This window comes from Hemitrygon akajei, chromosome 11 (assembly GCF_048418815.1).
Source record: "Hemitrygon akajei chromosome 11, sHemAka1.3, whole genome shotgun sequence".
Classification (NCBI taxonomy): Eukaryota; Metazoa; Chordata; class Chondrichthyes; order Myliobatiformes; family Dasyatidae; genus Hemitrygon; species Hemitrygon akajei.
In genome coordinates, this window is record NC_133134.1 from 94,825,873 (window position 1) to 94,897,961 (window position 72,089).

Here is a 72,089-nt window from a genome sequence, read left to right on the forward strand (position 1 = left end):
CCGGCATTTCTGTCATCCTCGAATTCAGGAGGGATATTTCATCTGTGCCTACAACTGCTGCTATTAGTCCTGTTATAGATATTTCTGGAATTGGTGTGTGCTCCAAGGGAGATTTTAAAACCAGCACAATCATATTTGCAGATAGTTAAAGAAAGCATCCCTTTAGAGATTTTTAATCACTTGAATCCAAAATCTTTGAGAATTAAATGGTGACATGAGCAAAAACTGCAATTATTTGGAACAGATTTTTTTTTGCTGGTTGCTAAAACAGACCAGAGGAAAATTATTGTTCATTGCTTTTCTGGCTACTGTCTGTTAGACTCTAACAAGTTTATTCACTCAGTTTTACAGGAAAAAACGTCCTTTGGTTTTTGAAGCCAGACTCCATAAATGAACATGATTCACTCTTCAGTTTCTCATGTAATTTCTCATTACAAAATGGAAACTTCTATGAATCAATGAACAGTTGAGGACAGCTGCGTTCTAATATACACTCACAGTGAGGAAATAGTGTGCTTAACTAACTTAGCATTAAAACTGCCCCTGGCGACTAATTACCCGCCTCTGCAAATGCTAGCCTTGCCTCTCAGCAGTAATCATTCTTGCTATAATCCATCAGAGTCAGGAGGCCTTAATGTCTGTACTCCCAGGATTGTGGCAGCAACAAAGTCAAGGTGAAAGGAAGAAGTCAATTACACGATGAAGAGACCCCAGTGACTCTATAAATAAATAATATCATCCAACTTTGATAGCCACATTAAGCTCTTGCCCAGGAAATTATTTTACGAATGAGTAGTTTTTACCTTATGTTCTTTAATAAACAATGCCAGATTTTTCTTCCCTTGTTTATTTTATTCTTCACCCACCATCCAAATAATTTCACCCAAATAATTGCATCGCCTGTTTGACCTTCCCAACAGTAGAAGTACAAACACTTGAGTCAAGTTTGATTTTCTCCAATGGGTTATTCCCTTAAAGGAGAATCCCTTTTCATGATTTTGTTTAACATGGGGAGGTTGATGCATAGATCCAGTTCAGGGTCAGTGTCTAGTGCTATGGCATAGAAGACAACTGGACACTCTTTACTACTGCAGCCTTCCTCTTCGTTGTTTTATGTCATCATCTTTCACCAACTCCACCACTGAGTTCTTGGTTGGCTCACTCTTCATCTGGAACCTCCTCCCTTGACCTTCCTGCCATGAGTGACCCTACCAAGAACTAAGTTCCAGACGGTATCACTTTCACAAGCCTCTCCACAACAATGACAAGGTGACAGTCCTCAGTTATATTGCTAACAAGTCAGCATAAGGATGGCAGGGTAGTGAAATTGCTTTATCAAGCCACTGATCACTCATTGCGGTTCAATTCTCACCCTGTCTACAAGAAGTTTGTAAGTTTTCCCCATGACTACATGGGTTTCCTTCCACATTCAAAGGACATATGGTTAGGGTTAGTGAGTTGTGTCTGTGCTATGTTGATGGCAGAAGCGTGACGACACCTGTGGGCTGCCATCCTCACTGATATGATTTGATGCCAACAACACATTGCACTGTATGCTTCCTGTCCTGCTTGTGAAAATGTGTAAGGTACTGACTTAATCCTCCATGTTGAATGAAACATGTGTAATGACCTGGGAAAGGTTTCCCTGCTAATGTAATGGTTTCTCTGTAGTGCAATATTTGGGTTGTGACTGGAGATAATGGGAGCTTTGGAATGTGTGCTGGCCAATGAGGGGAGATATTTTCCTTTCTTGTGTGCCCAAGTTAAGGTTTCATGAACTTTTTTTCAGTGGAAGATAGAGAGAGAAGATGCCAGAACAGGGAAGTGGTAGACTGCAGGACGGAGTGGACTTGGAATGGTGCTGGGAGTCAACACCTGGGGGAAAATCAATGGAAAACAAACAAACGGGAAAACAGTGAGCTTCAATGTTGCACATTAGACTGTTTCATGAGAATAGGCCCTTTTTCTTTTTTGTTTCTTTACTAACCCTATAGTCAAATTAAGAATTATAAAGCTCAATTGCATATTGTGTATTGTTTGTTATTTTGTGGTACTGATTTGTAATAGGGGAACACATCACACAGCATCCACCCAAACAAGATTTCTCAAGTTTGGCCGGGCCAGAGGTCGTCTTCCCCTAGATTAAGCTGTTAGCTGAACCTGAGGCTTATAATTGTGAGGGCTCATTTGGGATTGATTTTGTTGGATGCTGTGTGATTACCCTGAGCAGTGAACCTGTGAAGTAGATATTCGTACTCCGGATTACTGTTAAAGTTGCGATCGTGGGCAAAGGTTTGATAAATTAGCAGATGCAACTCTCGTTTTAATGCAGACCAGCGCTGATGTAGCGGTAGCTGGGGCGGAGATTTCAAAGACAGGGTTCTATCGTTTCTAAGGAGTGAGGAGAAGGAGTGGCCGGATTTGGATGCCTAATTAGTCCCCATCCCCCAGGGAGAGTGAGAATTCTGAGTTAGTATCTGCCCTTACCTCTCTGGCAAATAAATAGAAAAATGCCCTGGTTCAAAGTCCCAGCTATAGAAGGCTCCGCCTATTCTCAGGAATTACACCCACCCCTAAAGGGGAGGAGGAGTATGAGACTTTGGCGGAGCGGACTTCTCAGTTGTTAGATGAGTGCCAGTGCTCTGATGACGTAAAGCAACAAAGATTGGTTGAGAGTTTGAAATGGCGGACTGCTGATGTTGTGAGAGCCATCAGGTTGCTGTATCCCCTAGCAACTATGAGCGATTACATGCAAGCACTGGAAAATGCTTTTGGCACAATGGGAAGCTCCATGAAGCTCATGGTGGGGTTTCAGAACATGTGTCAGGAGAAGGGGGAAAGGTTTCTGCTTGCATTTTTTGGCTAGAGAGTCAGCTAAATTGCTTGCAGTGCACAGGGATCATTCAGGCAACTGAGGTGGATCACTTAAGAATGGACCAGTTAGCCAGGGACGCTCAGTCCCAGGACCTGATCGCTTGGGGTCTCCGACAGTCTCGTAAGATGTGCTCTCCCTCCATCTTTTGTTGAGCTGATCAAAGAGGTACAGGAAGAGGAGGACACATCAGAGGCATGGGAGGGCTCTGTCAGCAGGGTACAGTCCTTGGTAGTAGTCCCCTGCAGTGAAGTGACCATGGATAGACTACCCCAGGGAGCGGTAGAGGAGATTGTGGCAGAGTTGAGAACTGAGATGTCTCAGCTGTTATCAGCAGGTGTGACTTATGCCCCTGCCCCATTGATGGAGTTGATAGCAGATATCACATGAGAAGGAGAGTGAGCCCCTGGGTACCTAAGCAGAGAGAGTCATTGGGAAAACCTTTTCCCAGCCTTGTATCTCTTTTGCCAATCAACTTTCCAGCTCTTGGCTTCATCCCTCCCCCTCCTGTCTTCTATCATTTTGGGTCTCTGCCTTCCCCTCCCACTTTCAAATCTCTTACTATCTATTTTTTCCATTAGTCCTGACAAAGGGTCTAGACCAGATGCTGCCTGACCTGCTGCGTTCATAGAACATAGAACAGTACAGCACATTACAGGCCCTTTGGCCCACAATGTTGTGCCGACCCTCAAACCCTGCCTCCCACATAACCCCCCACCTTAAATTCCTCCATATACCTGTCTAGTAGTCTCTTAAACTTCACTAGTGTATCTGCCTCCACCACTGACTCAGGCAGTGCATTCCATGCACCAACCACTCTCTGAGTGAAAAACCTTCCTCTAATATCCCACTTGAACTTCCCTCCCCTTACCTTAAAGCCATGTCCTCTTGTACTGAGCAGTGGTGCCCTGGGGAAGAGGCACTGGCTGTCCACTCTGTCTATTCCTCTTAATATCTTGTACACCTCTATCATGTCTCCTCTCATCCTCCTTCTCTCCAAAGAGTAAAGCCCTAGCTCCCTTAATCTCTGATCATAATCCATACTCTCTAAACCAGGCAGCATCCTGGTAAATCTCCTCTGTACCCTTTCCAACGCTTCCACATCCTTCCTATAGTGAGATGACCAGAAATGGACACAGTACTCCAAGTGTGGCCTAACTAGAGTTTTATAGAGCTGCATCATTACATCGCGTCTCTTAAACTCTATCCCTCAACTTATGAAAGCTAACACCCCATAAGCTTTCTTAACTACCCCATCTAGCTGTGAGGCAACTTTCAGGGATCTGTGGACATGTACCCCCAGATCTCTCTGCTCCTCCACACTACCAAGTATCCTGCCATTTACTTTGTACTCTGCCTTGGAATTTGTCCTTCCAAAGTGTACCACCTCACACTTTTCCGGGTTGAACCCCATCTGCCACTTCTTAGCCTACTTCTGCATCCTATCAATGTCTCTCTGCAATCTTTGACAATCCTCTACACTATCTACAACACCACCAACCTTTGTGTCGTTTGCAAACTTGCCAACCCACCCTTTTACCCCCACATCCAGGTCGTTAATAAAAATCACAAAAAGTAGAGGTCCCAGAACAGATCCTTTTGGGACGCCACTAGTCACAACCCTTCAATCTGAATGTACTCCCTCCACCACGACCCTCTGCCTTCTGCAGGCAAGTCAATTCTGAATCCACCTGGCCAAGCTTCCCTGGATCCCATGCCTTTTGACTTTCTGAATAAGCCTACCATGACGAACCTTGTCAAATGCCTTACTAAAATCCATGTAGATCACATCCGCTGCACTACCCTCATCTATATGCCTGGTCACCTCCTCAAAGAACTCTATCAGGCTTGTTAGGCATGATCTGCCCTTCACAAAGCCATGCTGACTGTCCCTGATCAGACCATGATTCTCTAAATGCCCACAGATTCTATCTCTAAGAATCTTTTCCACCAGCTTTCCCACCACAGACGTAAGGCTCACTGGTCTATAATTACCTGGACAATCCCTACTACCTTTTTTGAACAAGGGGACAACATTCGCCTCCCTCCAGTCCTCTGGTACCATTCCCGTGGACAACAAGGACATAAAGATCCTAGCCAGAGGTTAGGTTAGGTTCCACCAGCATTTTGTGAGAGTCATTTTTTTTTGCTTTTTTTGACCTTTTTTTTGCTCAAAATGGAACAAACTGCTAGAAAAAGAAAATCTTTTTCTGTGAAAGATAAGCTTCACGCACTTGACGCGACCAAGACTAAAAGATCAGGGGATCATCTCCATGTTCAAGCAGAATTACTTGTGGAAATTAATTCATAGAATTGTAGATGAGTCAACAACACGAAGCCTATCTAGAAAGCCTGAATGTGATGGAAGTTTGCCACTTAGGTGGGGAGGCCTGGGCAGCAATCATGTGTAGAGAAATATTGGGAGAAGAGTCTGGGGCCAGCCTTTTCATCACGACAATCCACCATGGAAAATGATGATGACAAGCCAGATTTGTACGGCTTCACAGAAGAAGATGTGCGTGAGGCAGAGTAGCTGTCTGAATGGAACAAAGAAGAGCTACACCAGTGGTACTCTGCTGATGATGAATGCCCAACATATGAGCACCCCACTGATGCTGAGATTGTCTATAACATAACTATAGCACCGGCGGAGGCAGGTGTACTGGTTCTCGAGCCACAAGAAGATGATAATGAAGAGCCTCCACCCTGACCCCCAAAAGTGCCTGAAGCCATTGAACACCTCGAGGCTAGCCACTGTTGACTGAAGACCCAGGAGGTGGACCACAATAAAAACCTCCAACTCAGAAGCATTCTAGATTTTGCTCGCAGCCAGTGCCGTGCTACGTTCAAGCAAGGAACACTCGATCACTTTTTTAAGAAATAAACTATAAATGATGATTGCTAATATTCTTGAATGTTTTTATTTGTTTTGTGTATTAAAAAGCTTTACTAAAAATTAATTTGTTTTTAATTTCTACTGTAACAACAACAATTCATTCATGGAATTCATTAATTCAAAGGTAATTTACATGTCAGAACGTAAACGTGCAAAAAACGGGTCAAATAGGGCAAACATAGGGGTGTTTTAGGATGTTAGGTCAACATTGGGTCAGTTTAAACACTGATTTTCTTGAACCCTGATTTAGCTCGACCCCGCTTTTCTCATAATGACATTTTAAGGACACAAACAATCGTGTTATAACAGGGTTTCACTGTATTTATCAGTGGAGTTCTCGAAGGTTAATGTAGGAGGGGCCTGATGTCCTTGATACATCAGTGCTGGTTTGTCTATACCCTGTTCAGGAGGATGATTCTGGTGGGGACCAATACCCCTCTTGTGAAGAGACTCATGGGGGCCTGCAAGGAGAAGGCTGGCAAGAGCTTTCTTGGAACATTGTCTGTGCACCCAGTGTTTTGAGTTGCTTTTGAGAAAGTGCCAGAGGACTGGCATATTGCTCATGTGGTTCCATTGTTTAAAAAAGGTTCTAAGAGTAAACTTAGCAATTATCGGCCTGTAAGTTTGACGTTAGTGGTGGGTAACTTAATGGAAAGTATTCTTAGAGATGGTATATATAATTTTCTGGATCGACAGAGTCTGATTAAGAACAGTCAACATGGATTTGTGCGTGGAAGGTCATGTTTGACAAATCTTATTGAATTTTTTGAAGAGGTTATGAGGAAAGTTGACGAGGGTAAAGCAGTGGATGTTGTCTATATGGACTTCAGTAAGGCCTTTAACAAGGTTCCACATGGAAGGTTAGTTAGGAAGGTTCAATCGTTAGGTATTAATATTGAAGTAGTAAAATGGATTCAACAGTGGCTAGAGGGGAGATGCCAGAGAGTAGTGGTGGATAACTGTTTGTCTGGTTGGAGGCCGGTGGTGTGCCTCAGGGATCTGTACTGGGTCCAATGTTGTTTGTCATATACATTAATAATCTGGATGATGGGGTAGTAAATTGGATTAGTAAGTATGCAGGTAATACTAAGATAGGTGGTGTTGTGGATAATGAAGTATGTTTTCAAAGCTTGCAGAGAGATTTAAGCCAGATAGAAGAATGGGCTGAAAAATTGCAGATGGAGTTTAATGCTGATAAGTGTGAGGTGCTACATTTTGGTAGGACTAATCAAAATAGGATATACATGGTAAATAGTAAGGCATTGAGGAATGCAGTAGAACAGAGTGATATAGGAATAATGGTGCATAGTTCCCTGAAGGTGGAATCTCATGTGGATAGGGTGGTGAAGAAAGCTTTTGGTATGCTGGCCTTTATAAATCAGATCATTGAGTATAGGAGTTGGGATGTAATGTTAAAATTGTACAAGGCATTGGTAAGGCCAAATTTAGAGAATTGTGTACAGTTCTGGTCACCAAATTATAGGAAAGATGTCAACAAAATAGAGAGAGTACAGAGGAGATTTACTAGAATGTTTCCTGGGTTTCAGCACCTGAGTTACAGAGAAAGGTTGAACAAATTAGGTCTTTATTCTTTGGAGAGTAGAAGGCTGATGGGGGGACTTGATAGAAGTATTTAAAATTATGAGGGGGATAGATAGAGTTGACGTGGATAGGCTTTTTCCATTGAGAGGAGGGGAGATTCAAACAAGATGACATGAGTTGAGAGTTAAGAGGCAAAAGTTTAGGGGTAACACAAGGGCGAACTTCTTTACTCAGAGAGTGGTAGCTGTGAGGAACGAGCTTCCATTAGAAGTGGTAGAGGCAGGTTCAATATTGTCATTTAAAAAAAAATTGGATTGGCATATGGACAGGAAAGGAATGGAGGGATATGGGCTGAGTGCAGGTCGGTGGGTCTAGGTGAGAGTAAGCACGGACTAGAAGGGCCGAGATGGCCTGTTTCCATGCTGTAATTGTTATACGGTTATAAGTGCGTGGCCAATTTTAAACGACGGACTGTGTGGTTCACCCAGTTGAAGCCAATGGTGGTACGGCCCAGAGAGATAGCGAGAGTGATGGGGACCCCCAAATTTCCCGGAGTGCTGAGGGCAAGGTCCTCTTAGTGGATGCTTGGGAAGATCACGAGAGGGATTTGGGATTTCCTGCTGGGGTACTGGTAAGGCCCGAATTGCAGAAACCCTCGATTGTTCAGGTGAGCAGAACAGCAGTGATTATCAGGAACACTATAAAGAGTGAGGTCACCTTCAACTGGGGGATGCTACTGGTGTACCTGTTCCTGGTGACAGTAATGTCTGGTGTCGCTGTGAGACAAGCTGGTGAGAAACTATTGGAAAAAGGGAGAAAGTTGACCATTGAGTCATTTGACTTCAGGGACCCCCCCCCCACCCCCCCAGCTCCTTCGAGTTGGAAAATAATGTTTGTAGAGAAGATGTTGAAGCTGGACGGTGTCTTTTCCACTGAAGAGTTTGATGTGGGTTGTTCCAAAAGCACTCATCACACTATCTGGGTTAAAAGGACACTCTGTTTAGAGAGAGGTTGTGGAGCCTGGCCCCTGCAGAGGTGGAAGATGATCGGCAGCATTTGTGTAAGTTGAAGGAAGCTGGGATCATCACTGAGTCCCGAAGCCCCTATGTGTCCCCAGTAGTAGTGGCCAAAAGAAGAACGGGAAGGCATGGATGCATGTGGACTACCGGACTCTGAACAGGCATACTGTCCCAGTCCAGTATACGGTTCAGAGGATCAAAGGCATGCTGGCCTGTCTGAGTGATGTGAAGTGGTTCAGTGTGCTGGACTTGAGCAGTGGATATTACCAAATCCCCATGAGGAAGGCTGACAAAGAGAAGATGGCATTTATATGTCACTGGGATTCTTCCAGTTCGAAAGGATGCCCCAGGGCACATCGGGAGCCCCTGCAACCTTCCAGTGGGTCATGGAGAAGACAGTGGGGGATATGAACTTGCTTGAGGTGTTGGTGTATCTGGATGACCTCAGTGTTTGGATCCACCTTGGAAGAAAATGAAATAAGGCTACTGAAGGTGCTGGGCTGCTTGAAAGCTGAAGGGTTAAAATATTCCCTGGACAAGTGCCAGTTCTGCAAAACGTCTGTTAGCTATATCTCATAGTACATAGTCTCAAGGGGTGCAGTAGCTGGAGAACCAGCTAAGATGGAGGTGGTTATCACTTGGCCAAGACACCAGACTGTGAGTGCTCGTTCCTCGGTTTCTGTGATTACTATCGGAGGTTCATGAAAGGCTACGCAAAAGGGAGTCACCCGTTGAATCAGCCTCTGTGTAGTGTTACGTACCCCGTAACTGGGTCACTTACCAGCAAAGATAGAGAGGTCTGTTGAAGTCTGATGGTACTATTTTTAACAGTATTTATTGGTAAAAATACACAAAAATAATATCAATGCAAACATACAGATAATATACGTTGTCAATACCAACTCTAAAAGTGCGGGTATAATAATAATCAATAAGAAATAAGCTCTATCGTTGTCTAGGGGATAATGTATTGTCCGATGGAAATATAAAAGTCACTTTAGTTCATTCAGGCTGCAGCTTTTGGTTGGAGTCAAAAGAGGGATTTTTGAAACTTGCCAGCTTTTCCTTTTTATGATGTCGATCCTTCGAAATTTCGTTGGTGGTGGTCTCTTCTTTAGCTAAACCGTCTTCCGTGGTAAGGCCCGCCAATTCTGAGGCAAATGGAAAAGGACGCATGCTATCGCTATTAAACGCTGTCATGGGATTTCTAGCGTTTCTCCTGGTGCGTCTAAAGGGGTTGTTCCCCAGACCCTCTTTTATCCTTACTCACGGGGTCTCAGATGTCAAGCAGGTTGGGATGATGCAATCCCTCAACCAGCCCACTCTGGTCATTCCCTGAGGGCTTCAATGAATAGTACAGTACTCAATACACAATTCCGTCTCCAAGAGACAATGGCCGGTATCCGTGGCTTTGTCTCACTGAGGGCAGGACACACACTCCAAACCCATGAGGATTCTCTCTCATTTCCTGGGTCCCCAGACCTGAATTAATAGCGATCTTGCGATTCTCAAAAAGGAGGGGGCTACTTTGTACCCTTCGGCCCCTCAGAGTTGTGGCACGTTCGTAACAGTAGTTACCCTCCCTTGGGGCAGAAAGGGAGGGGGAGAAAGGACAGGAGAGTGGAGAGTATCTTAGCTCATCAGAGCCATTTGGACCGAGGTGGGATGTAAAATGTGAGGAGGTCTTTCAGGTGTTAAAAGAGCTGCTGACAGGTGCTGGTGCTGGCTTTTGCAGACCCCCAATTGCCATACATACTGCAAACAGATGCCAGCAGAGAGGGCTTAGGGGATGTCCTGTATCAGGATCAGGGTTGAGACCCATTCAGGCCCGTTGCGTTTGTCAGCTGGAGCCTGTCGCCCTCTGAGAAACAGTATTCCACACACAAGTTGGAATTTCTGGCGTTGAAATGGACGGTGGTGGATAAGCTGTATGGGGCCAAGTTTGAGGTGAGGACAGATGGACAGTCACCCCCTAACTTATATCCTGACCTTGGCAAAACTGGATGCCACAGGCCTGTGATTGTTGTCCGTCTATGATTTCAGTCTGAAGTACTGGCCGGGAAGCAGGAACATTGATGTGGATGCTTTGTCCCGACAAGTGCATGAGGGACTGGACAGGGACGAAGAGTGTGAGAGCATTCCTGCCCCTGGGGTGAAGGCCATGTGTCAGTTTGCCATCACCATGAAGGCAAAGGGAAAGGAGGGGCAGGATCAAGCAGTGGATCAATTGGGAGCTTCTGATGACATGATTTCCCGTTTACTGTAACCTGACTGCTCTGAAGTCAAATCAGCTGCAGGAATTGAGTTCTGGGGAAGTGGCAACTGCTCAGTGAGATGACCTGGGCATTGGTACCATTTGGTCAGTGGTCGAAAAGGGAGACAAGGCTCAAACAGAGAAGACGAAACACACAGTGGTGCCTCCAGTACTGTGAGAATGGCCTCAGTTGGAGTTGCGGAACCAGGTCCGCAACCAGGTCACGTCACCCCGCAGACCGACCTCAGCGCTGCCAGATGGTTCTGCCCAAGAGGTATCAGAGGATTGCGTTGAAGTCTCTTCATGATAATTCTGTACATTTGGGGGTGGAAAAGACCTATGGATTGCTCAGAGACCAGTTATACTGGCCCCGAATGATGTCGGAGGTCGAAGAATACTGCAAGTCGTGCATTCGATGCATACGGCGGAAGACACTGCCTACACAGGCAGCTCCCTTGTCCCGCTTGCAGAGTATGGGGCCCCTGGACCTGGTGCGTATGGATTTCCTGTCAATAGAACCCGATGCCAGCAACATGGCGAATGTCTTAGTCATCACGGACCACTGCACCAGATATGTGAAGGTTTTTCCTACCAAGGACCAGAGGGCATCCACAGTGGCTGAAGTGTTATGGGAGAAGTATTTAATCTGTTATGGCCTTCCCAGGCAGATACATAGTGACCAGGGATGAGATTTCAAGAGCAGACTCATCCATGATTTACTGAGAATGCTCAGAGTCAAGAAATAAAGGACCACGCCCTATCATCTGCAGGGTAATCCCCAGTCTGAGAGGTCTAATTGTACCTGGCCAGACATGTGCAGGACCTTGGAGATCAGCAAGAAGAGCAGGTGGAGTCAGCATATTGGGCATCTTGTCCTCAGTTACAACTGTACCCGAAATGAAGTTACCGGGTACTCGCCATACTATGCAATGTTTGGTCACAAGGCAAGGCATTGACGTTTGTTTTGGGACTGACAAGGGCAACTTACCACTGAAGACTTATCTGAAGTATGTGTCTGATATGAGAAGAGAGCTAAAAAGGGCTTATGAATGAGCTGGGTTTACAGCTGACAAGCACAATCAAGGAAATAACAGGAGGTATGATCAAAAAGTGAGGTTTCTCCCAACTCCTGTTGGGAGACAGTCCTCATAAGTAATTTGGGGCTACCTAGGAAGCAAAAGTTGGCTGACCGCTGGGTGGAGAGACAAGATGCCAAACCTACCGGTTTTCTGGGTGAAACCAGAGGATGGGAATGGGCTATCAAGATTCTCCATCAGAACCACCTGCTGCTCCAGGGACAAGAGATCCAGGTAGACCCAAAAGTAAAATAAAAACTTGCAAGAAGCACCTTCTTTTTACTCTGGTGAACATTGGTCAGTGTATTAGCAAATTAAAAGAAAAATGTTTGTAAACCTGTCACTGTTACAGTGTGCAAATGAGTCAACATAATTTTAAGTGCTTTGAGGACATGCTAATGAGTGCAATTACTGAAATTTGCAATGGTGATTAATCCAGTGTGGAATATTAGTATATCTGCTTGACAACTTCATTTAAAATTGTTTTTAAGCTGAAGAAAATGGAAATTGGAGCACTGAATGTGGTTTGCTTTTAGAATACAGTGATTCTTAACACCTACTGTATGACTTAGAACAACTGCAATTCATAAACCAAACGTAAAAGTTATGCAAGTTGTACAGCAGCAATGTCAAGAAATACTTGTTAAAACATAGGAACCATTCAGCCCATCAAGACTGTTCTACCATTCGATCGTGGCTGATTTATCATCCCTCTCAACGCCATTCTTGTGCCTCCTCCCCGTAACCTTTGATGCCCTTACTAATCAATAACTGATCACCCCCTTATATTGCATAGGTTGTGGGAATCTGGAATTCTCACACTGAGAATACTGTTCAGAACAATTCTAAGGAAATTTTTATTGAGAGATACAGCTCGATAACAGCCCTTTTGGCTGGCACCATGTGACTAATTAACATACCAGACTCTACATGTTTGGAACACGGGAGGAGACTGGAACAGCTGGAGGTACCCGGGCAGTCATAGAGAAAATGTACAATCTGATATAGATGGACAAGTTATCCCAGGTGGCTGGCGCTATCATAGCGTTACTAGCCGCTACATCACGGTGCGGTAATGTATGTTAGGCATATGTCTTGAGGCTGTCACTAGGTGCGGACATGGCCCAAGTGCGGAGTGAGAGACACTGTTGATAGTTCACAGACTTTAATACGAACAGTGTTACAGGGAAAATAAAACAATAAATACTAGGCCATTAACTAAAACTCTCAAATGGGAAACAAAGCCTACACTGCAGCTGAAAAGAACCACTAGTCTTCAGAGTCAGTTGACTCGACAGTCCAATTTCTCAGGCCAAATGCAAGTAGACAGTGAAGCATTGCTGTCTTGAAGTCTCCACAAATACGATGACGGAATGAATGGAGTTAAATACTATCACAATGAAATAATAATTAGCTGACACATGCATATTCATGAACGGACGGCGTATCTGCTGCTCTGTCGAATCCGTGGTTGTTACAGGGTCTCCCACCTCTAGGCGCAGCCCCTGAGGTGCCACAGACCTGTGTCCACTGGAACTCCCAGATCCAAGATATCCTTCAGTGATGCTGGTAGATAACCGCCATGGTGTGCACTGCTAATATCAGAGCCAAAGACTTACACATGGAGACAGAAACAAGAGCTTATACAGAGGTAGCGTGACCAAGTGACACCCGTGAGACAAATCATTCTGAAAATGAGGACCCTCTTATTGGAGCTAAACCGGCATCTGCTTCAAGAATAAAACTAACAGAATCTGAATTTATCAAAGTAAAGAAACCAGAAAGCACCAGGAAATGGCATTACAAAGAGTGAGTCGCTCGAGAAAAACACACGAAACTCTGAAACTACTAATAACTGTCAAGCAACAATTAACCATCTCAGGTGCATTAAAAACCTCAGAGCCTGATGCCATGCACAGGCCTGAAGTCACTACAGAACTCCTCTCCCTCTCCTGATGGCCCAAGACCTGAAAACTCGAGATCCAAAAATGACTCAAGAGACCTGGGGAACTCGAAAGGCAGGGAGACTTGGGAATCCAGAGAGGCTGAGAGACCAGGGAATCCTGAGAGACCTGGGAACCCCAACAGAGTGAGAGACTGGGGAATCCTGAGAGACCTGGGAACCCCAACAGAGTGAGAGACTGGGGAATCCTGAGAGGCATGGGGACCCCAACAGAGTGAGAGACTGGGGAATCCTGAGAGGCATGGGGACCCCAACAGAGTGAGAGACTGGGGAATCCTGAGAGGCATGGGGACCCCAACAGACTGAGATTAAGAAACCTCAGGTGGGGTCGAGAGGGAGGCTTGGGAGTCCTCGAGATGGGGAACTTATCAAGAAACCCTAAACACACTGAATAAGCCTTGGAAACAATCGTAAAATTAAAAACCTTGGGAAGATAGAGAAAAGTCCTTGACAACATGAAACTTGAAACCTGAAACCAAGAGAAGGAACCTTTCAAATCTTGTTCAGTCTTTTATCTTTCGCAATATTTTCTGGAGGCAATTAGGAGTCATGAGCCTATGGGATTATGGGAAAGATTCTCATATGGATAAAGCAGCTGTTTACAGGAAGTAAAGAGTAGGAATAAAGACAGCCTCATCTGGCTGCAGGTGATTGTTGATGTTCCACAGGAGTCTATGTTGGGACCGATAGTTTTTACATTATATGTCAATGATTTGGATGATAGCATTGATGGCTTTGTTGCAGAGTTCACAGAGGATATGAGGATAGGTGGAGGAGGAGGTAGTTTTGTGGAAGTCAAGAGGATACAGAAGGACCAAGACAGATCAGGAGATTGGCAAATAAAGAGCAGATGGAATACAGCATTGGGAAGTTTATGGTCATGCACTCTGGTAGACATACTGCATTTGCTGATGGAAAGCAAAAGCGGGGAGAGGCGTAGCTGGACACAGCCACTAGTCCTGGATGAGACCAGGACTCAGGGCCTAGGCTATGACTTGGACACGGACTGGAACCTCCTTGGAGCCTTGGACATGTGCACAGGAACACTGAGCCTTGGACTGGAGCAGAGGAACACAGAACACAGAGCTGGGACCCCTCCTTGGGAACAGGACATAGGGCTGGGGCTTTACACAGAGTCAGGACCCCTCCTTGGGGACAGGATATAGGGCCAGGACTCATACAAGGACTCTAAACACAGGGACGCAAAGGGACAGTTCCAAGCTCAACAATAGATAGTTCCTACTGTTGGCGTGGCAAGGCTCCAGTCTCACTCCAGCAGCTGAACTTGACAGCGATACAGGTGAGGACACAGGTGTGGGTAGCAGGCAGGGCTTCAGGCATGGAAGGAGGGAACAGTTCAGCCTCAGGGTAACAGCAAAGACAGCTTGACTTACCCCACAAAGGCAAAACATGATACCAACAAGCCAAACCCACAACCACACTCTCTCCCCGTCTTGTTTTACGGTGGTTGGCACCCAGCTTAGTGGTGCATTACCGCCACCTTCTGCTCCGGAGTGTGCGATAGACTCACCTTCTAAATCCCTTCACCTAATCTCTCACACACATACCCTAACCTACACTTTATCCTCCCATCTTTAGCCATCCTAGTACCCTATTCCTGTTTATCCATCATATCCTATAAAAAAAACCCTGTAACCCTTAAGAAAGCTAAAAATACCCTAACCTGTGCTCTCTCACCCATGCTCAGCAACCCTTTTAATGTGAATTCCTGCACCCCCAATTCCCTTAGATTAATTCTCATATCTTTCTCTGTATCCCATACTTCCTGCAACTCAGAACTACATGTTCTACTGACTCCTCTTCCTGACCTTCCTCACACAGCCTTGTCTGGTGTTTCCCTATCAATTTCTGTGTTTGGTTTAGTGTACAGTTCCCCAACCTTAACCTAGTCCACACAATTTCCTCTCTTCTGTATCTACTACCTACCCTAGTACCTGCAACACTTTTTTTTGTATTTGATATAAATGCCTCCCTTTCCCCTCCCTGTCCCATCTTTCTTGCCACATTTGGTTGATTATTTTCCCCAGATAACACACTTAACCTCTGCTTTACTGATACTAATGTGCATTTCTATATTTTCTTTCTTTAACACCCTCTTTGCCAACTCATCCACCCTCTCATTCCCCTTCACCCCTACATGAGCTGGAACCCATAGAAAATTAACCTGACCTCCCTGATTTGCAACTCTTGTGACTGACTGAAGGACTTCATAAAGTACATCTTGCCGGCTGTTTGAGTGAGAAAACCTTAAACTTGCTAGAACTGAGGATGAATCTGAGCATATCAATGCTTTGACTAGTCCAGCTTTCTCCACCCAATGCAATACAACCAACATTGCCAGCATCTCCACTGTATACACCGCTAACTTATCAGATGCTCTTCTGCTGATTGCAATTGCTTTTGCTGGTATAGCCATCCCAAACCCTGTCACTCCTGTTTCGGGTTCCTTAGCACCATCCGTATAAATCTGAGTATAACCACTATACTTTTCCATCACATGACAGTTAAATGCACTTACCAAATCAGTTTTATATATTCCTTTCCTTTTTACCTCTAACAAATGCCAGTCTATGTCAGGCCATAGAAGCTTCCATGGAGCTACAACCAGATAAACTACTGAAGGACTTCTCCTTAGATCAAACACTCCACATTCTTTAGCAATATCATTCCCTACCCGACTAAAGTTTTTCCTCTGAAACCTCCCATTTTCCCCAGACTCCTGCAACACTCCTTTAGCAGGGTGAGAATCATTGTGCCCCTGCAAATTAGCCCAGTAGTTTGCCATCAATTGCATCCTTCTTAATTTCAAAGGCATTACTCTCATTTCTACATGCAGGGCTGATACTGGTGATATTTTAAAAGCCCCACTGCACACTTTCAAAGCCTGAGCCTGAAACACATCCAGTTTCCTTATAAGAGACCTAGCTGCTGATCCATATGCTACACTTCCATAATCCAACACAGATCTTACTAAAGCCACATACATTCTCTTCAATGCTGAACAACTTGCTTCCCATTCCCTACCAGTCAAACATCTCATCACATTTATTACTTTTTTACATTTCTCCTCAACTTTCCTGATATGATTTGCCCATGTTAATTGTGAATCAAATATAACTTCCAGAAATTTAAATGATCCAACCCTTTCTAATTCAATCCCATACATCTTTAACTTCTTCCCTACCTCAATTCTTTTCCTGGTGAAAAACACAGTTTGAGTTTTTTCTACTGAAAATCTACATCCCCAATCATAACCCACTCTACCACTTCATCAATTGCTCCTTGTAGTTTCCTGATAACATGCTCCATGTTCCTGTCTCTTTTCCACAAGGCTCCATCATTCGCAAACAGTGACCTACCTATATCCACTGGTACCTTTGTGAAGACATCATTGATCATAATGATGAAAAGTAATGGGCTAATCACACTACCCTGTGGTGTGCCATTTTCCACTATGTACTGTTTTGATAATTCTGATCCAATCCGAATTTAAATTTTTCTACCAAACAAAAGATCCTTAATCCAATTAAAAACTCTCCCCCCAATCCCCATTTTGTGCAGTTTAATTAATAATCCTTCCTTCCACATCATATCATAGGATTTTTCAATGTCAAAAAACACTGCGCACTTCTCCCAACCAATATGGGATGATGTATATGTCATGGTCCCATCTGACAATTCCCCATCTTGCTATTGCCTCCTAAATTGTGCATTAATCCCCTTGTCTGATTTCCAATCATTCCCAGTTCCACTAATTACAGCACACCTGGTTCCCATTAGCGAACATAGGATAAAACTCGGGTGTCACGGCCATGCTTTGCAAGTTTGTTGGTTAACTCTAGTGTGAATAAACCTTGTTTTCTGATTCTTTAGCTCTATCAGTTCTAAGCTCTGCATTATTTCCTGGATACTCTGTGTAAACCTTATCTCTGTGTAAATACTCTTCTGAACACTGTCTCCCTGTTTGTGACAGTGCTAACGCCTCACAACTCTCCCTCCGTGCCTGTGTCTTGCACTTGGGTTCGTCCTTAGCCTTGTCCCTACAACAGTATACCTTGCTCATGTTCCAGAGTCTATCAATTTCCTTTTTTAATTCAGCATATTTCTGGTGATTTTCATTATTGATTCCTGTAAGTTATGTGTGTTTGGAATGGTTATGTCTATTAAATAAGTTGTTTCTGTTTGCTTATACTGTAATAATATGTCCAGATAGTTATTATAGATTATCTTATCTGTAATAATGGATTGGCTGTAAAATAATTTGTAGAACTCTGACTCTAAAACTGGAGCAGGCTTGTATTTATCGTAAGGTATAGTGTTGTTTATGTGTTTGTATTTTAAATCAAGATTTTGGTGAATGATGTTTACCACATGATTGTGTTTGTGTAAGTAATCAGATTGCGTTAAACTGTTGCAGGATCCTGTAAAGTGTTGTATTGTTTTTGGTTTCTTTTGGCATTTTCTGCATCTGTAATCTTGAATTTGTTGGTCTTTTATTATGTGTTTTAGATATGTTTTGTGCTAACCACCTGATCCTGTATTGCCACAGGAAGATTGTGCAGAAAACAATTAAGGTTGAGGACTAGAGGTTGGCAGAGTCATGGAGATGGTGTGATGGGAAGCCAAACTGGTCTATCTTCCTTGTACTAACTAACAATAGATGATTTCATCAATGAGGAAACAATTGTATAAATTCTAATCAGAGGCAACATGATTAATGGCTTGTTTGGTACTCTGAGCAACGATGAACTCGGTGTTAACTTTGTGTAACTTGTGGTCTGGAGACCGGCTGACCTGGTGTATTAGACTGATTGTATAAATTTGAATTGTAACCTTGTGTTGGCAGAGATGTTGGGTGGAATGGCTCCCAGTGAATTCACGAAATGAAGGTGCTAACTGGTTTTGAGGACATTATCTACTTTGTGTTTGATCGGTACTAAATTCTCTAATAGTCTGGAGATGAGGATGGGATTCCTGTGATACTGGATCCCAACGAACCCATCTGAGAAACTTGCTTGTCATCAAGATCGAACCAGGGTACCCAGCCGTGAGACTTGCTTGAAAGATAGAAACCTTTACAAAAAGAGCGAGTATGATAGAGCTGAGGATGAGCCAGGTTTACAAGTAGTTGATGGGAATGTAAAGGATAAGCTAATGACTAGTTACAAATGTAGACAGATCAGAGTTAATTTGAACCACAGAACAAAATTCAAAGGGGTGAAGAACGCTGGACTGAAGGGGTTGTATTTAAATGTGCGTAGCATTGTGTACAGTTCTGGTCACCAAATTATAGGAAAGATGTCAACAAAATAGAGAGAGTACAGAGAAGATTTACTAGAAGGTTACCTGGGTTTCAGCACCTAAGTTACAGAGAAAGGTTGAACAAGTTAGGTCTTTATTCTTTGGAGTGTAGAAGGTTGAGGGGGGACTTGATAGAGGTATTTAAAATTATAAGGGGGATAGATAGAGTTGACGTGGATAGGCTTTTTCCATTGAGAGTAGGGGAGATTCTGGGAATGAGAGGATTAACATATGAGGAACGTTTGACTGCTCTTGGACTATACTCCTTGGAGTTTAGAAGAATGAGGGGGGACCTCATAGAAACATTTCGAATGTTGAAAGGCATGGACAGAGTGGATGTGGCAAAGTTGTTTCCCATGGTGGGGGAGTCTAGTACAAGGGAACATGACTTGAGGATTGCCCTTTCAGAACAGAGATGTGAAAAAAATTTTTTAGCCAGAGGGTGGTGGTGAATCTATGGAATTTGTTGCCACGGGCAGCAGTGGAGACCAAGTCATTGGGTGTACTTAAGGCAGAGATTGATAGGTATCTGAGTAGTCAGGGCATCAAAGGTTACGGTGAGAAGGTGGGGGAATGGGACTAAAGGGGAGATTGGATCAGCTCATGATGAAATGTCAGAGCAGACTCAATGGGCCGAATGCCCAACTTCTGCTCCTTTGTCTTATGGTCTTATGGATTCAAACAAGAGGACATGAGTTGAGAGTTAAGGGGTAAAAGTTTAGGGGTAACACGAGGGGGAACTTTACTCAGAGTGAGCAGAATGTGTGGAATGAGCTTTCAGTAGAAGTGGTAGAGGCAGATTCGATTTTGTCATTTAAAAAAAAAATTGGATAGGCATATGGACAGGAAAGGAATGGAGGGTTATGGGCTGAGTGCTGGTAGGTGGGACTAGGTAAAAGTAAGCGTTTAGCACGGACTAGAAGGGCCAAGATGGCCTGTTTCCATGCTGTAATTGTTATATGGCAGAAGGTGGACAAACTCGTGGCACAGTTAGAGCTTGGTTGGTATGACATTGAATGTGGCAGAAAGAAGGCCATAGTTTAACATCAAAGGATACATTTTGCATATGTAACCGGGTGACCATTGAATGCTATTCATTATCATTAAAAAGTGTACTTGTGCATCCATCTGGGTAATGCTAGAATAGTTGCCTGTGTCTTTAAGTGGAGGTAGTGATGTCATTACACACGCGCGGGTTAGTGAGGAGACCATTTTGTTTTCTGCTGCCGAAGCTGGTGGGGCGTTGGAATCAAGATGTATACCCAGAGGTACTGGGCTGAGTGAGGAAAGGTGAGCATTAATTTACAATATCCATGTGAATTCGTTTATGCTTGTTGGTGAATCGAGAATATTGGTAATTTGACATGTTTTACATGTAGATGCTTTAGATTTTCAGGAATAAAGATCTCGATGCTGGATAGCGTGACTTGCAAAGTTCCTTACCAGCCAAGTAGGTTAGTCTTGTAATTTTACTATCAGGCAATATTTTGTAAAATTTGTGCCAAAGTGTACCTTTTGTCTAACTTTATTGTATCCTGTCTGATTGTACATGTAACAGCATAACGTGAATGTTTAGGCTTTGTTCGGGCATTCAGCTCGTGTGTACTTAAAAAGTAGTAGACGTCCTAGATGAGTTGTATTCGCTTACGTTTTTCGCTGTGGTGTATAAGATACAGGGTTGGGGGGATTCTAATGTTGTTTGTATTGTGTTCCTTTAGAATTGCCACTACCGTATTAGTACTGTATTAGTTTTGTGCGTTTTTCTTTGTATTTTTATACTGCATACGCAATTGGTTGATACACAAGTGTGTGGATTGAAGGTTAAACAGAGATTGTAACGGCAGGACCTGATTGTAAAGTCGTTCGTTTTGTTTTAAGACCCTCTTCTGGCACTTAAACATCTAAAACAGATAAAGGAATTAAAACCTGAAAAAGTATTTGTTGTCCTGAGTGTGTACTTTTCCCTGGGCTACAACATTTGGTACCAGGAGTGGGGATAATTCCAAGCCAGTTTAGAGGGTCTCTGTTGTATGCAGTATAATCTACAGTACCTAATATGGTAGTGGTTAAGACTGGACCGTATTCCCGTTGGGCGGAAGGAGAGAGTGCCTGTGCTCGTGGAGAGCATGATAGAGCCTTGGGACTGGGCTGGGATGTCAGCGACTGACGTCAGGATGCAGAACAGTTACATGGATCCAGGGAACTGCAGGCCGTGAAGCCATCGCGTTTGCAGCAAAGGACTGCAGCTACTCCTTTTGCAGGCTTGTGAAAACTTTTAAAAACTTGAGCTTTTACTATGTCACACTCAGAGGATAAACGAGTTGAACTTGATTTGAATAAGCAAATTAGGGAATTGTGTAGTAGGTATAATGAAGCCACGGCAACCATAGATACATTAAGCAAAAGTCCCACGTATATGTCCCAAGGGAAAGACGTATTGTTCCATTTACAGGGGATGTTGAGAAAGATGGGAGGTCTGTTGATGACTTTATTGAAGAAGTACAACGTGCACTTCATACTAGAAATCAGTCTGACCAGGATCAGTATGACTTTGTTATGTCCCTGCTCAGGGGTGCAGCCTTAGAGGAAGCACGCATGTGCAGTAATGCTGAGGAAGACTGGGCTGATGACTTGTTCACAGGTCATCTCAGGGAAGTGTTTAAAGACAAGCGTAGCGCACCCCAGCTGTGGCATAGCTTCTACAGTCGCAAACAGCTTGAGGGTGAAGATGTAAGAGAGTTTTCACATACCCTAGCCCAAGCTCTTAACTTGATATTGAAGTACTCCCCTGATGCCGTGACCAATAAGAGGGTGGTACTAAGAGATCAATTTATAGAGGGGATCAGGGATCCTTCCCTCAGAAGGGAGCTCCACCAATTCGTGCCTGAGTCCTCAATGATAGAAGTGAGAGAGGAGGCTCATCTGTGGCTTGCAGAAGAGCCCCTGGGTCTGGAAAGTCAAAGTGTAGCAGTAGCTAGGCACAGTGCTCGTTTCTTAAAGCTCGGGAATCTGAGTCTGTCACACTAGATGACGTCCTTAAAGTAGTCGCAGAGCAGGGCAAAGCCCTTTGTTAATTGACTCAAGCAGTGAAAGATCTTACTGTACAGAGGGATTTTACATGCGCTACTAGCAGCAGACATAATTTACAGCCTAGGTTCACAGAAGATATGTTTCAAGTGTCAGGTGGGAGGGCATTTGACCAAGAATTGCCCACAGAAGCAGGGTGCAAGGGAAATGGTGTCTGCATCCTCCTGCCCTCAAGAGGTTGGGAGTCAGGCAATTCGGCGGAACCTCATAGATACAGAGGATGTACCGCTATCCCGTGACCAATTGCTGCAATGCGCCATAGGAACATGTCCAATTGTTGATCTTGAAATATCAGATGTCCCTGTCCATTGTCTATTGGACACAATTAGTCAAGTAAGCACCCTGACCGAGCAGTTCTTTGGTGAACACTTGAATGAAGGGGACGAGGATTTGTTGTTCACTGCTGGCTGGCTTAGGCTAACAGCTGCAAATGGTCTTGATATTCCTTACCTTTGGTATCTAGAGCTAGAGGTTCAAGCAATGGGCATGAAGATACCAAATTGTGGCTTTCTATTAGTCAGGGATCCTGTTGGCATTGAACCACCTATCCCATGTATTGTAGGCATGAACATTATCAGCCAGTGTAGGCTACTTGTCTACGCAGAGTTTGACACCACCCTAGAAGGGAAGCTGGATTCGGAGTGATGTGTGCAGATGCACACTACTGGAAAAAGAACAGGAGTCTGAGTATTGGGAAAAGATACTGAGCACATACCTGATGGGTCTGTAATCACTGACAATAACCCCCTATCCCACTTCAAAACTGCCAAGTTGGGCACAGTGGAGCAGAGATGGATCTCACAGCTGTCAGGGTTTGACTTCGATGTCCAGTATCGTCCGGGTCAGAGCAATACCATGGCTGATGCACTCTCTAGGTAGCCATTTGCAGGGGAGCCTAAGACTGTCTCAGAAGATGAGGAGTTTGATGGGTCTGCGATGATCTGTAGTTTGATCAATCGCGGCACTGCTCTTGACCCAGCACTAGTTACCGCTGGTCTTAACAGCTGTAGGGTTAAGCCGATTCGAGCTTGGGAAGCTGGTACTAGTGTTGTAAATGGTCCAATGCAAGGCAACACTCCAACGCTAGCTGTACCCCAGAGCCGACTGAGGGATGCGCATGCCAGAGCAAAAGAATACTCTGAACAGAAGACGGCAGAACACATTGCCTGGCAGGAGGACAAAGTGTACTGTCCCAAAGTTGATGTGAATGAACTGGTTTACTTGAGGAACAGACCATTAGGCCGTAATAAGATCCAGGATGCTTGGAACCCAACTGTCTACAGGGTGGTAGAGGTACTGGGCAACACATACACTGTGGAACTTTGGGAGGGTGGGCCTAGCAAGAGGGTAGTTCAAGGGCCAAAATACCATTATAGGAATCATACATAAGCCTCTTATAGTAGCCAAGATGTGGGGTTGAGGTTGCAAAGGAAGCTGGAAAAGGCATATAATAAGGATAATGTCACAATTGTAATGGGAGACTTCAATATACAAGAGGATTGGAAAAATCAGGTTGGTGTTAGATTGCAGGAGAGGGAATTGGTTGAATGCATTTTAGAACAGCTTGTGCTTGAGCCTGCTCAAAGAACAAATATCATAGATTGGGCGTTGTGTAATAACCCTAATCTTATTAGGGAGCTTAATGTAAAGGAAACTTTAGGAGGCAGTAGTCATAATATGATCAAATTCATACTGCAATTTGAGAGGAAGAAGCATAAGTCACGTGTCAGTATCGCAACTGAATAAAGGGAATTACAGAGGCATGAAAGAGGATCTTGCCCAGGTGGATTGCAGAAGAATGCTGGCAGGGATGACAGCACAGCAGGGATGGAGGGAATTTCTGTGAATAGCTCAAAAGGCATAGGATAGATATGTTCCTCAGAAGAAGTTCTCAAATGGCAGGAGTAGGCAACCGTGGCTGACAAAGGAAGTTAAGGACTGCATAAAAAGGCATATAAGGTAGCCAGAGTGAGTAGGAAGTTGGATGATTGGGAAGCTTTTAAAATCCAAAGAAAGGCAACTAAAAGGAGAAATGATGAAATATAAGGGCAAACTAGCCAATAATATAATGCAAGGTATTAGAAGTTTTTATCAGTTGTATAAAGAGTAAAAGGGAGGTGAGCGTTGATATTGGACCACCAGAAAATGATGCTGGTGAGGTAGTAAAGGGGGACAAGGAAATGGCAGATGTACTTTGCACCTGTCTTCACGGTGGAAGATACTAAGCAAAATAAAGGAAATGAGAGACCAGTTAGCCTAACCTTAGTGGTTGGGAAAGTGTTGCAGTCTATTAGTAAGGATGGGGTTTCAGGGTACTTGGAGACTAATGATAAAAAGTCAGCATGGTTTCTGTAAAGGGAATCTTCCCTGACAGATGTGCTGGAGTTCTTTGAGGCAGCAAATAAGCAAGGTGGACAAAGGAGAGGCATTGGGTGTCATTTACTTGGATTTTCAGAAGGCATTTGATAAGGTGCCACCAATGAGGCTGCTTAACAAGACAAAATCCTATGGTGTTGCAGGGAAGATACTGGCATGGATAGAGGAATGGCTGACAAGCAGGAGGCAGCAAGTAGGAATAAAGGGGGCCTTTTATGGTTGGCTGCCAGTGACTAGTGGTGCTCCTCAGGGGTCAGTATTGGGACCACTACTTCTCACATTGTTTGTCAATGATTTAGATAATGGAATTGATGGCTTTGTAGCAAAGTTTGTGCGATTGCAGCAGGACAGACAAATTGGAAGATTGGGCAAAAAAGTGGCAGATGGAATGCAGTGTTGGGAAATGTATGATAAAGCATTCTGGTAAAAGGAACAACAGTGCAGACTATTATGTACAGTCCCCCTGCAAGACTCCCTGAAGGCTAAATTACAGGTCGTGTCTGTGGTAAAGAAGGCAAATGCAAAGTTAGCATTTATTTCAAGGGGAATAGAATATAAAAACAAGGAGGTAATGCTGAGCCTTTATAAGACTCTAGTCAGTCCGCACTTGGAGTATTGTCAACAGTTTTGGGCGCCATATCTCAGAAAGGATGTGTTGTAATTCAATAGACAATAGACAGTAGGTGCAGGAGTAGGCCATTTGGCCCTTCTAGCCAGCACCGCCATTCACTGTGATGAGTCCAGAGGAGGGTCACAAGGATGATTCTGGGCATGAAGGGGTTAACATGCAAAGACTGTTTCATAGCTTTAGGCCTGTACTCACTGGAAATTAGAAGAATGCATGGGGATCTCATTGAAACCTACCGAATGCTGAAAGGACTAGATAAGGTGAACACAGAGAGGATAGTTCCTATGGTGGGGTATGCAGAACTAGAGGGTACAGCCTCAAAACTGAAGGGTGACCTTTCAGAACCAGAGGTAAAGAGGAATTTCTCTAGCCAGAGAGAATTGAATCTGTGGAATGCTCTGCTACAGACAGTGGTAGATGCTAAGTCTGTGGGTACATTTAAGGCAGAAGTTGATAGTTTCCTGATTGGTCAGGGCATCAAAGGATGTGGCGAAAAGGCATGTGTATGGGGTTGAGTGGGATCCAGGATCAGGCATGATGGAATGGTAGAGCATACTCGATGGGCTGAATGTTCCAATTCTGCTTCTGTGTCTTATGATCTTAGTCTAAAAAAACTGAACAATGGGGGGACCCAGCTACTCTCTACAGCTGGTGTATTTAGGGAAGTCCCTGGGGAAATTGGCTATGGCAGCAAATTGAAGCTGATATTAAAGCAGGGGAATTTCTGGACAATTTAATTGGAACTTGTAAGTTAGTAATTGCTCTATTCTACTGCGGTTTCAGGGATCCAGATCACAATGGTAGTTATTAAAGAGGTGGAAGTACTGGAGCTTTTAAGAAATTTAAAAGTGGATAAATCTCCGGGTCCTGACAGGATATTCCCCAGGACCTTGAGGGAAGTTTGTGTAGAGATAGCAGGAGCTCTGACGGAGATCTTTCAGATGTCATTAGAAACGGGGATTGTGCCGGAGGATTGGCGTATTGCTCATGTGGTTCCATTGTTTAAAAAGGGTTCTAGAAGTAAGTCTAGCAATTATAGACCTGTCAGTTTGACATCAGTGGTGGGTAAATTAATGGAAAGTATTCTTAGAGATAGTATTTATAATTATCTGGATAGACAGGATCTGATTAGGAGTAGCCTGCATGGATTTGTGCGTGGAAGGTCATGTTTGACAAACCTTATTGAATTTTTTGAAGAAGTTACGAGGAATGTTGACGAGGGTAAGGCAGTGGGTGTAGTCTATATGGACTTCAGCAAGGCCTTTGACAAAGTTCCACATGGAAGGTTAGTTAAGAAGGTTCAGTTGTTAGGTATTAATGTTGGAGTAATAAAATGGATTCAACAGTGGCTAGATGGGAGATGCCAGAGAGTAGTGGTGGATAATTGTTTATCGGGATGGAGGCCGGTGACTAGCGGGGTGCCTCAGGGATCTGTTTTGTGCCCAATGTTGTTTGTAATATACATAAATGATCTGGATGATGGGGTGGTAAATTGGATTAGTAGGTATGCCGATGATACTAAGGTAGGAGGTGTTGTGGATAATGAGGTGGGTTTTCAAAGCTTGCAGGGAGATTTATGCTGGTTAGAAGAATGGGCTGAACGTTGGCAGATGGAGTTTAATGCTGAGAAGTGTGAGGTTCTACATTTTGGCAGGAATAATCCAAATAGAACATACAGGGTAAATGGTAGAGCATTGAGGAATGCAGTGGAACAGAGAGATCTAGGAATAACAGTGCATAGTTCCCTGAAGGTGGAGTACAGAAGTTGGGATGTAATGTTAAAATTGTACAAGGCATTGGTAAGGCCAAATTTGGAATATTGTGTACAGTTCTGGTCACCGAATTATAGGAAAGATATCAATAAATTAGAGAGAGTGCAGAGACGATTTACTAGGATGTTACCTGGGTTTCAGCACTTAAGTTACAGAGGAAGGTTGAACAAGTTAGGTCTCTATTCACTGGAGCGTAGAAGGTTGAGGGGGGATTTGATTGAGGTATTTAAAATTTTGAGAGGGATAGATAGAGTTGACGTGAATAGGCTGTTTCCATTGAGAGGAGGACATGATTTGAGAGTTAGGGGGCAAAAATTTAAGGGAAATACGAGGGGGTATTTCTTTACTCAGAGAGTGATAGCTGTGTGGAATGAGCTTCCTGTAGAAGTAGTAGAGGCCAGTTCAGTTGTGTCATTTAAGGTAAAATTGGATAGGTATATGGACAGGAAAGGAGTGGAGGGTTATGGGCTGAGTGCGGGTAGGTGGGACTAGGTGAGATTAAGAGTTCGGCACGGACTAGGAGGGCTGAGATGGCCTGTTTCCGTGCTGTGATTGTTATTGTTATTGTTATATGGTTATAGAAATCAAGAAAATCAACACAGATCAAGAAGGGGTTAATATTCTTATTGGGTGGGATAGGTTTTGGCCCTGAGGGAATAGCAGCCGAAAATCAGCACAAAAGAAACTTCCTCGGTGGGGAAGGGGGGGGGGGGGGTTCGGTGGGGCAGGGCACACATTCTCTGACCTATTTCTGATTGGCAGTGAAACTCCCTTTTAAGCCTAAAGATTTGGGAAAGATGGTAAGATGGGTATTGGAATACAGGTCGCCACTAATCAAATGCTTATTATGGCCTGGATACAGTACAGGGCTAATAGTGGTAAATCCATTACATGCCGTCTGTAAATTCCCCCCTCCTGCATCATAGTAGAGCGATCCACAAGATATTCGCAGTGTGGATCCTGCATTGTGGGCACAGCGTAAGAATCATGCAGAATTATAACCATATAACCATATAACAATTACAGCATGGAAACAGGCTGTCTGGGCCCTTCTAGTCCATGCCGAATTATATCCCCCTCTCTCCCCCTCTCTCCCCCTCTCTCCCCCTCTCTCCCCCTCTCTCCCCCTCTCTCCCCCTCTCTCCCCCTCTCTCCCCCAGTTCTGTGGCTAACTCATTTTCTTTGCAATACACCGATATTACCCATCCCAAGCAGGGCAGACCGGGTGAGTGGCAGTTTGTTGAGGATTTGCGGGGTATAAATCAGACTGTGCCCCCCATTTCACTGGTGGTTCTGTACACGAACGTGATACTGGCTTCTGTTGCTTCAGAGTCCTGTGGTTAACAGTGATTTGTGCTCTGCCTTATTCTCTATACCATTGCATGAGGGCAATCAGTATCTGTTTGCTTTTACGTAAAATGGACAGCAATATGCGTGGACAAGATTACTGCAGGATTATACAGTGGCTATCTACGCCGCCACTGTCCGGATATTCTAGCAAATTCACTACTGCCCAGAGCCAGCATGATCTGTTGGCCTCACAGGCACTAACTGATTGTAGAAAGACTTGGTAACGTTGTTGAATCATTTGGCCGCCAGAGGACATAGACCCTCCCTGTCAAAATTACTGCTCTGCCAGCCTACAGGAACATATCTGGGGTACTTACTGAACAAGGAAACCCGCTGTTTGGGGCTGGAGTCTTTGACTACCATCATGCAGGCTCCCAGGACTGCTACCAAGAAAGAGATCATGGCTTTTCTGGGAATGATGAATTTACTGCTGACATTGGGTAGCTGAATGACGCTGCTCCACGAGTCGCAGTAACCCAGGCTGCACATGATACCATGCAATTGGCTGAGGATATGGCGCAGGCTTCCGAGACACTAAAGGGTTCCTTCATACAGCCTCCCACCTCCCCCCACCTTGGGATTGTCCGATTACAGCAAGCCGTTCCAGCTGAATGTGAATGAAAAGGATGGGACTCGCACATGGTGGCTTATGAAGACTAGCGGCATATTATTAGTGACAGCGGTAATGGTCTAGAAGGCTGCGCTGTGAATACTAGACCATACCTGTACTGTATTGACATCTCATGTTGTAATACTGCTCCTCAACTCAACTGCTATGCACCATTTCACCACCGCCCTCCACACGGGGGCAAGGTCATGTTACTTAGCTAGTGGAATTTAACTTTTAAAAGGACACTCGCACTCAACCTGGCTACGCTGGTTCCTGTGATAGAGTCCTCTGAACCCCATGACTGTGTAAAAGCAGTAGAGGCCGTCCCGTCACCACGACCGGATCTATCCACTGTACCCTTTGACAACCCAGATTAAATACTCTTTATGGACAGCTCCTCTTGCAAGCCCAATGACCACACCATACTGGCAGGCCACGATAGTGAATCCCGTTGATACTTTAGAGGGACTATGTACTGAACAAGGGAACCCGCCAATTGGGGCCAGAGTGTGTGAATGCCACTGTGCAGGCTCCCAGGTCTGCTATCAAGAAAGATTATGGCTTTCCTGGGAATAGACAATAGACAATAGGTGCAGAAGTAGACCATTCGGCCCTTCGAGTTCGAGCCTGCACCGACATTCTGAGATCATGGCTGATCATCTACTATCAATACCCGGTTCCTGCCTTGTCCCCATATCCCTTGATTCCCCTATCCATAAGATGCCTATCTAGCTCCTTCTTGAAAGCATCCAGAGAATTGGCCTCCACTGTCTTCTGAGGACGTCCTAGGACGTCTACTCAGACAGCTGAGCTTTTTGCTCTAACACGAGCCTGCATTTTAGCTGAAGGATACACATCTATATATCTATACAGACTCTAGGGTATGCCTTCCAGGTGCTATGTGATTTTTGGGTCACTTTGGCAACATCGGGGACTCATTACGTTCATGGGTAAACACATCTAGCATGTCTATCATTAAATATTTGCTACCAGCAGTGCAGTCGCCCGAACAAATTGCTGTCACTAAGTGCGAGGCTCACACTGAAGCCTCAGACTCCATAACTAATGGAGATGCTGCTGCGAGGAACGTCGCTGATGGTGGGAAAAGCTATGCTGGTACGTATGCAGGTACAATGTACTCCTGTCACTCCTACCCCAAAACTGCAAGATTCAATTTCCGCCCAAGACTGGACCCAGTAAAGGAGAAGTAAGTATGGAAGAAATAGCAGTGTTTTAGGAGCTCTAAGGGGGTGTGCAGACATCTGGAAAATCACCCGGTGTGTCCCAGGAGTCTCCTACATGTACTTGTTCGATTAGTACATGGGAAAGGACAAGTAGGTAAGGGGGGGGGGGTAGTACCATCAAACACAACAATGGTTTGCGCCGGGGTTACCAGTCATTGCGGGACAGGTTGTGCGAATCTGTGAGATTTGCCAGAGAAACAATAGGGGAAAGTCACCCTGCTGAATTTGACCATTTGCCACCTGTGGAAGCACCAATTTACAGATAGACTTTGTGCACATGCCTGGCAGTGGGGGTCATAAATACTGATTAGTAGTTGTGGACATGTTTTCCAAATGGCGTTTCCCACTAGAAAAGATGGTCCTCAAACTGTGGTTAAGACATTAATGAAGGAAATTATTCCCAGATTTGTGGTTCCATGCACATTTAACTGTGCTCGAGGGATACATCTTACAGGTAAATTATTTAAGAAAATTGGGTCAGGTGTTAGAATTTACTTAGGAATATCACCTTTCTTATCAGCCCCAGTCCTCAGGACTTACTAGAGAAAGAATGGATGGAGTATTAAAAGATACAATACCTAAGCTATGTCAGGAATGTGGACTGAAATGGCCTGAGGCTCTTCCCACAGCATAATGCAAGGCTACGTCCACACTACACTAGATAATAGACAGTAGGTGCAGGAGTAGGCCATTCGGCCCTTCTAGCCAGCACCGCCATTCACTGTGATCATGACCGATCATACACAATTAGTATCCTGTTCCTGCCCTCTCCCCATATCCCTTGACCCCACTATCTATAAGAGCTCTATCTAACTCTCTCTTGAATGCATCCAGAGACTTGGCCTCCACTGTCTTCTGGGGCAGAGCATTCCACATATCCACCACTCTCTGGGTGAAAAAGTTTTTCCGCATCTCTGTTCTAAATGGCCTACCCCTTATTCTTAAACTGTGGCCTCTAGTTCTGGACTCGCTCATCAGCGGGAACATGCTTCCTGCCTCCAGCGTGTCCAATCCCTTAATAATCTTATGTTTCAATCAGATCTCCTCTCATCCTTCTAAATTCCAGTGTATACAAGCCCAGTCGCTCCAATCTTTCAACATATGACAGTCCTGCCATTCCGGGAATTAACCTATGCTGCACTCCCTCATAGCAAGGATGTCCTTCCTCAAATCTGGAGACCAAAACTGCACACAATACTCCAGGTGGGGTCTCACCAGGGCCCTGTACAGCTGCATAAGGATCTCTTTACTCCTATACTCAACTCCCTTTGTTATAAAGGCCAGCATGCCATTAGCTTTCTTCACTGCCTGCTTGCTTTCATTGACTGATGTACAAGAACACCTAGATCTCATTGTAATCCGTAACCGAAGCTTTTTCTCTTCATTTTTACCCTCTGTCCGCACTGAAATGGTGTTTACGTCCCCTGAGACTGGAGCTTTTCAGAAACGCTTTCTAGGGTGTGTAATTTTGAAAACGCTGCTTGGGCAGATCAGTATGGACAGGGTAACCAGAGAAATCTGAAAACGCTGTCAGACGGCAGCGCGCCATTTCATTGTTTTCTTGAATACAACCTAACAATTTCAGAACAGACGGCAATGAGACTGAAGCCAGAAGAGTTAGAAATGTACTCACCAAATACTTTGACCCATAACTTACTGAATAAATAAGTATACACACTTTGCCCTGTTTTCTGTCCTTGCTTGTATGAAGGTGGTTTACCTATTTATGCAAGTACTTCTCTGACAATAGGTGTGTAACAGCCTAATGCAACATTGTATGGAAATACATGATAATAATGATGCAGACATGTTTTACACATTTAACAAGGTGCTTTATTAATGCAACAGAGTTAGTCAGTTTTTCAATGTTCGTTGTCAGTCAGGTCATACTGTCTGTGAACTCCCTGTCAGTTGCCTCCATTCACTTCAGTATTTGTTTTCTTTTACTTTTAAGTCCTCCTGCGCGAGAGCCAATGGCTGCCCGTCATTTAAGTTTTTCTAGTCTGTAACTGAACAAACATGCACCGTCTTTCACAGTGAGATTCAGCACCAAACATGCCCCTTGTTTTTGGTAGATGTGTCCTGCGCATGCGCAGCAGGAGGAGATTCGCTGAAATATATGTTTCAATGTGGACAGAGATAGTTTTAAAAATGCATAGTGTGGACGGTTATCGTTTTTATGTGAAACTGGCGTTTTCAAAATTATCCAGTCTAGTGTGGATGTAGCCTAAGAAATCAGCTGAGCTGGACAACTAAACTGACTCCCTTCGCGGTGTCAATTGGAAGGCTGATGCCGGCGGGGTCTTGGCCCCCTTTGACTGGTGTACAAACGTCCATGGTCCGGACCGATGAGAAAACCATAGGAATTGTACAAAGGTCCTAGGCGAAGCAACAAGAGCAAACCAAGGACAGGTAGCTGCTGGGGAAAAAAACTCACCTCTTTAAATTTGGAGACTATATACTGTACACAAAGACTCTTTCTCCTAGGTGGAAAGGGTCCTATCAGGTGATCCTGGTGACAAGGATTGCTGTGAATGTTCAGGGGAAGTCTGAATGGATACATAGAACCAAGTGCAAATTATCTTCTCCTGAAGAAGGGAAGACAGAAAATCGGATTATGAAGAAATACATATGCTTGCATAGTGCTGATTCCTGTGTTTATTGATGAAAATACATCTTTCAGAGTTTTATCTGAGTGTTGTGAACTTTTTTTATGCCTGTTATTCTTCTTCCTCCTCCTGTCTTAGGTAGTGTTAATCTAGGTGTGTTCAAGTGTACATTGTTGATGTGCTGTATTAAATTTTGTAGAAGTGTAAACAATTAAGTGACACTAGCTCTTTGTGAGCTCACCTCATGTAAGGTGCCTGTACAAGGTTTTTTAATACTTTATTTTCAAAATTAAAAAAAAATGAAATCAACAAGAACATACCAGCTCAGACATGTGTAAAAATGAAATAAGTGAAAAAAAAGAACATAACATTAGAGGGATGCCTATTGTACAAAGTGCTCAAAAATACAAAACATTAAATCTCAAATGAGGGCCATGAGAAATCAGCTGGGGGAAAATTGTTCGTCCGCCCCTGGCCTCATCCAGGTAGGCAAGAACTGGATCCCAGATAGCCGAAAATATTTTAATTGAATTGGTTCTCAGGAACCTAAGTTTCTCCATCTGTATGACAGAGATCATATCAGCCATCCATCTCTGAAAGGAAGGGGGAGAGGGTGATTTCCATTCCCTCAAGATAAGTCTTTTGGCAACAATCATCCCCAGCATCAGAGACTGTTGTATGGCTGTAGAGAAACAAATAGTAGATTGCGAGCAGCCAAAGATGGGGAAGGATCTTTTATAGGCCTTGGAGTACCAGTCGAATATTTTGGACCAAAATCCAGTTAGTAATGGGCAAAACCAAAAGGTGTGTGACAATGTGGCCTTTGTCCCTTGGCATCTCTCACACATTGGTGAGACAAGGGTAAATCCTGTGCAATCTAAGTTTAGAGTAGTGGAGACGGTGAACAACTTTTAATTGGATCATTTGGTGTCTGCTGTTAACAGAGTAAGCCTGTATCATAGACAAACTCTTGTCCCAGGCAGCTTCAGATAATTCAATGCCCAACTCCTCTCTCCAGGTGTCTCTACTCTTCACAGTAGATGCTACAGTGCAATCATCAAACAAATGTACAAACTTAGAAACGAGATGCTTGGAGTCAGGAGGGTTCTTTAAAATATCAAAAAATATATGCTTCCCTGAAAGGATTTCAAAATTACAAATCTTAGATTGAATGTAATGTCTAATTTGTAAGTAATGAAAAAAGTGCGAGTGAGGCAGCTCAAATTTCTCTGTCAGCAGACTAAATGTTGCAAACCGTCCCTCTATGTATAGGTCTTCAATAGAAACTAGACCCTTCTCCCTCCAAGCATGATAGATTTTATCTGACCACGAGGGTAGAAAGGAATGATTGAAACAGATTGGTGTTTGTACAGAGGTCTCTGGTAAATTTCAAACACTCCGAATCTGACTTCGAATTCTGACGGAATTTTTCAAAACAAAACTCAAACTCCGAAACTCCAAAAAGTGGAAAGTACTAAAGGGAGAAAGGAAAGATGTGTTTTGTCTTTTTCTTTTGAGTTTAGGGCTTTCTGGACAGGGAATAACATACCTGCCACCTCTCTTCGGATGTGGAATATTTAATTTTGAAATGTTGGTGAGTATATAAGCAGAATCAACAGGAGGAGAAGCATGTGGGCATTGTAGGCTCCCCTCAAAGTCATCCACTACTCTGACCTGTAAGTACATTGCCATACACAGAGAGAGAGTGAAGGCACAGCCTTGAGTGCTGGGAAATGGGATCCTCACCATCCAGGACATGCCCTTTACTCACTATTACTATCCAGGAGGATAAAGGCGCACACTGAATGATTCAGAAACATATCCGTCAGATTTATGAATGGTTCATGAACTACCTGCATGAGAACTCCCAAGTTCCGTTGCACCTCTGATTTTTGAATTTGCGCCCCTCTTATAAATAGTATGCATATTTATCCCCTCAACCAAAGTGCATGACATAGACTTTCCTACACTATTTTCCACCTCTTTGCCCATTCTTCCTATGTGTCTAAATCCTCAACATTTCTCCTGAAGGAGAAATTCTTCAGCTCTTCTACCTATCACCTGCCAGCTTGTAGTCCTTCCACTCCTTCTACCTGTATATTCTGGTTTCTTCCCTTTCCTTTCCAGTCCAGTTGAAGGGCCTTGGCACAAATTATCAGCATTTATGTTGGATATCCTTAGTACACACACACTTCCCCAGGGACATGACAGTGTCTGCAGACTTTTGCATATCCTTTCCTACACACACACTTCCCCAGCCATACGACAGTGTCAGCAGACTGTGGGATATCCTTTATATGCACCCGAATCCCCAGCCATGCAACAGTGTCAGCAGATTGTTAGATATACTTTATACACACACATTTCCCCAGCCATACAACAGTTTCAGCTGACTGTTAGATATACTTTATACACATACACTTCCCCAGCCACACAAAAGTGTCAGCAGACTGTTGGATATAATTTATACACACACACTTACCCAGCCATGCAACAGTGTCAGCAGACACATTCATGTGCCTGGGGAAGTGTTTGTCTATAAAGGACATGCAGATGTCTAAAAAGTCTGTATATAAAGGTGTCTATAAAGTTTGTTGAATATCCTTATATTCACACACACATACGCAGCCAAACAACAGTGTCAGCAGACTGTTGGATATCCTTTATGTACACACACACACACTTCCCTAGCAACACAACAGTGTCAACAGACTGTTCAATATCCTTTCATATACACACACTTCCCCAGCCAGACGACAGTCTCAGCAGACTGTTGGTTATCTTTTATACGCGCACGCTTCCCCAGCCAGACAATAGTGTCAGCAGACTGTTGGATATCCTTACATACACACACACTCTTCCCCAGCCAGATGACAGTGTTAGCAGACTGTTGGATATCCTTTATACACACACATCCCCAGCCCCATGACCGTGTCAGCAGACTGCTGGATATCCTTTCATACACACACACATCCCCAGCCCCATGACCGTGTCAGCAGACTGTTTGATAGTTTTTATAGACACCCACATCCTCAGCCACATGACAGTGTTTGCAGATTGTTAGCTATACTTTATACACACACACATCCCCAGCCCCACGACCGTGTCAGCAGACTGCTGGATATCCTTTCATACACACACACATCCCCAGCCCCATGACCATGTCAGCAGACGTTTCGATATAATTTATCCATCCACAATTCCCCAGCTACATAGTGGTGGCAGCAGTCTGTTCGATATCCTTTGATACAAACACACACACACTTCCCCGGCCTCACGACAGAGTCAGCAGACTGTTGCATATCCTTTATACACACACACACGCTTCCCCAGCCACACAAGTGTGTCAGTAGACTCTGTAATATGTCTGAGGATGTGTTTGTTTATAAAAGGGTAATTAATGGTAAGCTGAATCGGTCGTGTGGCTGGGGAAATGTGTGTCTATAAAGGACACACAGGTGACTAAAAGGTCTGTTTATAAAGGTGTCTATAAAGTCTGTTGAATATACTTTGTTATGTTCCCAGTAACCGGGTGACTTACCAGCAAAGATAGAGAGGTCCGCTGAAGTCTGATGGTACTATTTTCAAACGTTTTTATTTATAAAGGGGCACAAACGTATGGTTAATACAAAACATTCAGATCATATACATCGTCAAAACTCAATCTAAAACACAGGTATAGTAATAATCAATCAGAAATAAGCTCTATCGTTGTCTAGGGGATAATACTGAGTCCAATGGAATATAAGAGTCACTCAAAATCTGCAGGCTTTCCTGTTTTGGGAACCGCTGGCATTTCACGTGTTGGAGAGAGAGAGTGGTGAGAAAGAAGGAACACTTGCCCGTCGTCTTTGCGAAGCAAATCCCTGTTGCTAGTTAAAACGGTTTTCCTTTGGTTTCAGCCACAGACTCCCGATCCGGAATCTAACGCACGTGGCTTCCTTCAAAATGGCTTCCCGCTCCGACGGGAAGCGCTATCGTGTCTTCTTCGTGTGTCTCCTTGGTGCGTCTGAGGCCCCGCCTCGGCAGCCCACCTTTTATCTGGACTGGCAGGGTTGTAGATGTCAATCAGGGTGGGGGTGAGGCAATCTTTCCCCCATCACCCAGCCCACGTTGCCCAGAGGGTTTGCACGTAGTCCAGTCCCTTATTCCACAAAGGTGTCTCCCAAGACAATGGCCATATCCGTGGCTTTTGTCTTGCTGAGAGGCCAGACCACATTCCAAACCATAAGGCTTCTCTCTCTCTCTTCCGATTCTCACAAAGGAGGGGGCTGGGGTCATAACAACTTCAATACACACACACTACCCCAGCCACACGACAGTGTCAGCAGTGCATTGGATATCTGTTCATTCACACACACTACCCCAGCCACACGACAGTGTCAGCAGTGCCCCGGCCACATGACAGTGTTAGCAGACTGTTGGATATCCCTTCACACACACACTTCACCAACCACCTAACAGTATCAGCCGACTGTTGTATATTCGGTACTCACACACATTTCCCTAGCCAGACAACTGTATCAGCAGACAGTTGGATAGCCTTTATACACACTTTCCCAGCCCCAGACAGTGTCAGCAGTCTGTTGGATATCCTTAGTACACACACACTTCTCCAGCCACACAATTGTGACAGCAGACAATGTTGTGTGGCTGGGGATGTGATTGTGTATGAAAGGATAATCAACGGCCTGCTGACACATTCGTGTGGCTGGGGAAGTGTGTGTCTATAAAGGATATCAATTATACAACACTCTTCCCCAGCACACAACAGTGTCAGCAGACTTTTGGATATCCTTTCATACACACACATCCCCTGCCAGACGACACTGTCAGCAGACTGTTGGATATCGTTTATACAACACACTTCCCTAGCCAAACAACAGTTGCAGCAGTCTGTTGGATATCTAATCATACACACACACTTCCCTAGCCACTTGACAGTGTCAGCAGACTGTTGGATATCCTTTTTACACACACACTTCCCCAGCCTCACGACAGTGTCAGCAGAGCATTGGAAATATTTTCATACACCCTCTCTTCCCCAGCCATGGGATAGTGTCAGAAAACTGCTGGATATCCTTTATACACACACACTTCCCCATTCACATAACTGTGTCAGAAGACTGTTGGATATCCATTATACACATACACATTTGTGTCACGACCGTGTCAGCAGATGTTTCGATATCACTTATCCATCCACAATTCCCCAGCCACATAACAGTGGCAGCAGTCTGTTCGATGTCCGTTGATACAAACACACACTTCCCCAGCCTCACGACAGAGTCCGGGTCTTGTAGCCGTCCCTCCTTTCACCCTTAAGCCCAAATAAGATCATCTTGGCTTAAGGAGGTGCACCTGATGCCTATCGGCTGGCCGGTGTATATAAGGGGCTCTGGGACTGAGTCTAGTTGGGGGGTTGTCCTGTTTTTGCCCTGTTCGCCGGTTTGTCTTGTATGTGCTGGTCCTGCGGTTCCATCCAATTCGCCTTGTTGCGCTGTTCGCCTGTCTATCCTGTTTTGACCTGGTCGTCCTGGTTGCGCTGGTCGCCCAGTTTCGTTCTGTTCGTCCCAGCTTGGAGTACCCACCGTTAATCAACTAGTTCTGTAAGTCCGTTCTTGTAGTCACCCTGGACCGAGCTCCCTTCTCATCCCTTGCCTCTGTCGGGTAAGCAGGCCAGACTGCCGTTGCCCGGCGGGTGACTCTGACCCTTTCCTACCCCTCTCTTCTGACGGGTTGTGCCCCGCACCTGCCCAGGCCCCTGTGTTCCTGCCTGGGAGGCCGGGCCCTGCCCAGGAGTTATGCAGCCCGCCCAGAGGACTCTAACCCTTTCCTACCCCTCGCTTCTGACAGGTTGTGCCCCGCATCCTGCCCAGGTGCCCCGCAACCTGCCCAGGCCCCTGTGTTCCTGCCTGGGAGGCCGGGTCCTGCTCAGGAGTTATGCAGCCCGCCCAGGGGACTATCCTCCCAGCATTCCTTGTCCCATAGACCCATCCTCTAGCCTAGCCAAGATCCCGCCTGGCCATGAACTCCAGGGTCCCGCCTCACCATGAACTATCTCAGAACCCCAGGATTTCCTTTGAATGCCACAGTCTCCCCATCTTGTTCTATCCTTTAGTTGTTCCTGTCCTGGCCCTAGTACTTCAGTGCCTGCATCCTGCATTTGGGTCCAGTCTCCACGTCCCCTTGTGACACACACACTACCCCAGCCACATGAGTGTCAGCAGACTGCTGGATATCCTTTATACACACACACTTCCCCAGCCAAACGACAGTGTTTGCAGACTCTTGGATATCCTTACATACAGACGCACTTCCTCTCACACACAGGTTAGTTCACACATCAACACACTCTAAATGCTGGAGGAGTTCAGCATGTTAGGCAGCATCTATAGAGGGAAATAAACAGTCAAAGTTTCAGGCCGAGACCCTTCATCAGTACTGGAAGGCAAAGGGGTAGAATCTAGAATAAGGTCGGGGATGCAGTGCAACCTGGCAGGTGACAGGTAAAGCCAGGGAGGGGGAATATGGGTGCGTGGGGGAGGTGACAGGTAAAGCTGGGGAGGGGAATATGGGTGTGTGGGCAAGGCGATTGGTGAAGCCAGTGAGGGGGAATGTGGGTGGCTGGGGAGGTTACAGATAAAGCTAGAGAGGGAGAATATGGGTGGGGGAAGGTGATCGGTGGAAGAGTGAAAGTGTTGAAGAAGAAATCTAATTGGAGAGGAGAGTGGACCATGAGAGGAAGGAAAAGAAGAGGGACACAGACAGAGGTGATGATCAGGTGAGGAAAGAAATGGGGAGCCAGAATATAAGTAGGTGGAGGAGGGGATGAAGCTTCCTTCTTCTCCCTTCCTTTTCAGTGCTGCTGAAGGCTTGGGCTGACACGTCAACTGTTATTTCTTCTCCAATGATGCTGCTTGATCTGCTCGGCTCCCTAGAATTCTAGCATCCATAAAATTGCTTGTTTACAAGTTCACTTGTATCTTCAAACTGTTTGAATGAAGGAAAGACGTGCTTCCTTTCTGTCTGGGCTTATATCAGCTAATACAATGCACACCAGGAACTGATTTAGGAGCCTACACGATTGTAAACTATACCAGATGGTTCAGTTAACAGACAAATAACAACCTGCCTTTCAGGAACAATTTATTTCCAAAAACTATCAGAGGTCCTAATGTTTGCAGCTGCTTGATAAAGGCCTCTGCAGTCTTGGGGCTGGGAGCTATGAATCAGTCAAAGGCTTTCCACTAACTGTTGTTACATTAGGGTGTAGAATTGTTACTTTTTTCTTGTATATTCAACTAAAACATCACCAAAGATACTTTTTCTGAGGTAAATTGTGTTAAATTACTGACGCAAAGAGAGAAGTGGTGAGTGATGGCCAGGTGAGTATGGGGGATGAGCCGAGATGATGTGTTGTGGATTTGTTGCAGGTGGAGTTCCATATGAATGGCCGGGGACTGAGGTTGGATCATTCTGGGCTCTAAAAGCGAAGTTGGGGCTCAGAAGTGAAGTTGGATCATTCTAGCCACCTATAATAATATAACCATATAACAATTACAGCATGGGAAACAGGCCATCTTGGCCCTTCTAGTCCATGCTGAACGCTTACTCTCACCTAGTCCCACTGACCCACACTCAGCCCATAACCCTCCATTCCTTTCCTGTCCATATACCACCAATTTTACTTTAAATGACAATACCGAAACTACCTCTACCACTTCTACTGGCAGCTCGTTCTACACAGCTACCACTCTCTGAGTAAAGAAATTCCCCCTCATTTTACCCTTAAACTTTTGCCCCCTAACTCTCAACTCATGTCCTCTTGTTTGAATCTCTCCTACTCTCAATGGAAAAAGCCTATCCACGTCAACACTATCTATCCCCCTCATAATTTTAAATACCTCTATCAAGTACCCCCTCAACCTTCTACGCTCCAAAGAATAAAGACCTAACTTGTTCAACCTTTCCCTGTAACTTAGGTGCTGAAACCCAGGAAACATTCTAGTAAATCTTCTCTGTACTCTCTCTATTTTGTTGATATCTTTCCTATAATTCGGTGACCAGAACTGTACACAATACTCCAAATTCAGCCTTACCAATGCTTTGTACAATTTTAACATTACATCCCAACTCCTATACTCAATGCTCTGATTTATAAAGGCCAACATACCAAAAGCTTTCTTCACCACCCTATCCACATGAGATTCCACCTTCAGGGATCTATGCACCATTATTCCTAGAGCACTCTGTTCTACTGCATTCTTCAATTCCCTACCATTTACCATTTATGTCCTATTTGGATTATTCCTCCCAAAATGTAGCATCTCACACTTAACAGCATTAAACTCCATCTGCCATCGTTCAGCCCACTCTTCTATCTGGCCTAAGTCTCTCTGCAAGCTTTGAAAACCTACTTCATTATCCACAACGCCACCTACCTTAGTATCATCTGCATACTTACTAATTCAATTTACCACCCCATCATCCAGATCATTAACGTATATGACAAACAGCATTGGACCCACTACAGATCCCTGAGGCACACCACCGGCCTCCAACCAGACAAACAGTTATCCACCACTACTCTCTGGCATCTCCCATCCAGCCACTGTTGAATCCATTTTACTAATTCAATATTAATACCTAATGATTGAACCTTCCTAACTAACCTTCCGTGCAGAACCTTGTCAAAGGCGTTACTGAAGTCCATATAGACAACATCCACTGCTTTACCCTCATCAACTTTCCTCGTAACCTCTTCAAAAAATTCAGTAAGATTTGTCAAACATGACCTTCCACACACAAATCCAGGTTGAGTGTTCCTAATCAGACCCTGTCTATCCAGATAATTATATATACCATCTCTAAGAATACTTTCCATTAATTTACACACCACTAATGTCAAACTGACAGGACTATAATTGTTAGGTTTACTCTTAGAAACCTTTCTAAACAATGGAACCACATGAGCAATATGCCAATCCCCGTTTCTAATGACATTTGAAATATTTCTGTCAGAGCCCCTGCTATTTCTACACTACCTCCCTCAAAGTCCTAGGGAATATTCTGTCGGGATCCGGAGATTTATCCACTTTTATATTCCTTAAAAGCACCAGTACTTCCTCCTCTTTAATCATCATAGTTTCCATAACTTCCCTACTTGTTTCCCTTACCCTACACAATTCAATATCCTTCTCCTTAATGAATACCGAAGAAAATAAATTGTTCAAAATCTCCCCCATCCCTTTCGGCTCCACACATAGCTGTCCACTCTGATTCTCAAGGGACCAATTTTATCCCTCACTATCCTTTTGCTATTAATATAACTGTAGAAACCCTTCGGATTTATTTTCAGCTTACTTGCCAAAGCAACCTCGTATCTTCTTTTAGCTTTTCTAATTTCAGACAGACAGACATACTTTATTGATCCCGAAGGAAATTGGGTTTCATTATAGCCGCACCAACCAAGAATAGTGTAGAAATATAGCAATATAAAGCCATAAATAATTAAATAATATTAAGTTAATCATGACAAGTGGAAGTAAGTCCAGGACCAGCCTACTGGCTCAGGGTGTCTGACACTCTGAGGGAGGAGTTGTAAAGTTTGATGGCCACAGGCAGGAATGACTTCCTATGACGCTCAGTGTTGCATCTCGGTGGAATGAGTCTCTGGCTGAATGTACTCCTGTGCCTAAGCAGTACATTATGGAGTGGATGGGAGTCATTGTCCAAGATGGCATGCAACTTGGACAGCATCCTCTTTTCAGATGCCACCGTCGGAGAGTCCAGTTCCACCCCCACAACATCACTGGCCTTACAAATGAGTTTGTTGATTCTGTTGGTGTCTGCTACCCTCAGCCTGCTGCCCTAGCACACAACAGCAAACATGATAGCACTGGCCGCCACAGCCTCGTAGAACATCCTCAGCATCGTCCGGCAGATGTTAAAGGACCTCAGTCTCCTCAGGAAATAGAGACAGCTCTGACCCTTCTTGTAGACAGCCTCAGTGTTCTTTGACCAGTCCAGTTTATTGTCAATTCGTATCCCCAGGTATTTGTATTCCTCCACCATGTCCACACTGACCCCTTGGATGGAAACAGGGGTCACCGGTGCCTTAGCCCTCCTTAGGTCCACCACCAGCTCCTTGGCCTTTTTCACATTAAGCTGCAGATGATTCTGCTTACACCATGTGACAAAATTTCCCACCGTAGCCTTGTACTCAGCCTCATCTCCCTTGCTGATGCATCCAACCATCTTCAGAAAACTTCTGAAGATGGCAAGACTCTGTGCAATAGTTGAAGTCCGAGGTGTAGATGGTGAAGAGGAAGGGAGACGGGACAGTCCCCTGTGGAGCCGCAGTGCTGCTGACCACTCTGTCTGACACACAGTGTTGCAAGCACATGTACTGTGGTCTGCCAGTCAGGTAATCAATAATCCATGACACCAGGGATCCACCTGCATGACTGTCAGCTTCTCACCCAGCAGAGCAGGGCGGATGGTGTTGCACGCACTGGAGAAGTTAGAAAACATGACCCTCACAGTGCTCGCCGGCTTGTCCAGGTGGGTGTAGACACGGTTCAGCAGGTAGACAATGGTATCCTTTCTTAAGATCTTAAGAATCTTTCTTAAGATTCTTCTTACATTCTTTATATTCCCCGAGCACCTCATTTACTCCATGCTGCCTATATTTATTGTAGGTCTCTCTCTTTTTCCTAACAAAGTTTCCAATATCCCTTGAAAACCATGGCTCTCTCAAACTTTTAACCTTTCCTTTCAACCTAACAGGATCATAAAGATTCTGTACCCTCAAAATTTCACCTTTAAATGACCTCCATTTCTCTATTACATCCTTCCCATAAAACAAATTGTCCCAATCCACTCATTCCAAATCCTTCCGCATCTCCTCAAAGTTAGCCTTTCTCCAATCAAAAATCTCAACCCTGGGTCCAGTCCTATCCTTCTCCATAATTATATTGAAACTAATGGCATTGTGATCACTGGACCTGAAGCGCTCCCCAACACATACCTCCGTCACCTGACCTATTTCATTCCCTAACAGAAGATCCAACACTGCCCCTTCTCTAGTCAATACCTCTACGTATTGCTGCAAAAAACTATCCTGCACACATTTTACAAACTCCAAACCATCCATCCCTTTTACAGTATGGGCATCCCAGTCTATGTGTGGAAAATTAAATTTACCACAATCACAACCTTGTGCTTACTACAAATATCTTCCATCACCTTCCAAATTTTCTCCTCCAATTCTCGCTCCCTATTAGGTGGTCTGTAATACACCCCTGTAAGTGTTACACGGTGATGAGTAGACTGATGGGACTGAAGGCTAACAAATCCCCAGGTCCAGATGGTCTGCATCCTAGGGTACTAAAGGAGGTGGCTCTGGAAATTGCGGATGCATTGGTAATCATTTTCCAATGTTCCTTAGATTCAGGATCAGTTCCTGACGATTGGAGAATGGCTAATGTTATCCCACTTTTTAAGAAAGGAGGGAGGGAGAAAACAGAGAACTATCATCCTGTCAGCCTAACATCAGTAGTGGGGAAGATGCTAGAGTCCATCATTAAAGATGAAATAGTGGCATATCTAGAGAGCAGTGATAGGATTGGGCTGAGCCAGCATGGATTTACCAAGGGCAAATCATGCTTGACTAATCTATTGGAGTTTTTCGAGGATGTAACCAGGAAGTTAGACGGGGGAGATCCAGTGGATGTAGTGTACCTCGATTTTCAGAAGGCATTTGATAAGGTCCCACATAGGAGATTGGTGGGTAAAATCAGAGCTCATGGCATTGGGGGGAAGATATTGACATGGATAGAAAACTGGTTGGCAGATAGAAAGCAAAGGGTAGCGGTGAATGGGTGTTTCTTGAAATGGCAGGTGGTGACTAGCGGGGTGCCACAGGGCTCGGTATTGGGACCACAGCTGTTTACGATTTACATCAACAATTTAGATAAAAGCATTGAGAATAACATCAGCAAGTTTGCTGATGATACTAAGCTGGGTGGCAGTGTGACATGTGATGAGGATGTTAGGAGAGTTCAGGGTGACTTGGATAGGCTGGGTGAGTGGGCAGATACTTGGCAGATGACGTTTAATGTGAATAAGTGTGAGGTTATCCACTTTGGGAGTAAGAACAGGAAGGCAGATTATTATCTGAATGGTGTAGAGTTAGGTAAGGGAGAAATACAAAGAGATCTAGAAGTCCTTGTTCATCAGTCACTGAAGGTGAATGAGCAAGTGCAGCAGGCAGTGAAGAAAGCTAATGGAATGTTGGCCTTTATTACAAAGGGAATTGAGTACAAGAGCAAGGAAATCCTTTTGCATTTGTACAGGGCCCTGGTGAGACCACACCTGGAGTATTGTGTACAGTTTTGGTCTCCAGGGTTAAGGAAGGACATCCTGGCTGTAGAGGAAGTGCCGCGTAGATTCACAAGGTTAATTCCTGGGATGTCCGGACTGTCTTACGCAGAGAGGTTAGAGAGACTGGGCTTGTACACGCTGGAATTAAGGAGATTGAGAGGGGATCTGATTGCAACATATAAGATTATTAAGGGATTGGACAAGATAGAGGCAGGAATTATGTTCCAGATGCTGGGAGAGTCCAGTACCAGAGGGTATGGTTTAAGAATAAGAGGTAGGCCATTTAGGACAGAGTTAAGGAAAAACTTCTTCTCTGCAGAGAGTTGTGGGGGTGTGGAATGCACTGCCTCAGAAGGCAGTGGAGGTCAATTCTCTGGATGCTTTCAAGAAGGAGCTAGATAGGTATCTTATGGATAGGGGAATCAAGGGATATGGGGACAAGGCAGGAACCGGGTATTGATAGTAGATGATCAGCCATGATCTCAGAATGTTGGTGCAGGCTCGAAGGGCCGAATGGTCTACTTCTGCACCTATTGTCTATTGTCTATTTCCCATTCCTCAATTCCACCCAAATAGTCTCCCTAGATGACCCCTCTAATCTATCCTGCCAGAGCACCGCTGTAATATTTTCTCTGACAAGCAACGCAACACCTCTCCCTCTTGGCCCTCCAATTCTATCACACCTGAAGCAACGAAATCCAGGAATATTTAGTTGCCAATCACACCCCTCCTGCAACCATGTTTCACTAATAGCTACAACATCATATTTCCAGGTATAAATCCATGCTCTAAGCTCATCCACCTTTCTTACAATGCTCTTAGTATTAAAATAAATGCATTTAAGAAATTCTCCACCTCTTCCTCTCTGTTCATCTCTAACAGTACAAAGAACTTTACTGTCTTCTTTTTCTTCCTTCTCCCATACATCTGTTCCTACACTCTGGTTCCACTCCCCCCCCCCCCCCCATATCTAGTTCAAATCCACTGGAACCTCTCTAGCAAACCTACCTGCAAGAATATTTGTCCCCCTCCAGTTCAGATGTAAACTGTCCCACCGGAACAGGTCCACCTTCCCTGGAAAACTGCCCAATTATCTATAAATTTGAAGCCCTCCTTACTGCACCATATCTTCAGCCACATGTTGATCTGCACTATCTTACTATTTCTAAACCCACTAGCACGTGGCACTGGTAGCAATCCTGAGATTGCTATCCTGGAGGTCCTGACCTTTAACTTGGCACCTAGCTCCCTAAACTCACCTTTCAGGATCTCCTCACTCTTCCTACCCACATCATTGGTCCCCACATGGCCTACGATATCTGGCTGCTCACCCTCCCTCTTGAGAATACTGAGAACTCAATCTGAGATATCGCGGACCCTGGCACCAGGGAGGCAACAGACCATCCAGGATTCTTGATCTCTTCCACAGAACCTCCTATCTGTCCCCCTAACTATTGAATCCCCTATCTACTGCTCTCCTCTTTTCCTTCCTTCCCTTCTGAGCTGAGGGTCCAGTCTCGGTGCCAGAGACGCAACCACTGCAACTTGTCCCTCGTAGGTCGTTCCCACCAACAGTATCCAAAACTTCACCTAAAGGAGAAGTTGGGGCCTGGGAGTGAGGTTGGGTTGCTCTGGGCCCTAAAGCAGAAGTTGGGGCCCGGGAATATTCAAGGGTATACGTCCTATCGAAAGGACAGACAGGTGGGCAGAGGGGGTGGGGTGGCTCTGTTGGTGAGGAATGAAATTCAGTCCCTTGCGAGGGATGACATAGAATCAGGAGATGTAGAATCAGTATGGATAGAACTGAGAAATTGTAAGGGCAAAAAGACCCTAATGGGAGTTATCTACAGGCCCCTAAATAGTAGCCTTGGATATAGGGTGCAAGTTAAATCAAGAGTTAAAATTGGCATGTTGCAAAGGTAATGCTACGGTTGTTATGGGGGATTTCAACATACAGGTAGACTGGGAAAATTAGGCTGGTACTGAACCCCAAGAAAGGGAGTTTGTGGAGTGCCTCCGAGATGGATTCTTAGAGCAGCTTGTACTGGAACCTACCAGGGAGAAGGCAATTCTGGAGTTAGTGTTGTGTAATGAACCGGATTTGAAATAGGAACTCAAAGTAAAGGAGCCATTAGGAGGTAATGACCATAATATGATAAGTTTTAATTTACAATTTGAGAGGGAGAAGGGAAAATCCGAAGTGTCAGTATTACAGTTGAACAAAAGGGACTATGGAGCCATGAGGAGGAGCTGGCCAAAGATGACTGGAAAGATACCCTAGCTGGGATGACAGTGGAACAACAATGGTAGCTATTTCTGGGAATAATACAGAAGGTGCAGGATCAGTTCATTCCAGAGGAAGAAAGATTCTAAGGGGAGTAGGGGGCAACCATGGCTGACAAGTGAAGTCAAAGAAAGTATAAAAATAGAAGAGAAGAAGTATAACATAGCAAAGACGAGGAGGAAGCCAGAGGATTGGGAAACTTTTAAAGAGCAACAGAAAATAACTGAAAAGGCAAGACGGGGAGAAAAGATGAGGTATGAGGGTAAGCTAGCCAAGAATATAAAGGAGGATAGTAAAAGCTTCTTTATGTATGTGAAGAGGAAAAAATGAGTTAAGACCAAAGTTGGGCCCTTGAAGACAGAAATGGGTGAATTTATTATGGGGAACAAGGAAATGGCAGACGAGCTGAACAGGTACTTTGGATCTGTCTTCACTAGGGAAGACACAAACAATCTCCCAGATGTAATAGAGGCCAGAGGACCTAGGGTAACGAAGGAACTGAAGGAAATTTACATTAGGCAGAAAGTGGTGTTGGGTAGACTGATAAGACTGAAGGCTGATAAATCCCCAGGGCCTGATGGTCTGCATCCCAGGGTTCTTTAAGGAGGTGACTCTAAAAATCGTGGATGTTTGGTAATCATTTTCCAATGTTCTATAGATTCAGGATCAGTTCCTGTGGATTGGAGGGTAGCTAATGTTACCCCACTTTTTAAGAAAGGAGGGAGAGAGAAAACAGGGAATTATAGATCGGTTAGCCTGACACCAGTGGTGGGGAAGATGCTGGAGTCAATTATAAAAGATGAAATAGCGGCACATTTGGATAGCTGCAACAGGATTGGTCCGAGTCAGCATGGATTTACGAAGGGGAAATCTTGCTTGACTAATCTTCTGAAATTTTTTGAGGATGTAACTATGAAAATGGACAAGGGAGAGCTAGTGGATGTAGTGTACCTGGACTTTCAGAAAGGCTTTGATAAGGTCCCACATAGGAGATTAGTGGGCAAAATTAGAGCACATGGTAGTGGGGGTAGGGTACTGACACGGATAGAAAATTGGTTGACAGACAGGAGACAAAGAGTAGGAATTAACGGATCCCTTTCAGAATGTCAGGCAGTGACTAGTGGGGTACCGCAAGGCTCGGTGCTGGGACCGCAGCTATTTACAATATACATTAATGATTTAGATGAAGGGATTAAAAGTAACATTAGCAAATTTGCAGATGACACAAAGCTAGGTGGCAGTGTGAAATGTGAGGAGGATGTTATGAGAATGCAGGGTGACTTGGACAGGTTAGGTAAGTGGGCAGATGCATGGCAGATGCAGTTTAATGTGGATAAATGTGAGGTTATCCACTTTGGTTGCAAGAACAGGAAGGAAGATTACTATCTGAATGGTGTCAAGTTAGGAAAAGGGGAAGTACAATGATATCTAGGTGTCCTTGTTCATCAGTCACTGAAAGTAAGCATGCAGGTACAGCAGGCAGTGAAGAAAGCTAATGGCATGTTGGCCTTCATAACAAGGGGAGTTGAGTATAGAAGCAAAGAGGTCCTTCTGAGGTTGCATAGGGCCCTGGTGAGAACACACCTGGAGTATTGTGTGCAGTTTTGGTCTCCAAATTTGAGGAAGGACATTCTTGCTATTGAGAGAGTGCAGCATAGGTTCACCAGGTTAAATCCCGGGATAGTGGGACTGTCATATGTTTGTACAATGTCCTGTGTATGTTTCTCAAAATGGCTTCTTTGGTTTGTTAAGAGTAGGAATGCTTCTTTGTCTGATAAGTGTTTCTCTCGCAGTTGTTTAGCTTTAGACTTGCTGATATGGGGATTGTATTCATTTGTTAACCAATGGGGAATGTTATTTTGTCTTGTGAGGCTGGAAGCTTGGGGGGGGGGGTGGTTTGCGGGTTTTCAGGAGAGTCAGGAAGAAGATGCCGAGGCACGTGGATGTGCACTGCACTGTTTGGTTGACCACCGGGGGTGGTCCCAGGTGCGAAGATGTGGAGGTCGGAGGAAAGTGACGAGGGGTCGAATGGTTCGATGGTTGAGCTCCAACGATGTGCACTAAACTGACTGAACTTTGATAAGTTGGCGCCTTTTGCTTTTTCTTTTCTTTCATATATATTGTATTACCTAGTACTCTTTTAGTTTTAGTAAACTCTTTAAAGTGTATTCCGTAACGGTATCTGGTGTGAGTTTAATATTGTGTGTGGGTACGCGTGGCATAAACTTGATTCCCACAGCACCTGTGTGTACGGGAGGTGGGGTTGGTGAGTGGCTGGATCTCCTTTTCCCCTAGACATATACCAGCCTGTTAGGTAAGTGTTACATTTGTGGGGGCTCGTCCAGGACTGGATTGTCAGGGGCTGTGGAATCGCGCAGGCAGCAGAGCGGAGATGGACAGAGATAAGATTGTTAACTGGTGCAAGTTGGAAGATGTACCGGTGCAGTATGCCTGTGTAGTGAGCGGAGTGGATTTTCAAGTTTCGGGAGATGCATTAGTGCGGGGGTTAAGTTTGGTAAAATGTATTGGGCAGGTAGAATTGGTAGCTAGACGGTGTGGTAAAGAGGTGGAGTCTAGCTGGGTGTTGGTTCGTACGAGTGCTGATGTCATGACGTTGGAACTGCCAGCGACGGTCAGTGTTCCGGGGGAGCCGTGGGGGCTCCACACTCTCTCCGAGGGTGAGGATGAGGAGACACCGGAGGAGGAACTAGAGCTAGAGGTGGACCCCAGAGAGGTGCCCGGCACTAGTAAAGGGAGGTCGGAGGAGGGAGGCGTGACTAGGCCCCGCCCCCCAGGTAGGGGGGAAGCCTTGGAGCTGGCAGCCACACTTAACTCCCTGGTGGGAGTGGCCGAGAGGCCACGGCTGAAGCTGGGGGTGTTCTCCGGAGCCAAGACTACTCCGGACGGAGAGGTGGACTATGAGACCTGGATCGAGCATACGTCTTTGATGTTAGGGGAGTGGCCAGGCTCGGAGGAGGAGAAGAGGCAGCGATTGGTGGGAAGTTTGAGGGGTTTGGCAGCCAAAACAGTCCGGGAGTTGAAAGCTGAAAAGCTTGGGGCTTCAGTGGAGGAATGCATAGAAGTTTTGGAGGGAGCGTTTGGGTTGTCAGGGGAACCCTGACTGCTTTTAGCCGAGTTCCAACGCCTGGAACAACGGAGAGGGGAAAAGCTCTCCGAGTACATATTTCAGATGGATGGGATGCTTACGGGGTTGCGGCGCCGGGGGGTAAGTGAAGGCGCCTGACGTGGCTAGCGTGAGGATGAGTCAGATATTCAGTGGCTCTCTGGAGGAGGACAAGGTGGCGTGGACTATCCGGCAGGCTTATAGGAAAGGCCCCCCTCCATCGTTCGGGCAACTGATTAGAGAGGTGCGGGTGGAAGAGAGAGCGTTGGGGCGGAAAAGGGGCTCAGGCCTACGGGAGCGATCCTCAGCGATACAGGAAGTGGTGGCTGGGTGGAGGACTGAAAACCCCCAGGAGAGTAGGGACCCTCCTCTGGAGGGGAAGGACAGGGGAGGTACCCATTCCCGGGGGGCGACCAGTGCAGTGGGTTGGCAGCGGGAGCCGTCCTGGGAGAGGAGGGGCGGCAGGCAGAGTGTGCTTTAACTGTGGGAAAGAGGGGCATTTCAGGCGGGACTGTGGGCGGCCAAGGGTGTGCTATAGCTGTGGAGAGGAGGGACACTTCAGGTGGGATTGTGAGAGACAAAGAGTCCCACGGAGGGCAAGCCCCCCTGCGACTAAGAAGGGAGAGGTGTCGGGAAACTTAGGAGAGGCTCAGTGAGGGAACGGACTGGAGCCTCTGGAGGAACACGTTCCCAGAGATCAGCCAGGGGACCACCGGGTGCCCACGCCTCTATTCCGGATGGGCTGGTTGGACCCCGTGCCAGTGTGGGTCTACAGATAGAGGGAGTTTACGCGAAAGCCGTTCTTGATGCGGGATCGCAGGCGACCTTATTGTACCGGTCGTTCTACAACCAATATCTAAAGCATTTGCCCGTAACCCCATTTGACGCCCTGCTGATTTGGGGTGTGAGCGAGGGTGACTACCCGTACAATGGGTACCTATCGGTGAGATTGGAGTTCTCGGAGGGCGATGTGGGAGTGTCTGAAGCTATTGAGACATTGGTGTTGGTGTGTCCTGACCCGGTGGAAACCGGTGGTGCTGCCCTACTGGTGGGGACTAACTCCCCCGTTGTACGACAGCTCCTGGGAGCTTGTAAGGAGAAAGGGGGGGGGGAACACTTTCTGGAGACCCTCTCGGTGCATCCAGTGTTTCGAGCGGTGTTCGAAGAAGGGGTTGCCTCCCAAGGGCTGGACCCAGAGTGTAAACGAGGGACGGTGTGGTGTATGCAGGCGGGGCCCAAGGTGATCTGACCAGGGGAGGTAGCACTCGTGATGGAGACCCCCAGATTCCCAGGAGTGCCGACGGGCGAAGCCCTGTTAGTAGACGCCCCGGACGATCTTGAAGGGGAGACACGATTTCCGGCGGGGGTGCTGGTGAGGCCCGAAGTGCAGAGACCAGGGGTGGTACATGCAAGGCGTATAGCTATAAGTGTCAGGAACACCACGGCAAGAGAAATCACCTTTAAGAGGGGAATGCCGCTGGCACATCTGTTCCCGGTGACGGTAATGTCTAGCGCCCCAGTGAGGACCCTTAACGGGGAGGGGTTGGAGCATCGAAGGGAGCTGACCGCTGAAGCCTTTAACTTAGGGGATTCTCCTGTGTCGCCGGAGTGGAAACGCAGTCTAGTGGAGAAGATGCTGAAGATGGAAGCTGTTTTTTCTCGGGGCGAGTTTGATGTGGGCTGCTCCAAAAGCACTCGCCACACCATCCGGATGACGGATGACGGAGGACACCCCGTTCTGAGAGAGATCCCGGCGGCTGGCTCCGGCAGATGTTGAGGACGTGCGGCAGCACTTGTGCAAGTTGAAGGAGGCCGGAATCATAGCTGAGTCTCGAAGTCCTTATGCGTCCCCAATAGTGGTGGCACGGAAGAAGAATGGGAGGGTGCGCATGTGTGTTGACTACAGGACTTTGAATCGGCGAACTGTTCCTGATCAATATACTGTCCCGAGGGTCGAGGACGCGTTGGCCTGCCTGGGTGGAGTGAAGTGGTTCAGTGTGCTGGACTTAAGAAGTGGGTATTACCAGATCCCGATGAGTGCGGGCGATAAAGAGAAGACAGCCTTTATCTGCCCGCTGGGGTTCTTTAAGTTCGAACAAATGCCCCAAGGCATATCGGGGGGCCCAGCCACCTTCCAGAGGCTCATGGAGAGAACTGTGGGGGATATGAATCTGTTGGAGGTGCTGGTGTACCTGGACGATTTGATAGTGTTTGGATCGACTTTGGAGGAACACGAGGAGAGGCTGTTGAAGGTGTTGGGCCGGCTTAATGAAGAAGGGCTGAAGCTTTCCCTGGACAAATGCCAGTTCTGCAAGTCGTTGGTCAGCTACGTTGGCCATATCATTTCGCAAGAGGGAGTGGCTACTGATCCAACCAAGATAGAGGCCGTGACCACCTGGCCAAGACCCCAGAAAGTGAGCGCTCTGCGCTCATTTTTGGGGTTCTGTGGGTATTACCGCCGATTCGTGAAAGGATACGCCAAAATGTGTCACCCGTTGACTCAGCTGTTGTGTGGCTATCCCCCGCTGGGAAAGAAAAGAAAGGGGGACCGGAGGCAGGACGCTGGAGGATACTGGAACCCGGCGGCACCTTTTGGCTCGAGATGGGATGATCGATGTGAAGAGGCGTTCCGATCTTTGAAAAGGGCGCTGACCCAGGCCCCGGTGTTGGCTTTTGCCAATCCCCAGAAGCCATATGTGCTGCACACTGATGCCAGTCGAGAGGGTCTTGGGGCTGTTCCGTACCAGGAGCATGGCAAAGCATTGAGACCGGTAGCATTTGTCAGCCGAAGCTTGTCGCCCTCTGAGAGAAACTATCCCACTCACAAGTTGGAGTTCCTGGCGCTGAAGTGGGCGGTGGTGGACAAGCTGAACGATTACCTGTACGGAGCCAAGTTTGAGGTGAGAACGGATAACAATCCTGTCACTTATATTTTGACTTCGGCAAAGCTGGATGCCACAGGACATCGGTGGCTGGAGGCCTTGTCGGTATATGAGTTCAGCCTGAGGTACCAGCCCAGAAGCAAGAATGTTGATGCGGATGCTTTGTCACGTCGGGAGCCGGGGGAACAGGAGAAGGACGAGGAGTGGGAGAGTGTCCCTGCCCCTGGAATGAAGGCTATGTGTCAGTTTGCTATCACCGTGAAGGCCGAGGGAAGAGGGAGGCTGGAGCGAGCCGTGGACCATTTGGGGGTTTTTGACGACGCCATACCCCTAGCTTACTGTGACCTGACCGCACTGTGGACTAAACAGTTGCCGGAACTGAGTCCAGGGGAAGTGGCAGCTGCTCAGCAGAATGACAGTATGGAGAGCGGTAGAGAAGGGGGATGTGGCGTTGGCTGATAAGGCGAAACACTCGTCCGTGCCTCTGTTATTGAAGGAGTGGTCTCGGTTAAAGTTAAAGAACCAAATCTTGTACCGGGTAACGGCGCCTCTGGACCAACCCCGCAGTTGGCAATTGGTCCTGCCGGAGAAGTATTGGCAGACTGTACTCCAGGCCTTACATGATGATTCTGGACACTTGGGTGTGGAAAAGACCTATGGATTACTTAAAGACCGGTTCTACTGGCCCTGGATGAGGGGGGAGGTTGAAGAATACTGTAGGAAATGCAGTCGTTGCATTAGGAGGAAGACCCTGCCAGCGTCAGCGGCTCCACTGTCGCACTTGCAGAGTGCGGGACCTCTGGACTTGGTATGTATGGATTTTCTGTCGATTGAGCCTGACACCAGCAACACCACAAATGTCTTAGTCATCACCGATCATTACACTCGCTATGCTCAGGCATTTCCCACTAAGGATCAGAAGGCGACGACAGTGGCGAAGGTGTTATGGGAGAAGTATTTTGTTCATTACGGCCTTCCCAGGCGAATCCATAGTGATCAGGGGCGGGACCTTGAGAGCCGCCTTATCCATGAATTACTGACTATACTTGGGGTTGAGAAATCCAGGACTACCCCTTATCACCCACAGGAAGATCCTCAGCCAGAGAGGTTTAACAGGACCCTGTTGGACATGCTCGGGACACTGGAGATTGGGCAGAAAAGTAAGTGGAGTCGTCATATTGGACAATTGGTTCACTGTTACAATTGTACTCACAATGATGCTACAGGGTACTCGCCCTATTATCTCATGTTCGGGCGGGAAGCAAGGTTGCCCATTGACTTGTGTTTTGGGGTTGAAGTGGGTGAATTACCCGGGAAGCCCTATCTAAAGTATGTGTCCGACATGAAGAGGGAGTTACAGCGGGCGTACGAGTTTGCCGAGGCTGCGGCTACCAAACAAAATCAGAGGAATAAAATGAGATATGATCAAAAGGTGAAGTTTGCCCAATTATTGCCGGGCGACCGGGTCCTTTTATGGAATTTGGGACTCCCTGGTAAGCACAAGTTGGCAGATCGATGGGCGGCCAGCCCCTATGTAATAGAGAGCCAGATGCCGAATCCACCAGTTTACAGGGTGAAACCTGAGGATGGGAATGGGCCTATCAAGGTACTCCTTCGGAATCACCTAATGCCCCTGGGTCAAGCAGTGCAGGTGGACAAGGAGCCAGAGTGGGAGGTTGCGCCTAGTACAAGGACTCCGCGAGGGTGCGGAGCGAGGGAAGAGGCCGCTGCTGAAGAGCGGGGACGGGTCCCTAACCCGGGAATGGATACCGATTCGGAAGAGGACGACTCAGATGTGTGGCCCCTGTTCCCATTCGCTGGTGCTCCAGTATCAGAAGAGGAGGCTCCTGGCCCTTCCCATACTGAGTTGGGTGAGAGAAGGGAAGGTATTGAGGGTCAGATGGAGAGGCAGCCAGCGTTGGAGGGAGGGAGGATGGAACCCGAGCGTGAGCCGAAGGGTTCTCAGGTGAGGGGGGAACCCCGTGAGGGAGGGGATGAGGGTCTGTCAGGTAGACCTGGGGTGTCCGAGGCAGTGGGTTCGCAGGTGAAGAGGGAGCCCAGTGAGGCGGAAGGGTCGGCAGAAGGGGTATGGAGATCTCAGAGGAGTAGGCGCCCCCCAGAGTGGTTGACATATGTGGTACCAGGAGAACCGAGTGTGATTTCTACTGCTCTGGGTAGTTATGTCGCTGCTTTCTGCACCTGGGTTGGGTTTTGTGTGTTGCAAGAAGCTTTGGGGAACTCTGGTAATGCCATGAGGGCATGACATTTGCTGGTGGGGGGAGAATGTACAATGTCCTGTGTATGTTTCTCAAAATGGCTTCTTTGGTTTGTTAAGAGTAAGAATGCTTCTTTGTCTGATAAGTGTTTCTCTCGCAGTTGTTTAGCTTTAGACTTGCTGATATGGGGATTGTATTCATTTGTTAACCAATGGGGAATGTTATTTTGTCTTGTGAGGCTGGGAGCTTGGGGGGGGGGGGGGGTTTCGCGGGTTTTCAGGAGAGTCGGGAAGAAGATGCCGAGGCACGTGGATGTGCGCTGCACTGCTTGGTTGACCACCGGGGGTGGTCCCAGGTGCGAAGACGTGGAGGTTGGAGGAAAGTGACGAGGGGTCGAATGGTTCGATGGTTGAGCTCCAACGATGTGCACTAAACTGACTGAACTTTGATAAGTTGGCGCCTTTTGCTTTTTCTTTTCTTTCATATATATTGTATTACCTAGTACTCTTTTAGTTTTAGTAAACTCTTTAAAGTGTATTCCGTAACGGTATCTGGTGTGAGTTTGATATTGTGTGTGGGTACGCGTGGCATAAACTTGATTCCCACAGCACCTGCATGTACGGGAGGTGGGGTTGGTGAGTGGCTGGATCTCCTTTTCCCCTAGACATATACCAGCCTGTTGGGTAAGTGTTACATGTTGAAAGATTGGAGCGACTGGGCTTGTATACACTGGAATTTAGAAGGATGAGAGGGGATCTGATTGAAACATATAAGATTATTAAGGGACTGGACACGCTAGAGGCAGGAAACATGTTCCCGATATTGGGGGAGTCCAGAACCAGAGGCCACAGTTTAAGAATAAGGGGTAGGCCATTTAGAATGGAGTAGAGGAAATACTTTTCACCCAGAGAGTTGTGGATCTGTGGAATGCTCTGCTTCAGAAGGCAGTGGAGGCCAATTCTCTGGATGCTTTCAAGGAAGAGTTAGATAGAGCACTTAAAGATAGTGGAGTCAAGGGATATGGGGAGAAGGCAGAAACGGGATACTGATTGTGGATGATCAGACATTGAAAGGCGGTGCTGGCTCAAAGGCCGAAAGGCCTACTCCTGCACCTATTGTCTATTGTCTATTGAGTGAGGTTGGATTGCTCTGGGCCCTAAAGGAAAAGTTGGGGCCCGGGAGTGAAGTCGAATCTCTGTGAGCCCTAAAGCAGAAAATGAGGCCCGAAAAGACAACATTCAGTGCTCATTCAACTGGCTTGGAAGAAGGTCAGATCGCTCTGGGATTTGAGCTGATCTGAAGAGCTTGAGAGTGGCCTTGCGACGGACTCTGGGCCGGGAGCGAGTGGCTGTGTGGTGTGATCTAAGCTCCGAGTCCCACTGCAATATACGATTTGCTGTTTATATGCTGGTCTGGATCTGAGGAAGAGCCGATTTCACTTGCAGTCGGAGAATTTCACTCCTCTGTCCAGGGTGCAGAGCCTACCGCTGTTCTGCTGTTGGGTCAGTTTAAACACTGGTCTGGGCAGACAGGGTGTTGGACAGGATGTGGGCTGATTTTGCTTATTATCCATGGTGCTGAGGCTATGAAGAAGCCAGCTGTTGTGCTCCGTGACTTGCCAATATGCAAGGCTTTGGGCCTATTCCGGGCTGCTCTCTGGTTTGGACCTAAGGACTCAATTTTGGCTTGGAATGCTGTTGTCGTTAGCTCAGTTCTTTGCATGACTTTTTGAAAAATTCTTTCTCTTGCACATCAAGTGTTGGTGTTTTATTCTTGTTCTCATTCTTTTTTTTCTTTTGGGTTTCTTCCTTTGCGACTACCTGTGAGCAAGATCAGGGTTATATAATTTATACATTCTTTGATAATAAATGGATCTTGAATCTACTTTCTTTGCAGTTTGTCTTTCCTATGCTTGCTTGCATTTTTTATGTAACTGTTCAATGAATTTTCCAGCAATTGTGGTGCAGTTGCTTCTGTATTTTTCTAGAAGCTTCTTAGTTTTCATTAGCAGGTGTCATGCCTCTTGAATCTGTTTATTTCATAGGTTCTTATCTGTAGCGATGACCAGGACTGCTTTTCCCCTTGTCTTTCCTTTCTGTTCTCTTGGCTTTTCTTTCTTTGTTCTTGTAGTAAAACGGATGCTTCAGTCCTGAATTCAGAAGATCCTTTCAATTGCAAAAGCATCAGGGATCTGACACTGTTATCCAGAAACCTAAACAGAGAGGGGCCAGTTGTAAATTTATATCCATTTCAACAATAAATTTTATTCATAATGAAAAATATCCACAAGGAAAGAAACCATACAAAAAGATACATTCATGGCCGTTACATTCAGTCATGTAAGCTAACTATTTTAAAGGGAAGAGGAAGCAAACATAACACCATTGCCCCTCACATGTCTCCATGGGACGATCCAACCTTTCATTGTTCGAGGGGCCTCCTCAATCTAATCAGCCCGTTCGTGTGCAGTAGCAGATGGAGCCCAGATTGCGGTCCCTCCGCACAGAGGTGGCATTGGCTGCTCCTCTCAGCACCGACTCCTGCAGCCTGAACTGTGCCAGTCAGCAGCATTCCCGTATGGACATCTCACTCTGATGGAAAAGCAAGTTTTGGGCAGACCAAAGAACATCCTACACTGTATTGATGGTCCTTTAGCAGCACTTGACATTTGTTCCATTGTGGGTTTTCAGGAACAACACTGAGGAGGAATAAATGGGAATAATAATTAGCAACCACATGAGGCTGACCCTTTGGGAGAGATTGACAAGAGAAGGGAGGAATCTGTAAGGAAAATCTGGTGCCAAGTCAAAAGAGTGTATCACTTCCGAATGCATTGATCGCTTAAGACCTATTTCTTACACTCCATTAGATTCAGGGTTTCCAGTGAGGCTCTTGTTGTGCTGAGAATGATTAATATTTTTCTGATGCATTTCTGTTAATGACACTATTAAAAGGCATTAAAGTTGTAATTTATTGTTGAGAAAACTGCAGGGTTCCCGTAGATGGCTGTCACCTCCTGTCAGTCATCTGGTTCCTGAATGTTAATATCAGCTGAATTCCCGATAATGTGATAATTACCATTTCTGTCGCTGACTGTGAGGATCAGCAGTTCTCAGCATTTTTCTATATTCAGTAGGGGATGGATGACTGAGCTGGAGAATAGAATCCTTTCATTCTTTAACTTAGCCACACCATTAAAATCTCCTGGCTTAATGCAGTTTGATAAAAATTGGAATTAGAATTGGTTTATTATTGACACACGTACCAAGATACAGTTACAAGCTTGTTCTACAATCTGTTCACACAGTGCATTGAGCTAGAACAAGGTAAACAATAATAGTGCAGAATAAAGTGTATCAGCTACAGAGAAAGTGCAGTGTGCAGGTAAACAACAAAGTGCAAGGTCATATGAGATTTTAAAGTCCAGTTGATCATACGAAGGGGCTATTTAGTCTTCTTATAACAGCAGGGTAGAAACTATCCTTAAAACTAGAGGTACGTACTTTCAGGTTTTTGTATCTTCTGATGGAAGATACCTATGGATTCATTTTCAAGGACTCTGCAATTTATGCTTCTCGGTATTCTTTATTTGATAGTGCCTCCATTGGTTGAGATTGTTGCGTCCTAGCTGTCTATTTGCAAGCCAGTACACTTGCTGGGGCAGTACAACATGGAGAGCAAGCAGCTGCCCAAGTAGCAGGCCACCCCTCTCCACACAGCTGATGAATCCAAAGGAACAGTAGAGACCAATACAGTTTGACACCAGTAGCATCGCAGGAGTTGCCAGTCTGTGCTGAACTCAACATAGGACTGCCTTAGGGCTCCAACTCCAGATATTTCCTCAGGGTTTATTCCTGAAGCCTCCCCTGTGATTGGGTATAGCTACAAGGCAGCAGAGATTTAAGATCAGAGTTTTCTTTTCTTAGATGAGCAGCCAACCACAGCTGATAAGCCCATTTACCCGAAGCAACTGGTTTTAAGGCACCAGCGAGCCATTTTTACCCCTCTTCTGTGAGTAGAAGCTGTTTCGCTGGGCTTAGTAGCCAGACATGAAAGCAGAGATATGGACTTGGTTTTCAGAGGTTCTTTGGGAGTGTTTGTTGGGAGAGCTTGTCCCCACTTCCCCGCTACCTCCCGTCTATGACAACCTTGAGGAACCATAATTTATTTACTTTTTTATTATTTATATGATTTGTCTTTTGCAAATTGGAGGCTTGTCAGTCCTTATTTATGTATACTGTAGTTTTTCACAAATTCTATTGTATCTCTCTATTTTCCTGCAAAATGACTGCAAGGGGAAAAAAAGAGAATCTCAAAGTAGATTCTGGTGACATTGATGGTAAGTTTACTTTGGCTTTGAGGCAAGAAGAGAGAATGCCCAGGATGGTTGGGGGTCTTTAATTATGTTGTCTGCTTTGCGAGGCAATGAGAAAAATAAAGAGTCAATGGAGGGGAAGCTGGTTTCTGTGATGGGCTGAACTGTTGCACAACTCTTCATTTTCTTATGGGCATGTGCAGAAGTCTGTACATGTTGTAGATTTTCTGAATAATTAACAGCAGAACATCAGATATTCCCATTTAATATAATTTTTTTCAAATGAGTACCTCTCCATATAATTCACCTCTTATCACTCAGGGTGCTGAGGGACTTGTAGCAATATGCACCTACAGAATTAAAGCTTCATTATTTCGCATTGTGGGAACTACAGCCTCACCTCTTTGAAATATTTCTAATTTGTTTACTTCTCATTACTACTATTGAGAAGGAGATACAGGAGTCTGAAGACTCACACTCAATGATTCAGGAGAAACTTCCTCCCCTCCGTCGTCAGATTTCTGAACAGTCCATGAACACTATCTTGTGAATTCTTTTATCCTATTTATTTTTGTATGTTATAGTAATTGAGACAAATTAGGATAAATAAATCCCCAGGGCCTGACAAGATGTTCCCCGGGACCCTATGGGAGGCAAGTGCAGAAATTGCAGGGGCCCTAGCAGAGAGATTTAAATCATCCTTAGTGACCAGTGAGGTGCTGGAGAACAGCTAATCTTTTTCTTCTGTTTAAGAAGGGTTCTAAAAATAAGCCAGGAAATTATAGACTGGTGAGTCTGACGTCTGTAGTGAGAAGATTACTGGATGGCATTCTAAAGGACCAGATATATGAGTATTTGGATAGATAGGGATTGATTAGGGATCGTCAACATGGCTTTGTGTGGTGGATCATGTCTAACCAATTTATAGATTTTCAAGGAAGTTACCACAAAGGTTGATGAAGGCAAGGCATTGGATGGTGTCTACCTAGACTTTAGCAAGGCATTTGACAAGGTCCCACATGGGAGCTTGGTCAAGAAGGTTCAGTCACTCAATCGTAATTTGCATTAGACATTGGCTTTGTGGGAGAAGCCAGAGAGTGGCAGTGGAGGGTTGCCTCTCTGACTGGAGGCCTGTGACTAGTGGAGTGCTGCAGGGATCGATGCTGGGTCTGTTTCGTACCCCATAACTGGGTTTACAGACCAGCAGAAATAGAAGAATCCGTTGGAGTCTGGTGGTACTGAAAACTAAAGGTGTTTATTAGTAAACTAAGCAATACAATATCAAAAATGCAAATATACATATAAAACAGGTTAGCAACAATAAACATAGAAGTGTAGGAATAATAATCAACAATAATAAACAAGCTCTATCAATGTCTAGGGGTAAATGAATTGTCATAAGAGAATATAGAGTTCAGTTCTGTTCATGTGTGCTGAGGTAGTAGTGGTTGTTGTATTGTAATTTGTTGGAGAGAGAGAGAGACCGAGCAAGAGATTGAGTAGCTGCAGCCGGCAAACCTTCTGTTGTATTCTGATTCTGTTGTACCGTTGTGGTAATTCAGTTATGACCCCTCCATTCTCAGCTAGACCATTCTTCTGTGGTGGACTCGTCACTCTGGCATGAGTGGACACACACACGTCCCCACCAGCCCTGCGGTCACACTGTGAGCTTTGTTGACCGATCTCCTGATTCGGTCCTCGAAGCCCCCACCTTCCTGTGGGTGCACAACACTCATTCAGTGTCCACTGGTGTGCCTGAGGGTGTCTCCCCACACCTGTCTTTTATCCCCACTGACAGGTTATCAGCCATCCATCAACTCAAAATGACCATGTTCATCAAACTAGGCCACTCCTGCTGTCTCCTCAGGAATGTTAACGAGCAAAGTAACATCCTTGTAGCGAAAGGTAAGCAATCAGTGAAGAAGCCATAATACATAAATCAAATGTGTCTCTCTTTCTCTTATCTGTAGCAAATGTCCCTGCTTTTGTGCTTCATCTCTCTCTCTCTCTCTCTCATTAGCAGCATAGCAATAGCAATAGTTCATAATTCTCAAAGGGGGGGGGAATGGTTAACTCTGCATCCCATTTCCATCAGGTCTGTTCAGCACTCATAACACCCCCATCCATCAAGGAATTTTCACCAGGGTGAAAATTAACTAGTAAAGCACACTACATAGTCTAATATAATACAAAAGTAGTCGTTAACTACAAGAATAATACACATATACTTTCAAATTAACACCTGGATACACAATCAGCAATTACATTGTCACTCCCCTTTAGATGTTGTATTTTAATATCGAATTCTTGTAACACCAGACTCCAACTTAATAACTGTTTCTTTTTATTCTTCATGTTAGCCAAAAATACCAAGTGGTTGTGATCAGTGGACACCATCAAGGGTCTCTGTGCCGAACAAATTTAGACTTCCAAATGCTGTAACGCCAGGATAAGCGCCAGTAATTCTTTTTCTGCAGTGGAGTAATTTTTAGCTTAGGTGTATATTACAAAGTGTGAACCAATACATGTGTGATTATAATGTAACACATTACAGAAGTTTGTGCAAATACTAATCTCTATTTTACCTTTAAACTTAACATTCAGTCAACCTTCCATGATGTTGTCTTTATTATTCACATGCTTTGTTACAAAAAAAAATCAAATTCCCGCAAAACCAGATCCTGTTATTCAAAGTGGCATTTGGTCAACCCTTGCCTCTTTTCCACTTAACTTTTACGTGGTTAGCTTGCTTACCAGCTTGGAATAGGCCTTCACAGACTCCCTGCACAGGAGCTATCTTATCACCAATGTTTTCCAAACTAAGCCCATTTGCTGAATTTCCACACCACTCATTAATTTTAAGCAGGTCATTAATTTTATCTTCAGGATCTTTAATTCTATTAGTTTCCCATTTAACATCTGCAGGTGATCCCTCTTGGTCAAAACAACACTTTAAGTTCTGTCTCCCCAAATCATATACTTGAATAACATCAACAAGTTGTTTATCCTTAAATTTCAAAACAAACTGTAATTGATTCATAGGCACCTTGTTAACAAACCACTGTCCCTTCAGCTTGGGTACTACTTCTAAATCCAATCCAGACTTTAAATTTACTTTATTCAAAAGTCTAGGAACAATACTTTTCCCTTTTCCTTCAATAATATTCATCTCACCAGCTTTCATCTCATCATTAACTTTTAGAACACAGTCTAACACAACAAGTGACTGAAAATTCTCACTTTCCACTGGTGCCAAGGTTAACTCTTTCTTCACTGAACCAAGTCCTTCTGACCCAAAAGGATTGCATTCCTTTTTAACCAAATCAGACACCTCAAATCCTTTCTGAGTTTCAACACAAGGTTTAGTACCCTGTGACTCCACAGGTACTTCAACAACCTGAACACAGGCCAATGGGACATCTGCCTCTCCTAGGCTTTCAATACCAGTCCCCCTTTCAAATTCCAAGTTCTCCTGATCCTCCCAGTTACTCTCTGGGCAACTCCCATCTGGAGTAAACTCAACCTTTGCGGGTTAAGACAACCTCGTCTGCTAACCTAGCAGACTCCCTCAAGGTAGCGGCATCCTTTTCATCTAGGACTGCCCTTATATCATCGGGAACATACTTAAATTCTTCAACTACTAACAGCTCAGTCAAGCCAGATAGATCATCCATGTCCAACCCTGGACCTTCTAACTGCCACCTCTGTTTCTCCTCTTGGCTCTGTGCCTCCATAACCTCCTTCCTCACTCCAAAATGTCCACCTAGGGGTATCTTATGGGCAAGGTTCAAAATTCCGTTCCTTGACAACACTAAATCTACTTCGTCTCCCTTATTTCCCTTAGCTCCACTATTCTCTGCTTTACCATCCTCTCCTTTACTCCCCTTAGCTCCACTATTCCTCTTCTCCTCATCCGGTAACCCCTTCTGAAACAAGGTCGGTAAAAACATCTCTGCTAAGTCAACACTGGACTCATTTAAACTGGTTCCTGTCTCAGCCGCCTTTCTAGACATACTGCGAGTTATTGCGCAGGCGGGACAAACCTTGGAATCTATGGGCGGGTCCTCAGCACTTACAGGATTGATTGTCAGCTTCACTGCTGAATACACGTCACCACCTGCAAGATTATTACCGAGTAGGACGTCCACACCGTTCATCAGTAGTTCAGACCACAACCCTATCTCAACTGGTCCAGATACCAGGTCACATTTCAGAAACATTCTGTGCAAAGTTCCTTTTCTGATACCTTTTAACACATTTACTTCCCCAGTCTCAGTCTCAGCACCGAAGTCTAACACCTTCCTTAGAATCAATGACTGACCAGCCCAGGTCTCTCCAGATCTGCACTGGAACTGGGGTTTCTCCTTCTTTCACAGATACCATCCCCTCTGAAATAAACCTCTCACACCTCTCTTGGGCTCTATCTAACCTCGCCTTCCTCATCCGTCTGTTGACCAGCTCAATGCAACCCGTCGGAGTTGTTGTCTTTCCCTTTCCTGTCTCCTTCTTTGGAGCAAAGCACTTAGATGCTATGTGGCCAGCTTTCCCACAATTATAACACATAAAGCTGGGAACCTTCTTGCCAGCCTGCTTTTCCTCCTCCTTGCCTTTTCCGGTAGTCCCCGGCTTATTCTCTGCCTTAGCCAGTGGGCTTTCTCTAATGTCCCTACTGCCTCTCTGGTAGCTCTTATTTAGGGGAAATTTTGTCTTGTGGGTTAAGGCATACTCATCTGCTAACTTGGCAGTCGCAGACAGATTCTCTGTCTCCATCTCATCCAAGTATGTCCTCATACCCTCAGGGACACAACCTTTGAACTACTCAATCAGCATTAGCTGCAGCAGTTTGTCATAATCTCCAACGACCCCTTCTGAGGCGCACCAACGCTCACAATACATTTGCATCTCACAGGCAAACTCTAAATACATGCAGTCCCATGGCTTTCTCAAACTCTGGAACTTCTGCCGGTACACCTCTAGAACAAACTCGTAACTCCTCAGTATAGCCCTTTTTACTTCATCATAATCTTTAGACTCATCCATAGCCAATGTTGAATACGCTTGCTGAGCCTTCCCCCTTAGTACACTCTGTAACAGAAATACCTATCAACATCCATCTCCTCGAATGGGGGCACCAACTTAATCTCCTGACCAATCCTGAGCCCCTTGTTTGGGTCTACTGCCTGACCCCCTTCCTGCAATGCCTTAAACTTTTTCAGCTCAAACTGCCTCTCTTCCCGTTCCTTCTTGGCCTCCAGCTTCCTTACTCGAAGCTCATGCTCCCTTTTCTCCTCCTCAGCCAACCTTAATTTTTCTAACTGTAACTGAAGCTCACTCTCGGTTGGTTTCCTCTCAGGAAACAGCTCTAATACATCCGACGGGAACAAATCTCAGGATACATACTATGCAGATATTGCTCTCTGTATCTCCAACTTTCTCATTGCCGGTTTCACCGCCGAGAGATTCAATTGTCTCGCAACACCCAACAATTCCACCTTTCTGGCATCCTCTAATGCCCCTGTAGTCGGTTCATTTAAAAATTTGTCAATCTCCATCTCTGCTGGTTTCCCATCTGGTTATCCACACAACCAGATCAGATAAGGAACTTCTATCCCGATTCACCGGCCCCCCCAATTAGGTAATAAAATCATGGACGAGCCCCAAATTTGTTACATACTCCGTAACTGCGTTTACAGACCAGCAGAAATAGAAGAATCCATTGGAGTCTGGTGGTACCGAAAACTAAAGGTGTTTATTAGTAAACTAAGCAATACAATATCAAAAATGCAAATATACATATAAAACAGGTTAGCAACAATAAACATAGAAATGTAGGAATAATAATCAACAATAATAAACAAGCTCTATCAATGTCTAGGGGTAACTGAATTGTCATAAGAGAATATAGAGTTCAGTTCAGTTCATGCGTGCTGAGGTAGTTGCGGTTGTTGTATTGTAATTTGTTGGAGAGAGAGAGCGAGCAAGAGATTGAGCAGCTGCAGCCGGCAAATATTCTGATTCCATTGTACCGTTGTGGTCATTCGGTTATGACCCCTCCATTCTCAGCTAGACCGTTCTTCTGTGGTGGACTCGTCACTCTGGCATGAGTGGACACACACACGTCCCCACCAGCCCTGCCATCACACTGAGCTTTGTTGACCGATCTCCTGATTCGGTCCTCGAAGCCCCCACCTTCCTGTGGATGCACAACACTCATTCAGTGTCCACTGGTGTGCCTGAGGGTGTCTCCCCACACCTGTCTTTTATCCCCACTGACAAGGTATCAGCCATCCATCAACTCAAAATGACCATGTCCATCAAACTAGGCCACTCCTGCTGTCTCCTCAGGAATGTTAACGAGCAAAGTAACATCCTTGTAGTGAAAGGTAAGCAATCAGTGAAGAAGCCATAATACATAAATCAAATGTGTCTCTCTCTCTTATCTGTAGCAGATGTCCCTGCCTTTGTGCTTCATCTCTCTCTCTCTCTCTCTCTCTCTCTCATTAGCAGCATAGCAATAGCACATAGCTCTCAAAGGGTGGGGGGGGGGGGGGGAAGGAATGGTTAACTCTGCACCCCATTTCCATCAGGTCTGTTCAGCACTCATAACAGGTCCATTTTGGTTTGTTATCTGTATCAATGATCTGGATGATAATATGGTTAACTAGATCAGAAAATTTGTTCATGACACCAAGATTGGGAGTGTAGTGGACAGTGAGGAAAATTATCAGAGCTTACAGCGGGACCTGTACCAGATGAAAAAATGGGCTGAAAAATGGCAGATGAAATTTAATGCTGTTTCTGTGTTGTACCTTTCTATGACTCTACAACTCTAATTTTATGATTGGCACTGTACTACTGCCACAAAACAACAAATTCCAATAAAACTTACTGTGATTCTGTTTCGAGACAGAGCTCATTCTACACCGCAGAGAGCGAATTTCACAAGGGGACGTGGAGACTGGACCCAAATGCAGGACGCAGGCACTAAAGTACTAGGGGCAGGACAGGAACAACTAAAGGATAGAACTAGATGGGGAGACCGTGGCATGCAACAGTGATCCTTGGTTCAGAGAGTTCATGGCAAAGGCAGGACCCTGGAGTTCATGGCAAAGGCAGGACCCTGGCTAGGCTAAAGGATAGGTCAATGGGACAAGGAAGGTTGGGAGGATAGCCCCCTGGGCAGGCCGCATTACTTCTGGGCAGGTCACAGGGCACCTGGGCAGGATGCAGGGCACAACCCATCAGGAGCAAGGGGTAGGAAAGGGCCAGAGTCCTCAGGGCAGGCCACATAGCTCCTGGGCAGGGCCACCTCGCAGGCAGGAACACAGGGGGCCTGGGCAAGACACAGAGCACCTGGGCAGGTTGCAGGGCACCACCCATCAGAAGAGAGGAGTAGGAAATGGTCAGAATCCCCCCACCAGACAACAGCAGTCCAGCCTGCTTATCCAATAGAGGCAAGTGAGCAGAAGAGAGCTCAGTCCAGGGTGACTACAAGAACAGACTTACAGAACTAGATGATTAACAGTGGGTACTCCAAGCCAGGGTCAAAACAGGATAGCCAGGCAACCCAGACAGAACAGCAGGTACAAAATGAAAAGAACCCATTCAGAGCAGGACAACCCCCCAATTAGACTCACTCCCAGAGCCCCTTATATCCACCTGCAAGCCAATAGGTCTCAGGTGCACCTCCTTAAGCCAAGATGATCCTATTTGGGCTTAAGGGTGAAAGGAGGGACGGTTACAAGACCTGGAGTCCGGAGTCCGCGGACCGGATCAAGACCTGGAAAGCGGGCTCTGGACCGGACCATAACAGCAAAAGAAAAAAAGATTCTTTTTCACTCAAAGGACCATCTTGCTCTCTATGAGAGAAGCAGAGGAGGAGATTGATTACTGAGTAAATCAATCAAGAATCAATCTGCTGGAAATCAAACCCAAAAGGTTTGGCCATTTATCTCTAACGTATATTGTTTTTGCTCTCTCTCATTTCAGAAGAATATGAATCATGTCCAGTCATCATGATCTGTCATCTGAACTTGGAAGTGGCAAATTTACTGTTGCTGAGTTACCAAGTTGAAACTGTACAGCTAAGTTCAGCTTCTCCCCCACCCCCACCAAGCAGAGAGCAGCTTGTCTGATTTTAATGGCTTCCCCACCCATTGTGCCAAGTGTTGATAGACAGCTGAAAGGACTACCTAACAATATTGGGTAAATGTTAGGATTCAACATCCTGTAGTTGTGTATTTAATATTTCAGAAAAATTTGAGTGCTATTATAAACATATTTTTGATGAAGCATTCTTTGTTGTTTAGATAATGCGTTGTGGTTTATCTGTAAAAGTACATAAATGGCATATTATCACAACACAATATGATACATGCGAGCCTCACTTAAAGAAAAGTTAGACTCCCAGTTTTTCATGTTTTCATAGAGTTACAAAACGTAACAGTGGTGATGAGGAACTTTTAAGTGAACATTAATCTCTTTCATGTTGAAGAAAAGTGAGACATTCGAACTAAAAAAACCACAGTGAGAAATGGTCAAGTTAAAAAAAAAACTGCAACAAGGAATGGTTGAATTTTTAAAAAGTACAACAAGTTTATTTTTTTTCTTCCCAGCAGTATGTTTACTTTCCAAAAGGAAAGACAATCAAGTAAAACAAAAAGCAAAAGATGGAGGAATTCATGGATTCATAAACAATGAGTACTGGGTGATAATAATCATATAAAAAGCAGAACTGGCTGGCTACTTCAGAAAGTTGATGTGTTTGGTTTCAAGCCAGCTGAAATGATGCTTTGCTGATGTTGTGAAAGCAGTGCAGGAACATTTTGAATCAAAACCAGTGTTGATTGTGGAATGCTTTAGATTTTATAAGTGGAATCAAAAGGAAGGGGAATCCATTTTAGTGTACGTGGTTGAATTGAAGAAGTTTTCTCAGTATTGTCAGTTCAGGAATGGGCTGAATGATGCACTATGAGAAAGCATTCAAAATAGCTCCTAACTGAATCATAACTCACATTTAAAAGAGCAGTTGAAATTGTTATATTAGTGGAAACAGTAGCCAGAGACACAACTGAGTTGCAGTCAAGAATAAAAGAGTGCGTGAACAAAACTGCAATGTGTAAACTGAAGTGTGCTTGGCTAAACAAGTTGTGTTACTGTTGTTGCTGGGGCCCAATGCAGGTTTGAAGGCAAAATTTGTGGAAAATTGAAAAAAATAGGATACACACAAAGAGTATGTTGGGCAGACAAAAATAAATGGACTGCACAGAGAAGGAGGAAAGATAAGAAGTCAATTTGCAGTTTCAGAAAGAGCTCTCATCTACATGCTGTTGATGAAAAATCTGATTTTGATAAGAGTGACACAGGACTAGGACTGTGTAGCCTTGACGTGAAAACTGACAATAGACAAGCAATATGAAGTGAACAATAATTGAATTAAAATTGAATTGGACACTGGCTGGGCTGTTTCAGTCATTCCACAAAATGAATTTAAATGTTATTTCAAAGATACTAAACCATAGCTGGTAGATACCCATCTAAGATATCATACTTGAGGAAAGGTAATTCCTCTGGGAATGACATTTGTAACTGTGAACATGAGAGCCAACATTGTGAGGATGTGATTGGCTGAGCTAAGTACAACTTGATTGGAGATCCATCCACCATTTGCCTGCCACATCCCTTGTAACAAAGTCAAATGAAAACAAATTAAGAAAGGTACTAGATGTTGCCACAACTGTGTCCATGCCGTAAGGACTATATGCTACTCAGAAGAATTGTGAAAGTGATGTAAGTAGTGGTCTGACCACAACAGATCTTGTAGGCAACAAATCTGAGAAAGCTCCTGATATATTAATCAGGCCGATATTTGAGAAATACAGCATCCTCTATATATAGTATATGTATGTGTTAAGATGCTTTGTATTGAGCTGGAGTTCATAGCTAAGCAGGAGTGTTGTGACTTTAATATTTCAGTAAGATTACAAATATATTTGAATAATTCTTTGTTGTTTAAATAATGCATTGTGGGTTATATGTAGAAGTACATAAATGCTATTATGCCACCATGCCCCCTGGTAGCAACAGAGATACTGAGGAGCAGATTGGGAGGCAGTTGTTATCATGGATGACTTTAACTTCCCTAATATTGATTGGCACTTGATTAGTTCCAAGGGTTTAGATGGGGCAGAGTTTGTTAAGTGTGTCCAGGATGGATTCCTGTCACAGTATGTTGACAGGCCAACTAGGGGGAATGTCATACTAGATCTAGTATTAGGTAATGAACCGGGTCAGGTCACAGATCTGTCAGTGGGTGAGCATCTGGGGGACAGTGATCACCACTCCCTGACCTTTAGCATTATCATGGCAAAAGATAGAATCAGAGAGGACAGGAAAATTTTTAATTGGGGAAGGGCAAATAATGAGGCTATAAGGCTAGAACTTGCGGGTGTGAATTGGGATGATGTTTTTGCAGGGAAATGTACTATGGACATGTGGTCAATGTTTAAGGATCTCTTGCAGGATGTTAGGGATAAATTTGTCCCTGTGAGGAAGATAAAGAATGGTAGGGTGAAGGAACCATGGGTGACAAGTGAGGTGGAAAATCTAGTCAGCTGGAAGAAGGCAGCATACATGAGGTTTAGGAAGCAAGGATCAGATGAGTCTATTGAGGAATATAGGGTAGCAAGAAAGGAGCTTAAGAAGGGGCTGAGAAGAGCAAGAAGGGGGCATGAGAAGGCCTTGGCAAGTAGGGTAAAGGAAAACCCCAAGGCATTCTTCAATTATGTGAAGAACAAAAGGATAACAGGAGTGAAGGTAGGACTGATTAGAGATAAAAGTGGGAAGATGTGCCTGGAGGCTGTGGAAGTGAGCGAGGTCGTCAACAAATACTTCTCTTCGGTATTCACCACTGAGAGGGAACTTGATGACGGTGAGGACAATATGAGTGAGGTTGATGTTCTGGAGCATGTTGATATTAAGGGAGAGGAGGTGTTGGAGTTGTTAAAATACATTAGGATGGATAAGTCCCCAGGGCCTGACAGAATATTCCCCAGGCTGCTCCACGAGGTGAGGGAAGAGATTGCTGAGACTCTGGCTAGGATCTTTATGTCCTCGTTGTCCACGGGAATTGTACCGGAGGATTGGAGGGAGGTGAACGTTGTCCCCTTGTTCAAAAAAGGTAGTAGGGATAGTCCAGGTAATTACAGACCAGTGAGCCTTATGTCTGTGGTGGGAAAGCTGTTGGAGAAGATGCTTAGAGATAGGATCTATGGGCATGATCTGATCAGGGACAGTCAGCATGGCTTTGTGAAGGGCAGATTGTGTCTAACAAGCCTGATAGAGTTCTTTGAGGAGATGACCAGGCATATAGATGAGGGTAGTGCAGTGGATGTGATCTACATGGATTTTAGTAAGGCATTTGACAAGGTTCCACATGGTAGGCTTATTTAGAAAGTCAGAAGGCATGGGATCCAGGGAAGTTTGGGCAGGTGGATTCAGAATTAGCTTGCCTGCAGAAGGCAGAGGGTCATGGTGGAGGGAGTACATTCAGATTGGAGGGTTGTGACTAGTGGTGTCCCACAAGGATCTGTTCTAGGACCTCTACTTTTTGTGATTTTTATTAATGACCTGGATGTGGGGGCAGAAGGGTGGGTTGGCAAGTTTGCAGATGACACAAAGGTTGGTGGTATTGTAGATAGTGTAGTGTAGAGGATTGTCGAAGATTGCAGAGAGACATTGATAGGATGCAGAAGTGGGCTGAGAAGTGGCAGATGGAGTTCAACCCGGAGAAGTGTGAGGTGGTACACTTTGGAAAGACAAACTCCAAGGCAGAGTACAAAGTAAATGGCAGGATACTTGGCAGTGTGGAGGAGCAGAGAGATCTGGGGGTACATGTCCACAGATCCCTGAAAGTTGCCTCACAGGTAGATAGGGTAGTTAAGAAAGCTTATGGGGTGTTAGCTTTCATAAGTCGAGGGATAGAGTTTAAGAGACACGATGTAATGATGCAGCTCTATAAAACTCTAGTTAGGTCACACTTGGAGTACTGTGTCCAGTTCTGGTCGCCTCACTATAGGAAGGATGTGGAAGCATTGGAAAGGGTACAGAGGAGATTTACCAGGATGCTGCCTGGTTTAGAGAGTATGGATTATGATCAGAGATTAAGGGAGCTAGGGCTTTACTCTTTGGAGAGAAGGAGGATGAGAGGAGACATGATAGAGGTGTACAAGATATTACAAGGAATAGACAGAGTGGACAGCC